At 47.1% G+C, this 70,031-nt stretch overlaps 3 protein-coding genes, 1 non-coding gene and 1 pseudogene across 8 annotated transcripts in view; 4 read left to right on the top strand and 1 right to left on the bottom strand.

The window, feature by feature from the left end:
- The first annotated feature begins 3,037 nt into the window (after positions 1–3,037).
- Positions 3,038–20,385, top strand: MLXIPL (MLX interacting protein like). 4 transcript variants are annotated; one of them, XM_036280379.1, is made up of 17 exons: positions 3,038–3,336; positions 7,451–7,557; positions 10,811–10,893; positions 11,061–11,150; positions 11,440–11,484; positions 12,044–12,245; positions 12,370–12,450; positions 15,754–15,923; positions 17,278–17,806; positions 18,020–18,087; positions 18,162–18,312; positions 18,464–18,576; positions 18,671–18,790; positions 18,955–19,082; positions 19,163–19,286; positions 19,885–20,014; positions 20,267–20,385. In XM_036280379.1, exons 1-17 carry the CDS (start codon positions 3,038–3,040, stop codon positions 20,383–20,385), a joined length of 2,559 nt encoding a protein of 852 aa, XP_036136272.1. The 4 variants fall into 4 exon arrangements, with proteins under 4 accessions (XP_036136272.1, XP_036136275.1, XP_036136273.1 ...); XM_036280382.1 differs by having other exon boundaries at positions 3,044–3,336; positions 18,677–18,790; positions 19,012–19,082; XM_036280380.1 differs by having other exon boundaries at positions 3,044–3,336; positions 18,677–18,790.
- Positions 20,386–30,296: 9,911 nt separating this feature from the next.
- Positions 30,297–35,691, top strand: TBL2 (transducin beta like 2). 2 transcript variants are annotated; one of them, XM_036279491.1, is made up of 7 exons: positions 30,297–30,446; positions 31,727–31,857; positions 32,120–32,304; positions 32,766–32,917; positions 33,258–33,384; positions 33,941–34,093; positions 34,260–35,691. In XM_036279491.1, exons 1-7 carry the CDS (start codon positions 30,317–30,319, stop codon positions 34,720–34,722), a joined length of 1,341 nt encoding a protein of 446 aa, XP_036135384.1. In that variant the 5' UTR covers positions 30,297–30,316; the 3' UTR covers positions 34,723–35,691. The 2 variants fall into 2 exon arrangements, with proteins under 2 accessions (XP_036135384.1, XP_036135385.1); XM_036279492.1 differs by lacking the exons at positions 30,297–30,446; positions 31,727–31,857 and having other exon boundaries at positions 32,172–32,281.
- A 16,702-nt stretch (positions 35,692–52,393) lies between these two features.
- Positions 52,394–53,640, bottom strand: LOC118642109 (annotated as a pseudogene).
- A 14,655-nt stretch (positions 53,641–68,295) lies between these two features.
- On the top strand, positions 68,296–68,402 carry LOC118642949. Its single transcript, XR_004961858.1, has one exon. It is a non-coding gene; the product is annotated as a U6 spliceosomal RNA (small nuclear RNA).
- A 1,520-nt stretch (positions 68,403–69,922) lies between these two features.
- LOC118642662 (60S ribosomal protein L28-like) overlaps positions 69,923–70,031 on the top strand; it is a 496-nt gene continuing 387 nt past the window's right edge. The window contains exon 1 of the mRNA XM_036280563.1: positions 69,923–70,031. This exon is cut by the window's right edge and continues 387 nt beyond it. Coding sequence (XP_036136456.1) covers positions 69,962–70,031 — 70 coding nt within the window. The 5' untranslated portion in view covers positions 69,923–69,961.

Raw genomic sequence — 70,031 nt, 5'->3', positions numbered from 1 at the left:
TTGCAATTTTTGCATTTATCTTCAGACAGAGCTGGAGGGAAATAGGGAGGAAGAGAGAGAGAAACATCCATGTGAGAGAGACACATCGACTCGTTGCCACCCACACAACCCCAACCGGGACCAGGGACAAACTGCAACTGAGGTACGTGCCCTTAGCGGGAACCAAACCCGGGTCTCTCTGGACCGCAGGCTGATACTCTAACTGCTGAGCAAAACTGGCCAGGGCTGCCCTTTCTTAGTTTAGGAGCAAATGTATCACCTCTCTGAGCCCATTTCTTCACCTGTAAAATGGAGTCAATGTTACTTACTGCAATAGGGTTAGAGATGATGTCTCAAAGTGTTGAAATACAGCGCTGGAACGAGAAATGCATGCTCCCGTACATGGCCAAACAGATAGGTTGGGGAGATTGGCCAAGGCAGATGAAGCACACATAAAAAAAAAATTAGTTTCGTGTGTGTGTGTGTGTGTGTGTGTGTGTGCGCGCGCGCGCGCGCATATATAACATTTTAATTGAAGATGTAAACACAGGAGAAATCAGAATTTGTGGACCATATTGCATGTATTATACAATTTAGTGCTTTGTTTTTAATTATTTCAGTAGGGATTGTCTTTTCAGTGCTTATGCCTCCAAAGGTGTTATCAGGCCCTGAAAAGGCAAGAAATGGGGTGCAGATTCATGTTGAGGGCTAACTAGATGCCAGGGAAGAGGAGGGGTATAGGGTGAGGGAGATAATCCACTCTCCTGGGATGCAGCTCAGGGGAAAGATCTTAAAAGGAAGGAGATTCAACTGGAAGATTTTCTCCTGGAGACAGGAGGCCCTGGGGAGCATGGTGGAGTGAGCTGGGGATGTTGATAGCAGAGACTTAGAACCAGAGGTGGTGAAAGTTGTAGGACCCTGAGAAATCATTTAATTCAACTTCCTATTTTGTAGGTGGAGAGAGAGAGAGTCAAGGAGCATTGGTGGATGAAAGACCCGGTCTTTAAGCAGCCTTGGGTAGGACAAAGATTTGCCCAGCATAATTCATGGAATTATTGGCAGAGCAAGGATCAATTCAGGTCTCTTAAGTCAGGCCCCTGAAGCTAGGAGATTCCAAGGGATGCTGTTTTCTACTCCTGACCCCCCACAGTGGCCACCAGCTCCTCTTAGCATCATGCCCTTCTCCAAGTATTCCCTAAATCCCTGGGTACCCAGTGTTGAGGTTCAGAGATGCTGGCTCAGGGCCCACTGTCCAGGGAAGAAGCCAGACAGGCACATAAAGGGAAGGAACGATCCCGTTGGTCTCTGTGCCAAGGATCCCAAAGGGCCACTGAGAGATGGCTGTCTCTCCAGAGGAGGCAGGCTGAGGTTGGCACCTGAGGCCCCCAGAATTTGACAGCAATGGGCAGGGGGGAATGCATCTCCTGCAGGGAACAGTATGGAATGAGTGGCGGAGAGCTGCTGGGGCTCCTGAGAGCATGAGATAACTGGCAGGGACAGTGGGTACCCAGCCAAGGAACATAGGTAGGTGGAAGGGCCTGTCTGTGAGCAGCCTTGGGTAACAATTTTGTCCAGGCCAGTGGCCCTCAGGGCACTGCCATTTGTGAGAGCTGTGTGACCCTACCACAGAAGAAAGCACTGTGTGGGAATCTTTTCCAAGCCTCCAGCCCCTAGCTGACCACCTTATTTATGTGACCACATGTAGGCCACATCCTTGTCAAAGCCAAAGGGGGTTAGCATTTGCCCCCAGCCTTCCCCTGCTTCCTACCAAGGATAACCCTAAGCAGGAAGTCTGGAATTATTTTAGACCAGGCTTTGTTGCTGTCCTTCTGCTGGTACTTGGGCATTTTTCTAACCACTGTGGACTGCAGTGCCCCCATTGAAGTGGGCAAGAACCCCACCTCTAAGGATTGTTAAAGGTGCCAGGGAGGTGACAGGTGTGAATGCCTCAAACCAAACATCCTACTTTGTGTCCTCAGGGTGAAAGGAGGGACTTCAGAAATAGGAACATAAGCCCTAGCTGGTTTGGTTCAGCGGTTAGAGTGTCGGCCTACGGACCAGAGAGTTCCAGGTTTGGTTCCCACTAAGGGCACATACCTCGGTTGCAGTCTCTACCCAGCCCTGGTTGGATTGTGCGGGTGGCAGCCACTCGATGTGTGTCCCTTTCACGTCGATGTTTCTCTCTCTTCCTTTCTCTCTCTTCCTTTCTCTCCCTCCCACTCTATCTGAACAAAAAATGGAAAAATGCCCGATAAAAACAAAAAACAAACAAACAAAAGAAACAGGAACATAAGCTGGACCTCAGGGTCAGTGAAAGGAAGGGACCCAGAGTTCCTGAGCAAAAATATTCCTGCCTGGGGGATATCCAGGGCAGGGTGTCCAAGGCTCCACCTTGCCAGCCATCACTCATTACTAATGGTGCTGACCCTGCTTGGTCTTGCAGGATTCATATTCATATAACCCTCTGGGGCTCTGTGTAGGTGTGGTGACGACCAACTGTAATGGCAACTGGGGTTCCTGAGACCTTCCAGTGGGCCAGGCCACACAAGATTCTGAGAGGTGGGTGCTTCCAGCTGTGTGGATGACTGAGAAGGGGTGAATGTGAGCCGGGAGATCAGAGAGGTCAGGGGGGTAGTAATTAGGTGAGGTGCTTCACGGGAGGGCGCCACTGGAAGCAGGGATCCCAGGCACTGGGGTGCTTTCAGGCTCAGGTGTGCGTGACAGATAATGGAACCCCGAGACCCCTTCTGGGCGAAGTAGGGGCGGTTTCACCAAGACTCTAAATGGTCACAGCAGAAGGAAAGGTGTTTGGGAAGATAGGGATCTCCTCCTCTTCCAAACGGCAGACTCTAAGGAGCTCCGGGGCCCAAGAGCTCTGATATGGTGTTTTAAATTAATTTAAGCCCCGCCCCGTCCACTCTCGTGCGCGGAGGCTCCGCGGCCCCGCCCCTTCAAGCGACTTACTGGGACTCGGGGGCAGGGCAACGCTAAGGAAGTCTGTGTGGCCAAGGGAGCGGTGCCGGCGGCTCCACCAAGCCCAGGTGAGGCGGCAGCAACGATGACCATGGCCGGGGCGCTGGCAGGTCTAGCCGCGGGTTTGCAGGGCCCACGGGCCGTCCCCAGCCCGGACTCGGACTCAGACACAGACTCCGAGGACCGGAGTCTCCGCCGCAGCGCCGGCGCGCTGCTCCGTTCGCAGGTCATCCACAGCGGTCACTTCATGGTGTCGTCGCCGCACAGCGACTCACTGACCCGGCGGCGCGACCAAGAGGGGCCCATGGGGCTCGCTGACTTCGGGCCGCGCAGCATCGACCCCACACTCACCCGCCTCTTCGAGTGCATGAGCCTGGCCTACAGGTGAGGGCGGCTCCGGAGCCCGACGGCCTCGGCCCTCCATGGCAGGACCGGGCGCTGAGACCCGGGACACCCCACTCGGCCCCCAGCCTTGGTCCCCAGCTGCTCTCGGAGACTCTGGCTACATCCTGGACACCCTTTCCCCAAGTCCCGAGCGTCCTCTGACCCTGGCCCAGTCTACTGATCCCCAACCAGCCTGCGTACCTTCTGAGTCCCACCCTCATGACCACCACTCTTCCCAGGGTGCGGACCACCAGCCCTCCATCTCGACCTCCGTAGGCCCACCTCGGGCCTCCTCCCCATCCCCATTCCTCTGCCCACAAAGAAATGCCAGAGAATCGCCTCGCGCTCCCAGGACCCTAGGCCGTCCTGCCACCCCCACCCTCCACCTGGGGGCCACTCCACTCGATCACCTGCTGACTCCTCTCCCTCCCCAGCAGCCCGGGCCCACACACTCTATTTCTGCACCCTCGAGACACTCCTTGGGCCCATGGTTGACCTGCCAAGTCGAAGGTGGCGGGAGGAGGGTGCCCCAGGCAGAAGGGGGCGCCCATCCCCCACAGCTTGCTAAAGTTTCCATCCGTGGCCAGGCAGGAGATGCTGCAGGCCGTGAGAGGCTGGTGCCCGGGAGGCCTGCGCTCTACCCCGGTAGCTGCCAGAGGCTGTGCGCCTAATGCTGTTTAGGACCCCAGCTTGGAAAGTCCGGCTCCAGCTCCCGGCCTGCATCCCAGGGGAGGGCACGAACCCAGGTCCTGGCCCAGTGCCCTGGAACAAAGTTCCCCGGAGCTGAGGGGCCAGGATAAATTATCAACCGAAAACCGTAGGGGATAAAGGGGGATCGGCCAACTTTGATCTTTTCTCTGCAAATATTCCTTTTCCCCGTGGCAGTCCTCCCCTTCAGAGAGCTGTTGTCTACAGACCGGCACTTGCTGCTCTGACTGGGGGCAGGAGCGGGAGATGGGATGGGGATTTGGGGGAGTATTGCCCACCCGCAACAGCAGCCGCCCAGTCCGGACCCCATTGGCTGGAGGCGATGTAACCTTGGCCCTCAAGCTCTGGCCCCGGGCCCAGGTCATGTTGCAACCTGATCTTCTCAGGCGCCAGACCAATGTGGAAAGTTCAAATTCCCATCCTCCCCCTTATTCCCCCCCCCCCCCCACACACACACACATACATCATAGACTGCCTGAGCAGGGCATCTAAGGTCTTGGTACACTGGGTGCGGGCACCCCTCCTCCCCAAGCTCCTTCAGGGCCCCCCTTTCCCACCCACTCTTAACTTCAGTTTCCCAGTTTATACTAGATACCTCTCTATCTGGGCTAGCTAACGCCCACTCCCAACCCCAGACCATAGGTGACCAAAAGGGAAGGTACAGGGAGGTGACAAGGTAGGTGACAAGGTAGGGGCAGAGCACATTCCAAGAACCTCCCCAATTAAGAGGCTGACCAGAAGCGGGTGTGACTCTAGTCAGGGGCAGCTGGGATGGAGAGGGCTGTACTTTTCACTAAACACTCAGAATATTCACTCCCTCTGGCCTGCCCTGGTTGGCCTATGCTCCAGGGATGGAGGTGGCTCAGTACTAGAGGAGCCTTTGGGTTCCCTTATTTGGTAGAGGAAAAAACAGACTCAGATTGGGACAGTGTTTTAGCCCTTTAGGCCCTTAATTATAGGAGTTCCCTGGAGGGAAGAGGATTGTGGAAGCAATCTCTAGGGTGTCCCAAGAGGGTGGGCAGATGGAAAGGGACAGCAAGGCAAGGGGTCCAGATGCTGGGAGGAACTGGCCAGCTCCACACAGAGGAGATTCTGCAGACACCTCACCCTCAGAAGGGCACTGTGGGCAAAGGAAGGACTTCTTATTTATTTATTTATTTATTTATTTATTTATTTATTTATTTATTTATTTTGGTGTGTGCCCCTAGCGGGAACTGAACCTGGGACTCTCTGGTGCACAGGCCGGCCCTCCAACCGCTGAGCCAAACCGTCCAGGGCTGAGGAAGGACTTCTTTTCTAGGAGGAAGCCCATGTTCCATGGTTCTGTGAGTGGAAGCTCCAGGGATGCAGGTTCTGGAAGTTCCAAGAACACACTTTTTCATGGTCGGAGCTGACCAGACCTATAATTGGAGCTATGGAAAGAATGGCCTCAGGGAAGTGGGGGAGCAAGCAGGACCCTGTCAGGGAGACTCTAAGGCAGCGGTTCTCAACCTGTGGGTCATGATCCCTTTTGGGGTTGAACGACGCTTTCATAGGGGTCACCTAAGACATAACAGTAGCAAAATTACAGTTATGAAGTAGCAATGAAAATAATTTTATGGTTGGGGGTCACCACAACATGAGGAACTGTATTAAAGGGTCGTAGCATTAGAAAGGTTGAGAACCACTGCAGAGAATTGCTGTAAAGTAGGTATGTGTGCGGGTAGGGGCAACTGAACTATGAGTTCTGAGTTTTCCCCATCCATCCCCAAGAATCTCAGATTTTCTACTGGTTATAAGAAGTCTTTGAACCCTGGCTTCAGACTTTTTGCTTCAGGTTGGGCCCCTTTCCTCCCCTCCCAGCTGACAAGTCCAACATAGATCGTTCCTCCTGGGCTTAGATTTTGTCACTGTCTCATCTCCTCTAACCCTACCCGGCCACAAACAATAACTATGACCTCAGGAAGAGGAAGGGCAGGTAGGCTGGAGGTGGGGCATTGGGTGATCAGAGTGGGCTGGGAGGTTGCAGGGATACAGGCAGGGACAATAAACTCAGGAGCCCCCCACCAAGCCTCCCAGGTGCCACAAAAGAAGCTGGCCCAAGAGATGTCAGAGTACCCCCCCCCCCCATTGCTGCAGACAGATGGTGTTTATCTATCTAACTTAGGAGGGAGGGGGCCAGCCAGTGGGCCTGTGCACTTGGATTATGTACTTTATTTGGGTAATGAGGCCTGATGTGCCCTGGGGTGGCAGTCCATCCCTCTCCCTACTCCAAAGCAAACACAGGAGCTTGGAGACCAAAAAGAAGAGGGGACCTATGTACCCAAGGGGCTGTAGGAGTCAGACTGCCACCCACCTACCCCTTACCCCTAGGATTAGAGAGAGGCCCCTGGAGAGAGCAGGCCTAGTGTTCTGAAAGACTAAGACTAAGCCTTGAGGCCTCAGCCTTCTATGTAAGTAAGGTTTGGAGAAGGTGGGCCAGAAGGGACTGGTATACAACCCTGGCTTGCAGACCATGAAGAGGGAGGGGCAAGATGTCTAAGACCCTGAGCATCTTGACTTCCTAGGTCAGCTCCCTGGGGATGACAGACTTGGCCTGTACCTAACAGGACCCTGAGAGTCAAGCTCCTCACCTGTGTAGAGCCCTTTAATCTCATGGATTTAATTGACTGCTAGGGTTAGGGTTGGGGTCAGGGTGCTGCCTCCGCACTACTCACCACTCCATCATCCTAGCTGCCTTCCTCTGGGTCCTAATGGTATTGTCGTGGGCATACCCCTGAGAAGGAGCATACCTTCCAGCACGGTCCAAGTTGTCATTCTAGGATTTGGGGCTGGGAAGACACCAGAAGGGTAGTGAAAAGGCAGTGGCTGGCTGCTTGGAGGTCACCTCTAGTGAAGAGGCTCCCTCTCTACTCAGGCAAACCTTACCCATCCCCTTGACTGAAGTGGGCCAGCGAGACTGGTAAAGAAAAAGCCACAGGGCCTGAGTGAGTCTCTGCCATGTGATCTTAGGCATGGTCCTTTCCCTTCCTGATCTTCAGTTTCCTTCAGTAAGAAATGTATCAGAGAACCACTCTAGCTGGTCTATAAGACAGTTGCCTACAAGGCCAATGGGTATTGTTGGAGGACTAAACTGATCAACAGGCTCCAGCCTTGGCTTTAGTTCTGGTAGTAGATTAACAAACAGGTCTCACCAAAGAACACAAGGGTCGCTAGTGGCAACCTGGGAGAGTATTTTAGAGACCTGACTTTCAGGGTAGGAATTTCAGGCAGGTTAGAGTGAGGAGCAGGATTTGAGCAGGTCCTTCAAATTGCCCACCATGCATGCCTAGTACATGGGAAGAGTGCAGAGCCAGCCCCTGAAGAAGTCCCTTTCAGCCTTCCCCTTTCTCCACCACCCCCTGACCCAGTCCTCTCCCTCTGACAGTGGTAAGCTGGTGTCTCCCAAGTGGAAGAATTTCAAAGGTCTCAAGCTGCTCTGCCAAGAGAAGATCCGTCTCAACAATGCCATCTGGAGAGCCTGGTATATCCAGTGTGAGTGGGTGCCATGGGCCTTCCCAGCAGAAGGGAGGGAATGGGGGTTTGGAAGGGTGGCTACCCAGGAATCCCTAGCTAGCACCAACAGAGTGCTTTGGGGGAAACCAAGCCCCCAACACCAGCATCCCTAAACAGCTTCTGACCCCCCCAGAGTCTTGAGGAATGTGTCTCTAAGAATGCTCTCCACTGTGAAGCTGGGCTCAAGGGTCACTCTTTGAAAGACCTAAGGTAGGCTGAGATTTGAGGCTCATTCTGCATCCCATTAGTGTAGTTAGGTGCTTCAAATGCTAGGTTAGAAAGAGGTGTTAGACACTGTCTGGGCCAATTCCATCACTTTGCAAACGGAGAAACTGAGGATCCTGCACGAGTCTCTTCCACAGCCTTTCATTATAGTCCTCACTGAACTCCCACCAAGTGAGGCCCAGAAGGCAAGTGACTTGTTCAGGGTCATGGAGCATAAAAGGAGCAGAACTGTGGCTGGAAAGTCCAGGGCTCTCCAACTCTGAGCCCAGTGATCCTTTCACTGAACCCTGCTGACTGGCTTCCAGTCCTCACCTGAAAACAGGCCTGACCAAACCAGGAAGCTGATAGGCCAGGGGAATCAATACCAGTGTCTGTCTCCCCTTTTCTACAAAGTTGGATAGGATGCAAACCTGGGCTCCTCACCCAGACAGACAGACTGTGGTCTCCAGCTGTTGTACAAGTTGCTGGAAGGACCCCAGATTCTGAGCCATACAGAAGTGGGTATGAGTCAAGTTCTAGTATGCCCTCACTATGTGAACTTTGCGAAGTCCCTAGCCTCTCCCAGCCGAAGCTTGCTCATTTGTAAGGTGGGCATAATAACAGTTCCTACAGCTGAGGTCTGCTGTGAGTTTTCAGCGCAGTCACATCTCAGCACCAGGCAGACACACACAAGGGCTCCTGGGATCTATCACGCTTGTGATAACAGCAAGAGCACAGGCAGGCAGAGAACAAATATCAGGGCTTCTCCTCCTCCCTGCGCACACAACGTTTGGAGGTGGGCTTCAGAAAAAGGAGAGGGGTGGTGACTTGCTGGAGGGCTGCCTGGCTCATCCCCTGGGTACCTGCCACCCCTCTGCAGGATCCTGGCCTCCATGACCCTTCTTTTCCCCAAAATCATCAGTTTCCTCTGAGCTCCCAGAGCACTGTGCCCCTTTCATGGGCAGACTCTCCACCTGGCATTAGCTCATGTTATGTGTGCCCTTTCCTCATCTCGACCACTATGCTGTGAGTGTCCTGGGTCGTCCCTGGATTCTGTCCCAGCATCTATCTCAGCATAGGTGCAAGGGGCTAGGTTGCTGCATGAATGGATGAATTTCTCATTGTTAAATAAAGCCTGCCCCACCCCCAGGTCACTGCCCTTTTGTCCAGAGCACAGTGTCCCTGGGTAAGGGAGGGGGCAGTAGGCCAGGCCTGCTCAGCCCTGACTCTGGAGGCCCTGGGAAAATGTACTCTTTTCTGCTGCTCATTTCCTCATCTGGAAAGCCAAGACAGATACTCTCTGAGACCCTTAACCCCCTGGGAGTCCACACACATAAGGGCCTATCCTTTTGTTTTCTGCCCAAGCAGGCTCAGCACCCCCGCCCCTCGCCCCAATCTCATAGGAACCATTTTGGAGAATGCCCTTTAGGATAGAACTTTGTAAATGATGTTGAAGGTCCGAAGAAATTCCATGTTCGGGTAGTCCCCCTCCTCTGTGTCAATTGTCCCAGACAAACTTTGCTGAGGGCTTCAGCAAGATGGGCCCCCATGGACACCCATGAAGTCCTTTTTGTCAAGACTATCAGAAAAAGTCACTGCCCAGGGTTTTGAAGTCCTGCTGTGTGCCAAGCTCAGTGCCAGATGCAGGGATTCTGAGCTAAAGGACACAACTCCTGCTTTCAATCCCAGTGGGGAGTACAGCGGGCAGAGGAATGGCCAAGGCAGGTGGAGATTGAGGCAGACATGACCAGGGATGCTCAGAGGAGGGAAGGCTTCCTTCCCAGCTGCTCTGGGCTATCAAGGGAGGGGCTTTTCTTATAGAATCAAACCAGAGGGTGGGCTGTGTGTGGGGGAGCTCTTTGGCTTCAAGGTGGGGCACATACAGGAGACAGAAAGGCAGGAGAAGCAGTGGGACTAGTCATGGAGGGCTAGGAAGCCAAGTTCAGTGAACTTTATCATGGAGGTTTAGGGAGCCCTGGAGGGGTTCAGGCCTGAACTGTACTTTAGGCAGAATTGACCTGGCCGAAGCAGAAAGTGGGCTGGAGAGTGTAAGACAGGAGTCAGAGAGGTCTAGGTGAGAAATGACACCAGACCAAGGGGTGACAATTAGAATACTGAGGGGAGGGGACACTGGAAGAAATGTCATACATCCTTGGGATTGAGATGGTTGGTCCATGGGTTAGACAGGAATCTGGGAGTCAGTGGGGAGTTTCTGTGACTGGGAGGCAGTCTGGCAGTCCAGAGGAGGTGCAGGCTGGGGAGGGAATTTCCCAGACATCTGAGTGACAAGTTTTGGGACATCCCAGTGGAGGGTCCCTAGGTAACTGGGAAATGCGTCTGAAGCTGGAAAGGGGCAGGATGAGAGTGGTTGGGAGGTGGGCATGGGGGCAGATGTTGAGTACTGGAGGGGAAGGTGAGACTGTGAGGTGCAGAGGTGTCAAGTGACAACCCTTCTAGAGAGTAGAGGGAAAGCAAGGGGTAAAGGGGAAGGCAAAAAGGCTAGCTTGTGGAGCAGCATAGGGAAGGAAAAGGTTTGGGAGGTAAAGGAGAACCTGGAATGTGTTTATAGGCAAAAAGGAAAGGGCCTGGAGGGAGAACGGGATTGGAGACAAGGAGGGGAGTGGAGGATGTAAAAAGGGGGGGGGGGAGCTCAGGTAGGTGGCCTGAAGTGGACAAGGGGTGATTCTCTGAGATCAGAGTGGGCAGTGCTAAGGAGCCTGAGGCAGAGGACCAAGGGCTCAGGGCCCTTGGCCGGCCAATCTGACCAGGATACTCTTGGGGCAGCTCACTCCCTGTGGCCCCGATCCCATTCGCCAAGCGTTGCTTTCACACCTACTAGGCTGGGTTACTTTCACAGGATTGTGGAGAAGAGGGAGATTTGGTAGGGCTAGAGAAGAAGGCTTCCTAGAGAGAGGGCACTTAATCTGAGCATTGAAGGCCAGGCGGGATTCCTGTTGGCACTTGAGTCCCAGGCCTCTTTGAGTGAAAGATGAGGGAGTTGGGCACCCCTGACCTGGCCTTCTTTCAGATGTGGAAAGGAGGAGAAGCCCGGTGTGTGGCTTCGTGACCCCCCTGCAGGGGCCTGAGGCTGACGAGCACCGGAAACCGGAGGTAGGTGGGACTCAGGGTACCACTACCACCTGCCTCTCCACCAAGCCCGGCCCCTCCCTCCGGTCCCTACCTGCACTGGGCGCGAGGGGCCGGCCCAGATGGGGATTGGGTGAAGGGTGAAGTTAGTGCTACCCCTCGCACTGAGTCCCCTCCCGACCCCTCCCCAGGCTGTCGTCCTGGAGGGAAATTACTGGAAGCGGCGCATCGAAGTGGTGATGCGCGAGTACCATAAGTGGCGCATCTACCACAAGAAACGGGTCAGTGGGGGCCCCAGGGGAAGCCCAAGACCTTTCCCCTGCGGGTGCTGGCCACTCCTCTCCGAGGAGCCCTAAGAGGCCCCGCCCCCCATTAAGACGCAGGCTGACAGCGCCACCGTGTGGCCATAGGATCTTCTCTCAGTCTCCTTACTTCCCTGGGTGGAGGAGTTCCTGAAGGGAAGTGGGGGAATCCATTGATTTGGGGGAGCTTGTGAGTAGGGGAGGCCTTCGCCGGGAGTGATGGAGGAAGGGCAAGGAATCCAGTGTCCACGTCTGTGTGTTCCTGCAGCTCCGTAAGTCCAGCAGGGAAGGGGATCTCCTGGCCCCAAAGCAGGTGGGTGCTCCCTGGACCCAAAGAGTTGACAGCTTCCCTTTGGGTGGGCGAAGGGGAGAGGTGTGAGGGTGGAACATGAGGGAAGTGGGCATGGCCCCTGTCTTCTGGTTGATTAATTGAGCTCTTCTCACCTTGGAGCAGTGGTGGGAAGATCCAGTGGTTGACTGAGCAAGTGGTGGGAAGGCATGGGGGAATACCGGTGTTAGAGTCTGGCCAGTGATGTGGCCTGTTTTCTGTCCTTACAAAAGAGTCCTAAAAACTAGGGTCCCTGGCAGGAGGGGATAGCCTTATCTCCTCAGCAGGCCTCCCGATCTATCTTCTGTGGATAGTCGTTAGAGGCCAATGGAGTGACCCTAGTCTTCCAGGCAGCAAACTGGGTCCACCAAGAGAGATGAGGAGGGACTGTGCAGAGGCACTCTGGCTGGCTGACCACTTCATCCCCCAGGCAAGGGTTGATATGGAAGGGCCAGGAAAAGTGGGAGACCCCTATGTCCCCAGTCTGAGGAGCAGGAGGAGCAGTGGAGCCCTCAGGCTGCTACTGCTGGCTCTGTCTCCCTAGGTGGAAGTGGGGTGGCAGCCACCAGAGCGATGGTGTGAGCAGCTCTTCTCCAGCATGGTGCCTGTGCTGCTGGGGGGCCCAGAGGAGGAGCCCAGTGGGCGGCAGCTTCTGGACCTCGATTGCTTTTTGTCTGACATCTCCGACACGCTCTTCACCATGACTCAACCCAGCCCCACACCGCTGCAGCTGGCTCCCGAGGATGGTGAGGGCTTGTACCCAGGAAGGGAGGCCTGTGAGAATCCAGGCAGCCAAGGGAGGATGGCCCGGGACAGGTGTCCCCATGCCACCCTTCCTGCTGCTCCTGACATCACCACTGCCCCCTCCAGCCTATGTTGGCAATGCTGACATGATCCAGCCGGAACTGACACCTCTGCAGCCCAGCCTGGATGACTTCATGGAGATCTCAGGTGGGACAGGCCCCTCCCCTGAGGTAGAAGGGCAAGGTCAGTGTGAGGAGAGCCCCATGTTGACCTCAGGCTAATTCCATGCCCCTCTGGGAGGGCAGATGGTCTGAGTGACTTCTGAGGGATTTTCCTGGTGTCGCTTTGTCTGGCTGTGGGATGAAGCTGATGTGGCCTCAGGTGAGAGCAAGTCCAGAACCAGTATGTGGGCAGCGAACAGGGGACCAGGGTCATTGAAGCTTTAGACTCTGGGAGCTCCCAGAAAAGCAGTGGGTGCTGGGACTCTCTCAATGGAGAGAAGGATTGTGATTTGTTTGGGTCTATTTATTTATATAATTTATTTTTAAAACTATTTATTAAAGAACATTTCAAACATACATACAAATAGAGAGTTCAATGAACCCTCATGTAACCATCACTGACTTCAACTTTATCACCTCTTGACCAGTCTTATTTTATCTAGACCTCACCCACTTCTCCCCTCCTATGTTATTTTTAAGAAAATCCAGTAATTATATCTGGTAAAGCATTGTTTTTTCAGTAGTATGTTTCCCTGCCTCCCTCTCCTGACCCCCAAGGCCACCAGGTCACAGGAGTTTGTCCTTGCAGAGATGCTCTTATCTATATAAAATGAGCACACATGGACACGCGTCTGTTTTTGTTTCTACAGTACACTCTTCCCCACATTGCTTTCTTCATTTAGCTATAGATCGTGGAGACTGCCCGATATTCATACGTTTAGGGGACTTCATAGCCATTCTAGTAATCAGGTAGAAATGGGGCTCAGCCTGTCTCATCCCAGGCCTAGAGGGCAGAATGGGGGCTCCTGGGATAAAGGCTTAGTTTCGGTGACCCCTTCAATCCTTCCCCACAGGGTCCTGGGGCTGTCAGTCAAGAGGCGGAGGCCTATAGGGCGGGGACTAGGGAATGAGGAACCACCCCCACCCCTTCCTCAGCCCTGGACAGGGGTGGGGGCTGATGGGGCAGAAGTGTTGATGGCAGTGCCCTGGGAGCAGACCAGCCTGGGAGGGCAGAGGCCCTGTCTGGGCACGCAGACTCCTGCCACAGGTAGGAGCTCAACTGCCCCAACCCCGGGATCTGGGCAAAACCTGGGGCTAGGAAGTGACTTCTCTCAGCCTAGGGTGGCGCTGGGGTGGGGAGCGAATATGGACAACTTATTGTAATGGACGTCATGCAGAAGAGGTAGCTAGTGTGGCCCCCTCTAGTGCTCCATGCACTTGGAAGCAGGGGGTGCTGGGGTTACCAGGGCTGCTGTTGTGATTGTCCTGGAGAGCTCCCTACTTGAAAGGAAACCCAGTGAGGAGGCTGGTGAGGGAGTGGGGTTCAGAAAGGTGTTAGGAGCTTGGTGAAGGGTGCTCAGAGAAGGGGAGGGAGTTTAGGTGAGAGAGGGGCTCAAAGAGGATGATAGGTCAGTGAAGGGAACAGAGACTAGGGAGGGACTCAGTGGGTGGGTAGGGCTAGGAAGCAGCTTCTCTCAAGGCTGGGTGGGGTCATGCCCACAATCTCAGATAAGGGGATGGTGGTGACTCAGTGGTAAGCTGGGCTTGCAGCTCCATGAGGCCTGCAAGCCCTGGGGAGACAACAATAGTAGTGAGCAGGGAGCTTCCCTGTAGCCCTCAGCATCCTGGGGCCAGGCCCAGGATGAGGCTGGTTCTAGAGTCCAGGATTCATGGCGCCTAGTGAGCAGACCTGCGGTCCTTGGGGGCTAAGGAATAGTGGACCAGTGAGTGCTCACCCTCTGCCACCCAGTTCCTGCATTAAAAAGAGACAACAGTAGCCCTGGCCAGTTTGGCTCAGCGGTTAGAGCGTCGGCCTGCGGTCCAGAGAGACCCGGGTTCGGTTCCCGCTAAGGGCACGTACTTCGGTTGCAGTTTGTCCCCGGCCCTGGTTAGTCGTGCGGGTGGCAGCCACTCGATGTATCCCTTCACGTCGATGTTTCTCTCTCTCTCTCCCTTCCTCTCTCTTTCTCCCACTCTACCTGAACAAAAAATGGAAAAATATCCTCGGGTGAGGATAAAAAAAAACAAAAAAAAGAGGCAACAGTAGAACAAGAATATCCTTTATTACTATGGGGCTGAGAAAATGTGCATACACACACACACACACACACACACACACACACAAGCACAGGGCAGATATGCACACACCAAGCACCTCACATTAGGGCAGGTGCACACAGACTTAGGCAGAGCCACAGACAGTGGGACAGACGGGGAGGGAGACAGACAGATGCTGCATGAGACCACATACTGGCATGCGGAGCAGGCTGCCCTGTGACATGTGGGCCCCAGAGTTACATGAGATGTATACACAGGTTTGACTCCCATCAGGCTCAAGGTTTGGTGTGGTCTTCTCTGTGCCACTTCTGGGTCTCCTTCATGGGGGCCCTCATGGGAGAGACCTTACCAGCTCCCTTGGCTGGGGGTCTGGGCCCATCCAAGGCTGGTGGGGACAAGTCTGACCAGACTAGGAGGACTTAGGAGCTGGCGCAGACTGAAAACTGGTCAGGGTCAGAGAAAGGTGCCCGGAAAGGAGCTGGTGGGCTGGCGGCCCAGGCCCGGGATGTGGTTAGGCCACAGGCAGCTGCTTCCCAAAACCAGAATAGCCCAGGGCTTACACAATCTGCACCTCAAACAATCTGGCTGCCCGCCCCCCACCAGCTCTTCCCAGCTTTCCAGAACCCTTTCACTCCAGCCCCCACTCCGAGCCTCCTCTGACCTCTGCCATCACCCCCTTAGCTCCTTGACCCCACTCCTGGATTTTACTATTGAGGTTCCATTTGTTGACTTCCAGTAAACCAACTTGTCCCAGACCCACTGACCTCCTGACCCCTCTAACCCCTAATTCACCTCTGGAACTCATGTCAGCCTGGGGCCCCTCCCTTAGACCTCACCCCTTTCCCTCCCTGACATACTCTATTACCTTCCCCCACTTCTAGGTCCCCAGCAGAGCTGGTAACAGGAACAGACACAGGCAGGGTCCAGGTCTGGGTATGGGGAAGGGGGCCTCATGAGCCAAGTGTGGGGCTTGATGGGAGGGCTACTTCTGGGATCCTGCTCACACCCCTACACAAGTCCCCTGCCGTCTCCCACTCAGGCCCATCCCACCCGAGCCTATGCTGCTGCTTCCCCTAAGTGAGACAGAAACACTCCCAGTTTCACAATCTCCTGTGGAAGCCCCCCCGCCCCAACCCAGCCTAGAGACAAGTCATGAGGCCCGCTCTCCTCCCACAGCTTCCAGCCATGGTCTTAGCCCTAACTGCCACCACCCTGTGTGTCTGAATTACAGATTTCTTCACCAACTACCGCCCCCCACCGACAGCCACGCCTTCGACCTTCCTGGAGCCCCCCAGCTTCAGTCCCATGGCTGACTCCCTTTTCAGCAGTGGGATCCTGGGCTCAGAGGTGCCCCCTGCCTCCTCAGGCATGACCCACCTCTCAGGGAATAATCACCTGCAGGTGAGCTCACCCCACCCCACCCAGCCCTACCCAGCTCACCTGCCCACATCCAGGAGGTATTCTGGGTACTTTCTGAACGCCCAGTCCTGTGCTTGCTTGCTTGGTCCACCAAGTGAAACTGGAGGGGAGAAAGATCCCGGGAGGGTGCAGCTCAGCTGGGGAGGAAAGAGCCTCATGAAGTAAAAATGACAAAATGGCTGTGGGGGCAGTTAGGCTGCCGGCAGGAAGAGCATGGAGCAGGCACCAAAGAGAGCTGGGTTGCTTGTGGAAAGCTTCCTGGAGGACAGGGAGTTCTGGGCCTCAGTGTACAGGTCGGGTTTGGACAGAAAAAGATCAGGAGAGGGCAAGTCAGATGGAAGGAGAAGCTCAAACGAGGGCATGAAGGCAGAGAACTGAGCATGTGTGTTTAGGAAATAGCGACTCTACCATTTTGGCTCACGAACTCCCAGACCCAATTCGGATGTTGTCTCCCTGCTGCTAGGTTAGATGTGTTTCTCTCCATCCTCAGACTTTTCAGGCACTATGGCAGTTATTGTTGAGGGGTCTCTCTCCTGGACTTGACAGTGAACTCCTTGCTGGAAGGGCTATGTTTTGCTCACTGCATCTTCCATACCTAGCACTGCTCAAGCACATGAACAGTGCCGGGTAAATGATTGCCCAATGATTGAGCAAATGAGTGAATGAATGAGTGTATAGATGGATGGGTTTGTTGGTGAATGGATAGATGGGTTGTAGATGGGACTAGATGCTTAAATGAGTTGGTAAATATTATATATATAGGTGGGTGAGTGGTTGGTTGGATGGATGGGCTGATGGATGAATCCATAAATGAATGGTTTGGTGGATCAATGACTGGGCTAGTGGGTGGATAAGTGGCTGGTCAGTGTATGGTGGATGAATGAATGAAGTATACGTCACTGGATGGATTGGTAAATGGGTTAGTACCTGGTGGACTGGTGGGGAGATAGATGACTAGCTCATAGAAGAGAATAAATAGGAAGGTAGATGGATGGAAGGAAGGAAGGAAGGAAGGAAGAAAGGAAGGAAGGAAGGAAGGAAGGAAGGAAGGAAGGAAGGAAGGAAGGAAGGAAGGAAGGAAGGATTGGTAAATGGATGTATAAATTATTTGGTGAATGAATGAGTGGGCAGGAAGACTGATGCTCTTTCTCATGCTTAATTGGTGCATAAATGTGTTCCACTCCCTCCCCTCATTAGATTATCATTTCCCTAGTGTGTGTGTTAGAGGGCAGCGGTCATTCTCTTATCTTTCCCAGTGCCCACTCCAGAGCTCAGCCAGGGAAGGAGGCTATAAAGACCAGCTTTCTCCCTGTTCTCTGTCTATATCCCCAACCAGGCTCAGAGCAGCTACCCTGGCTCCCTGGACTCCAGTACCTTCCTGAGCTCTGATTTTCTCCTCTCTGAAGAGCCCAAGACTAAGCTCCTACACCGTCCCCCACCCCCACCCCTCTTCCAGTACCCTGCCCCTGCCAAAGGGCCGGGCCTGGAGCCCTGTCCCCTACCCCTCTTCTCTTCCATGGCTCCGCCCCCTGCTATGCTACAAGAAGAGTCTCTCTTCTCTCCCAGATTCTCCTTCCCAACTGTCCCTCCTATGTCAGGAGTGTCCCCACTTCCGGCTCCTGCAACCTTCCCACCCACCCCACAGCCCTGCCCAGGCCCTGTCCCCGCCCACTTCCCCATGGACCTTTTATCCAAGAGGTATCCAGAGCCCCCACTTGGGTCTCACTTCACAATGCCCCAAGGCATACAGCCCAGAGGCAAACCCCCCACCCCATCCCCTAGGGGGCGGAAGCCCAGCCCCCCCACCTTGGCCCCTGCCATTGCTGGGGGCAACAACTCCTGCCTCACACAGCTGCTCACAGCAGGTAAGATAGGATGGGCAGGGTTGAGAGAGGGGGAGATGGTAACCAAATGTGGAAGTGGGGAGCCTATGGGTGCAGAGGGTGAAGGTTAAGGGACAGGCTCAGGTGGGGAGTAGGGTGGTGAAGAATTAAGGACATGAACCTAAAGGATGTGGGCTAATAGGAGTGGAGGAGTGGGGTCTTGGGAGATGATCCTCACAGTCTGCCTGTACACAGCCAAGCCTGAGCAAGCCCTGGAACCACCTGGTGTGTCCAGTGCCCTCCTGAGGCTCCCAGAATCCCAGGTAAGGTGGTGGGCACTGGGAGTGGAGGGAAACCTCAGAGCTTCACCCCAACTCTCTACCCTTCTCTACCCCAGCAGGAGACGGTCCCAGAATTCCCCTGCGCCTTCTTTCCCCCGACTCCGGCCCCCACACCACCCCGGCCACCTCTGGGCCCAGCCACACTGGCCCCTCCCAGGCCCTTGATTGTCCCCAAAGTAGAGCGTCTGTCGCCCCCAGCACCCAGCGGTAAAGAGGGGTTGCAGAGATTGGAGGACTTTAGGGGTTGGAGGGAGGGGAAGTAAAAAGGTGGGACTATGTCTGGGACCAGGATAAGAGGGACAGGTCGATGGGACCCTCTCCCTATGTTGTTCTGTCTGTGGGTCTGTCTCTGCCACAGGTGGTGAGCGGCGACTGTCTGGGGAGGTTAACTCCATGCCAGGCCCAGGGACTCTGAGTGTCCAAGCCTCTCCACCTCAACCCATCCTAAGCCGGGGCCGTCCAGACAACAAGGTGGCAGTGGCATTATCCCTCCCCAAGATCTCTTTGCTACCTCTAGGCCCTCCCATGCTCCTTCCTAGGCTCACCCTACTTTCCGTCCCCCAAGACTGAGAACCGGCGCATCACACACATCTCTGCAGAGCAAAAGCGGCGCTTCAATATCAAGTTGGGGTTTGACACCCTGCATGGGCTGGTGAGCACGCTGAGCACCCAGCCCAGCCTCAAGGTGAGCCCCCAACGCAGGCCAGCACCCCCAGTGCCACAGAGCCCTTCATGGATCCCCTACCTAAGACCAAATCCCAGGACCCTCCAGATACCCAGTTGCCTCCTCTCACTCCTCAGTGCCTCAGTGGGTCCCAGCATCTGAGTCCACACTGGTGATGTCCACAGGTCAGCAAAGCAATGACACTGCAGAAGACAGCCGAGTACATCACCGTGTTGCAGCAGGAGCGGGCGGCCCTGCAGGAGGAGGCCCAGCAGCTACGGGACCAGATTGAGGAACTCAATGCTGCCATTAAGTAGGCAGGAACCTGCAGGTGCTGGGACAAGGGGGACTTGTTGCCTGACTCTAAACCCCTGACCCTCCCCATGCCACCAGCCTGTGCCAGCAGCAGCTGCCAGCCACTGGGGTGCCCATCACACACCAACGTTTCGACCAGATGCGAGACATGTTTGATGACTATGTCCGGACCCGCACACTGCACAACTGGAAGTTCTGGGTAGTATCCTCACTGGGCCAGCAGCAGGGTAAGTGCTGCTGGACCAGATTGTGCCTGGCTGCAGGCTCAGCTTCACAGGCCAAGCAGGGTCTCAGAGCTGCTCCCAGGAGAAGAGACTCCAGTTCCATCCCCTTCTTCCAGGCTTTGGCATCTTGGCCAGCAGAATTGCCCAGTGATGGGCTGACAACAGAGGGAGGAACTCCTGGGTGGGGGGACCACAGCCCTGCCTACAGAAAGTCCCAAGGGCAGTTTGGAAGAGCCTAAACTCTGAGTGCCATAAGTGGGCTGTGCCCTAGGGAAGACATGGAGTCGCTTACCCCCTTACCTGGTCAAGCTTTTGATTGAGCCAGACAGGAAGCCCAGGCATGGGGGATGGTCCAGCCCAGAAGAAGGGCCATGGAGGAGCTGGAGGAGGGGCCTGAGAGCCAGTTAGCTGAGCAGACCTTGGCAGGATGGGAGGGTGGCTACAGTGGGGGTCCTTGGAGTTCAAGGCTTAACAGTCACCAGGCCTTTCCTCTGGTTTGGGCCCGATATCAGGGCTACATGTGAGGTGGGTGAGGATACTGGCTGGATATCAGGCTTGCTCCTTGACCTGGGCCAGTTCAGCATCCTCATCCGGCCTCTGTTTGAGTCCTTCAACGGGATGGTGTCCACAGCAAGTTTGCAGAGCCTCCGTCAGACCTCGTTGGCCTGGCTGGACCAGTACTGCTCCCTGCCTGCTCTCCGGCCAAGTATGTAAGCCAGTTGCCCGCCCAGTGGAATGTTCAGGCCTCAGGGCAGAAGGTTCCACTCTGCTCAGACACCAGCTTCAGCCTGCTTTCAAAATAGCTTAGGGTTTTGGCCATCCCATCATGCTCCCTGGATGGTTCCCCGGCTACCAGGACACCTGCAGTCCTGAGAGCTAGCATCTCTCCCTTACTCCTTTGTCTTCAGCATCCAAGGCCAGGGCCCTGACCCCAGAAGGTATCTTTCTCTTTCCCCAGCTGTCCTGAACTCTCTCCGCCAGCTGAGCACATCTACCAGTATCCTGACGGACCCAGGCTGTATACCCGAGCAAGCCACACGGGCAGTCACAAAGGGCACCCTTGGCAAACCGTTATAGTGCTGACCAGATCCTGCCATTCACTCAGCTGCCCAGGGGGCTACTTTCCCAGGGCATGGGCTCCAGGGACAACTTCTGGGCACTCCCCTCCTGCCCCAGGCCCTGGCTGTTCCCTTTCCTGAGAGTTAAGCAGGACCCTAGACTCTTCCCACCTTCTGGAAGTCACGGAAAACTGAGTTCCAGTCTCTGCTCTGCCAGTGACTAACACTGTGACCTATGGGACTCATACTCCATCTTTCCAGTCTGCAAAATGGGAGTGGTGAAGCTTCAACCAGAAGATGATCCCAAGGCCTTAGCAGCTGTGACACTTGGGGGCCTAAACTGACAACTCAGGGAGCATGAAAGAGGGAAATGGGAGGAGCCTATTTCCCTGTCACTCCCAACTGCTTCCCCACTGGTAGGGCCCAGGCTTCTGTTTCTGAACAGAGAAGCAGAAAAGGGGTTCTCTGTCTCTGTTCCTTCGCTGGTAACCTGGGGGCGCTGCAGGATAGCGTCCCTCGGTGGATTAGGCCAAGAAGTTCTGATCCCAGGAGAGCACACAGAGGGGGGGTGGCCAAACCAAGACAGACAGCTTGTGTGTGTGTGGATGCGTGTATGGATTTTGTAAAGAATTCTTGACCAATAAAAACAAAAACTGTCGAGGATGGTCTGTGTCTCTTGCTCTGGGATGGAGAGTCAGTTGTCAGTGGGAAGTGCCCTCTGAGCTGGAAAGCCACTGGAGGGCTTTGACTAGAGATGGTACAAAATTAGATGTTAACTCCTGAACAGGATTCTTCTGGGTGCTGAGTTGAGAATAGGCCGCTGTGGGGCAATGGTAAAAGCAGGGCAGCCAGATTTAGGCTGTTGCTGTCATCCAGGCGAGAGACGATGCTAATCTTGAAAATCCTTCCTCCATGGCCAGGAGAAGGTTCAGAGAGGCTTACCACTTTCCAAATTGGAAGAAGGCAGAGCTGGGATCAAGGAGTGAAAGTGACAGGGCCATCTGTTGCAACCATCCAGGAGAACATGCTGCTACAGGGGGTAGTGATGACCCATTGTGCAAGATGTGCAAGCAGCCTGGCTGGTGTGGCTCAGTGGTTGAGTGTTGACCCATGCACCAACAGGTCGTCAGTTCGATTCCTGCTCAGGGCACATGCCCAGGTGGTGGGCTCAGTCCCCAATGGGGGCATGCAGGAGGTGGCCAATCGATGTTCTCGCTCATCCATGTTTCTATCTCTCTCCCTTCCTCTCTCTCTAAAATCAATTTTTTTTTTTTTTTTATCCTCACCTGAGGATATTTTTCCATTTTTTGTACAGATAGAATGGGAGGGAGAGAGAGGAAGGGAGAGAGAGAGTGAGAAACATCGACGTGAAGGGACACATCGAGTGGCTGCCACCCGCACGACCAACCAGGGCCGGGGACAAACTGCAACCGAAGTACGTGCCCTTAGCGGGAACCGAACCCGGGTCTCTCCGGACCGCAGGCCAACGCTCTAACCGCTGAGCCAAACTGGCCAGGGCTAAAATCAATTTTTTTAAAAATTAAAAAAAAAAAAAAAGATGTGCAAGCAGACTGGATGGCCACTTAGTTGGGATGTCTTGGAAGGAACTGATACTTCAGATGGGAATTGGGTAAAAGGCCCCAATACTTCATTGATCCTTTCAAATATTGATCCATTTAACAAATATTCCCTGAGTGCCTACTGTGAACCAGGTGATGGTTGTGGCTCTTGGGATTCTGTTCACTGCTGTACCCCTCTCATGGAGCTGACCATTCAGGCCTGGCAAGTCTGAATCCTCTCACATCTCAGAACTTCTGGAGGCATTTGTAGGATATAAACACAGTCTTCCGTGAGCTTTACCCTTCTCACATTGATGTAGAATAATAACAATAACCACATACCTATCCGGTGTTTACTACATGCCAAGCTATTCTAAGTGCTTTATCCCTACTTACTTAATCCCTACAGTACCTACCTCTACAGGCCTGTTGTGAGGATTTAAGAGTAAATATAAGTGCTGGCCCAGTACTAGGTAGCCCACTTGGTTAGAGAGTTGTCTTGACATGCCAAGTTTCAATCCCCAGTTAGGGCACATACAAGAATCAACCAATGGCTCTGTCTGGTTTGGCTCAGCATTTGGAGCATCAGCCTGTGGACCAATGAGTTGTGGGTTCAATTCCAGTCACAGGCACATACCTCGGTTGCAGTTCATCCTCGGCCCTGGTTGGGGTCATGCGGGAGGCAACCAGTCAATGTGTCTCTCTCACATCAATCTCTGTCTCTCTCTCTCCCTCCCTTCCACTCTGTCTGAAGATAAATGGAAAAATATCCTCGGGTGAGGATAAAAATAAACAAATTAAACACATTTTTTAAAAAAAGGAATCAACCAATAAATGTATAAATAAGTGGAACAACAAATTGATGTTTCTCTCTCCCTTTCTCTCGAATCAATTTTTTAAAAAAGACTAGCCCTGGACAGTGGTTAGAGCGTTGGCCCACGCACCAAAGGGTCACAGTTCCATTCCAGTCAAGGGCACATACCTGGGTTGCAGGTTCCATCCCAGGTCCTGGTCGAGGTGCGTGCGGGAAGCAACCAGTCGATGTGTCTCACATTGATGTTTCTCTCTCTTTCTCCCTCTCCTCTCCACTCTATTCCCTCCCTTCCTTCCACTCTCTCTAGAAATCAATGAAAAAAATATCCTCAGGTGAGGATTAACAAAAGTAAATATATATAAAGCACAACAGTGCCCGACAAAGAACACTACATAAGAGTTATCATAATTATTATCATTCCAATTTTACAGATGAAAAATTGAGGCACAGAGAGGTAACTAGCCCCAGGTTGCATACTTAATGAGGTGCCCACCCAGACTGTCTGAATCTAGTCTCTGCCTTTAGCCACTTCTCTTTACTGTGTAGTCACAGGTGCACCCAGCCTGTAAGTGCTATTTGCTTCTGCAGGCCACGGCTTGAAGTGGCTCTTTGAAATGTAAAATCCTGACAATTTGTGCTCTGCTGTTTTCACCCACTCATAACCCTCCAGGAAGATTCCTGTATGATATCGCCCTGATTCTGTGTCCGTCTCTAGATGCCACCTTCCCTTGTGAGAGTCATCTTGCTCTCCCTTCTCCCCGCCCATTCACCCCGAGCTGCCAGTCTTTGGGCTTGTCCTCCCACCTTCCACCCTAGCCTCACTCCTGCACTGACTCTTTTACCGACTCCCTCATTGCTAAATCCAACGACCACTTTGCATGCTCTTCTAGTCTTTCCTTGGGCTCTTAGACCATCTTCTTCAGTAACCCTTTCCTTTCGAATCCTGAATTATTGCCAGGCTCTCCATCCTCTCCTTGATAGTGCCTTCCTGCTGTGGGAGCCTCCTCCCCCGCCAGTCCCTTTCCCTGGCCCACTTCCCTCTCACTATGGCAAGTCTCAGGCAATGCTATCCCCTCTGCTTCTCTCCTGAGGACCCTGTACTCTGTATCTGTCCTGCTGTCCAGATCCAACTGCCACTCTGACCCCTCCCCCTGAAGTTCCACAGCTCCCTCAACCTCGAAGGAGTCAAAACGGAACTTATCATTCCCAAGACTATATATACCCCACTGTCTTCCCCCTCAAACCGGGCCCTCTCCATGTGCTCTCCATCTCCAGGAAGGGTGCCACCATTCAGACACTTGTACAAGCTGCAGTCATTCTTGGCTCCTCCCCACACCCCACTACCGTATAGTATCTGTTACCAAGGCCTGGCCAGTTGGCTTTGTGTGCATTCATCTCCATGGCTGCCACCCTGGTCCAACAGAACACTGCCTTTTGCATGAGCCTCCTTCCTGTATCCCTTACAGCTGCTCTTCAAACTTAAATGTGTATTTGAATCACTTGGAGGTGTGGGGGTAAAAATCTATGTGGCCAGGCCCAGTCTAGACCAATTAAATCAGAATCTCTGGCTGTGAGATTTAGACATCATCTTTTTTTTTTTTTATATCCTCACCCAAGGACATTTTTTGATATTTTGTTCAGATAGAGTGGGAGGGAGAGAGAGAGAGAAACATTGATGTGAAAGGGACACATCGAGTGGTTGCCCCCTGCACGACCCACCCAGGGCCGGGGACAAACTGCAACCGAGGTACGTGCCCTTAGCGGAAACTGAACCCGGGTGTCTCCAGACCGCAGGCCAACCCTCTAACCACTCAGCAAAACTGGCCAGGGCTAGACATCACCTTTTAAGAGATTCCAATATGCAGCCAAGGTTAAAAACCACTGTAATAGAGGCTTTGAGCTGCAAATTATATATGTCTAGGGCTCAAGTTAGTTTAAATCTGATTCTTAAACTTTAATGTGCATCAGAAATCACTTAGTGGGCTTGTTAAAATACAGATTGCCAGGCCTCCACCTCCAGAGTTTCTGAGTTATCAAGTCTGGGATCGAGTCTGAGAATTTGCATTTCTATGCCCTGCCAGTGTGGCACACTGGTTGAGTGGCAACCCATGCACCAAGAGGTTGCCAGTTAGATTCCCAGTCATGGCACATGCCCAGGTTGTGGGCCAAGTCCCCGGTGGGGGTGTGCAGGAGGCAGCCAATTAGTGTTCTCTCTCATTGATGTTTCTATCTCTCTCTCCCACTCCCTTCCTCTCTCTCTCAAAAAAATTTTTTTTAAGTTGACATACATTATATTACATTTTATAGTTTCAGGTGTATAACCAGTGATTAGACATTATATAACTTACTAAGTGATCACCCCAATAAATCTAGTACCCATCTGACACCATACATAGTTATTACAATATTATTGACTATATTCTGTATTTTAAAAAAAAAATTTTAATTTATTTATTGCAAGATGTCTCAGAGCCTTTTAATACGTTAATGTTAATTTTCACTATACATTCCAAGGGGAATGTTATGGGGTGTGCATTTAATTTGAAATTTCCCAAATGTACATACTTAATTTAACCACCAAATATTTCTTCCTTGTAAACTAATATTCTACAGAACATATTTTGAGACATGCTCTTTTCAGACTTAATCATTCCCCAAAGCAATTTTAACATAAGGAAAAAGACAAGTAGATGATAAAATTCAGAAAAATTAAGGTGAGTTAGAATCAAGATTTTTTTTAATTGGGGAGCCAGGTTTTTGGAGATTCCTTGAATCACATAGAAATGGCTGTATAAGTGCACAGGGTACCATCTCCCTTTTCTAAGTCCTTTGCTGTGTTTGCTTCGGCAGCACATTGTATGCTGTACTTTACATCCCTGTGACTATTCTTTAATTACCAATTTGTACTTCTTTTTTTTTATTATTATTATTTTATTTTTATTTTTTATTTTTTCGTATGTGCCCCTAGCGGGAACTGAACCCGGGACTCTCTGGTCCACAGGCTAATGCTCCAACCGCTGAACTAAACCGGTCAGGGCCCAATTTGTACTTCTTAATTCCTTCACCTTTTCCACTCATCTCCCTGACCCACCTTTCATCTTTTGAAAACCCAGTCCCCCAACTCTCTTTCTTTCTGGCAACCACCATTCTCTCTCTGTGTCTGAGTCTGTTCCTATTTCAATTTTGTTTGTTCATTTATTTTGTTCTTTAGATTTCACATATCAGTAAAATTATACGGTATTTATCTTTCTCTGACTGATTTACTTCACTGAGCATAAGACTCTCTAGGCTTATCCATGCCATCGAAATGGTACAGTTTTATTCTTTTTTTATGGCTGAGTAATACTTCACTGTATATATGTACCACAGCTTTTTTATCCACTTGTCTATTGATGAGACCTTGGGTTGCTTCCATAGCTTGGCTATTATAAATAACACTGCAATGAACATAGGGATGCATATATTCTTTGATTTTCTTCAGGTAAATCCCCAGAAATGGAATGGCTGGGTCATAAGGAGGCCTAGACTTTTCTGTCTCCCTGCACATATCCCTTCCTACCATATCCTTTCATCTGACCCCATCTGCAACACTCACCCAGACTGGCTGTCATAATCATTCCCTTCTGCACAGAAATAAGTTCTTCCTCCACACCTTTGCTTATGCCTTGCTTCCCCTCTAGCATTCCCTTCTATTCTCTGCTTCACCTTCTATTTTTTAAATTAATTAATGAATCAATTTATTTATTATTGTTAATCCTCACTGGAGGATTTTGTTTGTTTGTTTGTTTGTTTTTGGTATGTGCCCCTAGCGTGAACTGAACCCGGGACCCTCTGGTCCGCAGGTCAACGCTCCAATTGCTGAGCCAAACTGGCCAGAGCTGTTTTTTGTTTTTTAATCCTCACCTGAGGAAATTTTTGCATTTATCTTCAGATAAAGTGGGAGGGAGAGAGGGGGGAAGAGAGAGAGAGAAACATCAACGTGAGAGAGATACATTAAGTGGCTGCCACCCACACGACCCCAACCAGGGCTGGGGACAAACTGCAACCGAGGTACATGCCCTTAGCAGGAACCAAACCTGGGACTCTCTGGTCTGCAGGCTGACACTATAACCGCTGAGCCAAACCGACCAGGGCCGGAGGATATTTTTTCCATTGATTTTTAGAAAGAGTGGAAGAGAGGGGGAGAGGGAGGGAGGGAGGAACATTGATCTGAGAGAGACACATCAATTGGTTGCCTCCTACAACCCAGGTACATCCCTTGACCAGGAATCGAACCTGTGACCCTTCAGTGTTGGGCCAATGCTCTAAGCACTTAGCAGCACCACCCACCAAGGCTGCTTCTCCTGTCTAAATGCCCACCTCTGAAGGTATAGCTATGTTTCACTGCCTCTCAAGGTAGATCTCCCTTCCTGATCTGCCCAACTTTGCCAAATCCTGTCATTAGTTATCCTGCATGTTGGCCTTGGCTTCTAACTGGGCTTGAGGATAGGAGTAAGACCTTATTTGCCATAGCCCAGTGGCGCAGTGGGAGGAGTACAGATTAGAAGTGTAACAGACACAAGTTTGACTCTGGGCTCTATCCCTGGTTTCTTTGTTGACCTTGGGTAAGTTACTTGACCTGAGCCTATTTTTTTCACCTGTTTAAAGTTATTTCAGCCCTGGCTGGTTTGGCTCAGTGGCTAGAGCATCGGCCCGTGGACCAAAGAGTCATGGGTTCAATTCTGGTCAAGGGCACGTATCTCAGTTGTGGTTTGGTCCCTGACCCTGGTCAGGTTGTGCGGGAGGCAACCAGTCGATGTGTCTCTCTCACATCGATGTTTCTCTTCCTCCCACTCTATCTGAAGATAAATGGAAAAAGTGTCCTTGGGTGAGGATTTAAAATAAATAAAGTTATTTCATAAAATCTTAAAAGTCTCTATAAAAAACAACTGAACTCGTGATGTGATAGAATCTTGTATCCTTGACTGAGTTGTACACAGTTGAGCCCTACTCTTGCCTCTCTCTGTCCCCCACATCAACAGATTGCAGTTATAGACCTGCACGCGTACCTGTGTTCACTCTTCACCTGCGTGACCTCTGAAAAGTCACTTAATGAGCACCTCCTAGAGCATCAGTCTCCTAATCTATGAGAAAATTAAATGAAATGCAAAGCTGCTGGATTAGTAAATGTCACATGCAAAATGCTTGGTGAATGAAATTCTTCTTAAAAGTACAGCTTTGGCCTAGCCGGTGTGGTTCAGCGGTTGAGCATTGACACATGCACCAAAAGGTTGCCGGTTCGATTCCCGGTCAGGGCACATACCCAGGTTGTGGGCCCGATCCCCAATGGGGAGCATGCAGGAGGTGGCCAATCGATGTTCTCTCTCATCGATGTTTCTATCTCTCTCTCCCTCTCCCTCTAAAAATCAATAAAGAAAAAAAATACAGCTTTTCTCTAGGTGGTGGAGAAAGTGGTTCTTGGCTGGGTCTACAGTTGCAAAAAGCAAACTAAGCCCTGGCCGGTTTGGCTCAGAGGTTAGATTGTCGGCCTGCAGTCCAGAGAGACCTGGGTTCGGTTCCCGCTGAGGGCACGTACCGCAGTTGCAGTTTGTCCCTGGCCCTGGTTGGGTCGTGTGGGTGGCAACCACTCAATGTGTCTCTTTCACGTCGATGTTTCTCTCTCTCTCTCTCCCCCTCCCACTCTACCTGAACAAAAAATGGAAAAATGTCCTTGGGTGAGTATAAAAAAAAAGAAAATTAAGGAGAAAAACCCCAGGATGCTCTGGACACCCCCTCTAGCACTCCCTACCCCACTGCCCACAGCTCAGTCAATGCCAGCACACACACACACACACACACACACACACACGACAAAAGGGAAGGAAATGAGGCCACTCCATTTGCTCTCTGACTGGATCTGCTTCCTCACTAAGGCTGTGGATGTGTTTCTCTGTCACCTAGTCTCTGCAGCAGCCTCTCCCTTCAGGGAGACTTTCTAAAGACCAGAGGGTCTGCACTGTCAGGAGAGGCTCTCTTATGGGCATGGAAATGTTTTAATGTAAAACCTCTGACCCTTGTACTTTGACTTGCTGTGGTTTTCAGGGCCAGGAGGCCTCTGATTGTGCCTGTTCTAGAACTATTTCCTCTCCAACCAAAGAGGGCTAATTCAAATTCTATTATTAGTCTTTCAAAAAAATATCATCCTTTTTGGTAAAATCTGAATAAACTCTATAGATTGTATCAATGCCAATTTCCTGGTTTTGATATTACACTATAGTAATGTGAGATGTTACCATTGGGGGAAACTGGGTTAAGAGTACATGGAAACTACCTGTTCATTTTTTCAACTCCCTGTGAATCTTTATTTCAAAATAAGAAATGTCTTGCCCTGGCCAGGTGGCTCAGTTGGTTGGAGCGTCATCCTATGCACCAAAAAGTTGTGGGGTCGATTCCTGATCAGGGCACATACCTAGGTTGTGGTTTTGATCCTCACTCAGGGCACATACAGGAGGCAACCGACCAATGTTTCTCTCTCTCTCTCTCCTTTCCTCTCTCTGTCTAAAAATCAATTTAAAAAGAAATATATCCTTGGGTAAGAATTAAGAAAGAAAGAGCCCAGACGGTGTGGCTCAGTGGATTGAGTGGTTGTCCCATGGACTGAACCCATGGACTGAGAGATCCTGGGTTCAGTTCCTGGTCCGGACACATGCCCAGGTTGGGGGCTCCATCTTCAGTGGGGCAGGAGGTGGCCAATTAATGTTTCTCCTTCACATGGATGTTTCTCTCTCTCTCCCTCCCATTCTCTCTTAAAAAAAAAAATCAATACAAATATATTTTAAAAAGGAAAGAAAGAAAGGTCTTGTTAAAAATCTTTTAAACTTCCTCTCCCCTCTCCAGGCCACCCCTATCACCCTTACCAACCTCCTCTTGGATCCTAGCAAACACCTCTTGGTTTTCCTTCTGTCTTTGGTCTTGACACATACTGATCCACCTGGAGCATCTCAAAAACACTAATTTTTCCCTAGTCTCCTGTAATAACCAGTGGAGGTTTATCTCTGCTTGTTGGATCGAGCTGGACCGCAAGGCCCTGTAAGACCTTTCCAATCTTATATGCTACTTTTTATTTTGTTCATGCCCTGCCTCCCTGCCTCCCCCACAACATCCCTCCTTCTCCAATTACAGAACTACCCTTTCCCTTCTCCAGTAATATTTTTGTTTGTTTATTTACCCTCACAGGACATTTTTCCTTTTTTTTTTTTTTTTGGTTCAGAGGGAGAGAAAGGGAGACACATCGAGTGGCTGCCACCCGCACAACCCAACCAGGAACCAGGATCGGGGACAAACTGCAACCGAAGGACGTGCCCTTAGCGGGAACCGAACCTGAGTCTCTCCGGACCGCAGGCCAACGCTCTAACCGCTGAGCCAAACGTCCTCCATTGATAGTAAAGACCCACCTGAACTTCCCCTGTGCTAAGAAGACGGCCCCGCCCCTCGAGAGGCCTTAACGGTCAGGCCCCGCCCCCGCGTGCGCGCGCGGCCCCGCGGAACGTGCAGGCGGCCGCGCAGCCGGAGGCTGAGGTGGCAGCATCCTGGCCGACATGGAGCTGCCACAGATGCCGGAGCTGATGGGGCTCTCTCTCTTGGTCGGGCTGCTGGCCCTGGTGGCGACGGCGGCGGTAGCGCGGGGGTGGCTGCGCGCAGAGGAGGAGACGAGCAGCCGAACTGCCGGTTAGTGGGGCCAGAACGGGCAGGGGCCACTCGCGGCGACCTCACTTCCGACCTCCCAGTGGTCCGACCTCGGGTCTGGGCCCGCAGGGTTGCCGGCTCCCCCGGGGCCCTCAGTTTCTCCTCCTGTGGAATGAGCTTTGCTTCCCGACAAAGATTCCGCCTGGCCCGGCTGGTCGTGCCCTTTCAGGAAGACCAGTTAGAACCTGATCTCACGCTGCCGCTTTCCCGGTGGCCGAGGCCAGGCCACCTTACCTTTGGAGTCTCAGCTTGTCCCCAGGGTTGCTGCGAGATCGCGTCTAAACTCCACGCGCGCTACTTGTTCGTTATTTAATGAAAATGGGCGTGGAGGTGAGGGACCGACATTCATTTGTAAGCACTCCGACTGGTTCCGTGATTTATTGTGTACCTGCTTCCTCAGTAGGTTTTGGGATCTTTTCCTAGGGAGTCCACTATGGGGTAATGGAGAAGAACATCTAAAAATGTAAGCGAAAAATATAGTGAGTAGGTTTCCTAGAAGAGGTCAGGCCACCTTACCTTTGGAAACCCAATAGTGGTAAGTGGTCAGCCCTGCTTTTTGAGGGGAAGGGTGTCAGGGAAATCTTCACTGAGAGCAGGTAACACAAGGGATGTGGTCTTAAAGCATAGATGTTTAAGAGTTTGCCAGGAGGCCAAGAAAAGAAGAACATTCCAAGCAATGGCAACATAGGCAAAGGCAAGGAGCCCTCAACAGCATTTAGTATGACTTTAGTGGGAGTGGGGGAGGGAGGGTTGTGAGAGAAGGCTGGAGAGGTAAGCAGAGGGCAGATTGTGGCATCTTTGTATTTGGACCTCAGGAGTATTTTTTTCTGTAGGAATTGAGTAGTGTCTGCAGTGATCTAACACATGCCTACTTTGGGAAACCAAGGACCAGAGCAATTGAGTAACTTACCCAAAGTTCAGTTGTGCACATTATTTCCTAGGTAGGGATGTCTGGGCAAGGATTTGCACTCCAGTACCATGTTGTGTGCCCACTGAGCTGTACCAGCCCAGAGAGGGCACCTTTTCTAATTTACATTGAGGTGCTAGATGGACTAACAGCAAATGGCCTCCTTAAGATCACAATCCAAACCCAGGTCTGATTCCAAAGCCTTTGGTTTTAACTACATTCACTCTCTCTTGTTGAGGACAGGGGCCATATCTGGTCATCTCTTGTTGCTCCCCTCAATACCTGGCCAGTTATAGGTGGTGAGTAAATGCTTACTGAGTGAGTAATGGATGGATGACATGGTCTTTCCCTATAGGCCAAAAACCAAATGGATTGCCACTTGACAAGTCCTTGAGATCCAAGAAGCAGAAACAGCAACAGCGTAATCGCAAGGAGAAACCTCAACAACACAACTTCACCCACCGCCTCCTGGCTGCAGCACTGAAGGTACATGGGTACCACGTACAACACACATACAAAGATTCACACCCTCACAGACTTTTCCTTTGCAGTATTCTGTGCATATTACAGACCCCTCAGTCTCTGACCAAAGCCAGTCTGGATGCCCCATTCTATCCTTTCTCATCACATCCTATCAGCATCTTGCTGTTAATCCAGGCCACAGGGCCCTGGAGTTATGTCTGCACATTGGGGTTCACCATCTGCCCAAGGGGTTCCTGTTCACACTTCCTGCAACCCTTCCCCTTAGAGCCACAGTGGGAACATATCTTGCATGGACTTTAGCAGCAATGGCAAGTACCTGGCCACCTGTGCAGATGATCGCACCGTTCGCATCTGGAGCACAAAGGACTTCCAGCAGAGGGAGCACCGAAGCATGAGAGCCAATGTGGAGCTGGACCATGCCACCCTGGTGCGCTTCAGCCCTGACTGCAGGTGGGACAGGGTGGATCCTCAAGTTTGCCTGCAGAAAATCAGCCCCAGGCTTATGGCCTTCTCATACCTGGTTTGGGATAATGATGGGGAGATTCATAGTCTCCCTTTGGGTAGCAGAAAAAGAGCATCCAGATAGATTGAGCACTGCCTGGGGCTCCCTAGAGGGCTGTGCAGCTGTATAGCAAGGAAACTATTTGGGAAGTACCAAAGTCTGGCTTCCAGGTTAGTCTTGGAAGCTATGATGATTTCTACATCCTAGAGAGAAACTAAATGAGCAAAAACTATTAGAGGTTATCTTATGGAGAGTTTTAAGAGATTTTGAACCAAGGGGTTAAGTTGTAAGGCTGGACTGTAGGGCATGAGAGGAGATCTTGATTTTCTTCAGAATCTAGCATAGAACCTGGCACACACAGGCCTCTGTGTCCAAGTAAGTGAGTGACTTGTCTGTTACCTATCTTTAGAGCCTTCATTGTTTGGCTGGCCAATGGAGATACCCTCCGTGTCTTTAAGATGACCAAGCGAGAGGATGGGGGATATACCTTCACAGCCACCCCAGAGGACTTTCCTAAAAAGCACAAGGCACCTGTCATCAACATTGGCATTGCTGACACAGGTAAGAGGCATTCAGAGGGTGGAGCTTGTCAAGGCAGGAGGGAATGGCCCTAGTCATATGTGCTGAAGGAGTTAATGCTGTCTCTCAGCATTATGCTCAGCCCCAGCATGATAAAAGAGCTCTGGCTCTATGTTCCCCTGGAGTCTGGGAGCCATAGTAAATCCCCAGGGAAGGCAGGTAAGAACCACATTCTTTAGCAAAGTCTTTATCTGTGTTGACCCTTGGCCTGGTAGGGAAACATGGTACTTTGGGCAGTAGAGGCCTTTATAAGTGTCTCTTTGGAGATTGACAGTTGGTCAAGTAATTGACCTCAGCTTATGTCACTCCCCTCACTCCTCAGGAAAGTTCATCATGACTGCTTCCAGTGACACAGCTATCCTCATCTGGAATCTGAAAGGTCAGGTGTTATCTACCATTAACACCAACCAGATGAACAATACACATGCTGCTATATCCCCTTGTAGCAGGTGAGGAAAGAGGGACTTTGGCATCTCGGATGGGTAGAGGTTGGAGCTGGGGTCTAGGGGCAGAGCAGTGAGCCAGCTACAAATAGTGGAAAGAGTATACAGTGTGGAATCAGGACACCTAGGTTTAAGTCCTAGTCTCTTTTTTTCTTTCTTTTTTAAATTTTTATGTATTGAGGTTTTAGAGAGAGGGGGAAGGGAAAGAGAAACGTCAATTTGTTGTTCCACTTATTTATGCACTCATTGGTTGCTTCTTATATGTGCCCTGACCAGGAATTGAACCCGCAACCGTGGCATATCAGGACAATATTCTAACCAACTGAGCTTCCCGGCCAGGGCTCTATTTCTTCATTTATAGTTTTTAAAAGTTTGAGTGGGGGTACTATGTATCTTATAGCATGGCTGTGTGTATGAACTGAGGTCATGTATATATGAACTTAAAAAAAATAATGTTATTTAGATATAGGATGCTAAATTTCTTAAGGAAGAAGCTTAATAGTTTTTCAGAAACAAGATACCCTTAAAATTAAGTTTTAAAGGAACCTGGGTTGTATGGCAGGTTTGTGGCATCGTGTGGCTTCACCCCGGATGTCAAAGTTTGGGAAGTCTGCTTTGGGAAAAAAGGTGACTTCCAAGAGGTTGTACGAGCCTTTGAACTGAAGGGCCACTCGGCAGCTGTTCACTTCTTTGCTTTCTCCAATGACTCCCGGAGGTGAGTGTATTCTCTCTGATTTCTTCCCAGTGGGTGGGGTATCTGATCCTCAGCAGGAAGTAGACATAGCAGTGGAATTGGCTTCCTAACTGAATCCCTTTGTGCTGTCCCAGTGCCCTCTCCTTAGGGTGTATTGGCATTAGAGCTGGGATTTTCCATGTTGCAGGATGGCCTCTGTCTCCAAGGATGGTACATGGAAACTGTGGGACACAGATGTGGAATACAAGAAGCAGCAGGACCCCTACTTGCTGAGGACAGGCCGCTTTGAAGAGGCGAGCACCATTCCGTGCCGCTTGGCACTCTCCCCTGATGCCCAAGTCCTGGCCTTGGCCAGTGGCAGCAGTATTTATCTCTACAATACCCGGCGGGGTGAGAAAGAAGAGTGCTTTGAGCACGTCCATGGGGAGTGTATCACTGACTTGTCCTTTGACATCACTGGCCGGCTTCTGGCCTCCTGTGGGGACCGAGCAGTGCGGCTGTTCCATAATGCCCCTGGCCACCGGGCAGTGGTGGAAGAAATGCAGGGCCTCCTGAAGCGAGCTTCCAATGAGAGCACCCGCCAGAGGCTGCAACAGCAGCTGACCCAGGCCCAGGAGGCCCTGAAGAGCCTTGGTGCCTTGAAGAAATGACTCCAGGAGGGTGCAGCAGGAAGGATCTGGCCTGCTGCTGCCACCACTGCTGCCTCTTTTCTTCCCAGGTATTCCCCAGCTGGAAACCTTTTGAAAGGGGTATCCTGATTTTTTTTAATGGTGGCCCCTTTCTTTTTTTCCCCATTGAAGCTGTTCTTGCCTACTTAGATCTCTCTCTATTCTTGCTGGTTATGACTCCTATCTTACTTGACCTCCTAGTATAATGACCAAGGTGCTTTTTCCTGGGCCCAAAGGGTAGAATCTGTCTTCATTGGGCACTGAGGAGAGTGGTAAATAGAGACAGGGATAATGGTCTTTGACCTTGTGGCAATACACCCTGGTATCCAAAGAAGTTTGTAATTGTAGAGGCAAAATCTAAAGAATGCCTGAGTACTAGCAGGGGTGGGAGATTGGGATATCTTCCAAATACAGAACTGTGATATGGGTCAGGGAAAGGCTAGTCTTAATCCAGGCAAAGTAGCTAACACCAGCAAAAAGTAAAGGGATTTTATTCTGTGCCTCAGTTTTCTTATTTGTAAAATGGAAAATAATCTTTTGACCTCCTTAGAAAGACGTGGGGATCCCTAGATTTGGAAGAAACGTAGAAAAGAGTAGTAGTATATGTTATCTGTTGTCCAATATCATTTATTAAGTAATGGGTAAAAGTAGGTCTCAAACACATTTAGTTCGAAACTAAATTAGGAAGAAAAACATTCGTTGGGAAGGTGAAGTTTCTGGGATTATACATTTCGTATCTGGTACTACTTTAACTTGTATGGAGGAATCATAGAATCCCAAAATGGAGTCTTCTTTTTCAGGATGTTATATCCTGTTGGAGGGGGGGACACTTTTTCAGGTCGTTAAACATTTGAGTGCCTACTCTGCCCATCACAGTTTAAGACATTAGAGACAAGTATGAATAAGAATGATCTCTGTCATCCTGGCTGGTTTGGCTCAGCGGTTAGAGCGTCGGCCCGCGGACCGGAGAGTCCACGATTCGGTTCCTGCTAAGGGCACATAGCTTGGTTGCAGTTTGGGTCTTGGGATGTGATGTGACCCTGGTTGGGGTCGTGTGGGTGGCAGCCACTCGATGTGTCTCTCTCACATCGATGTTTCTCTCTCTCTTCCTCTCTCCCTCCCGCTCTATCTAAAGATAAATGCAAAAAAATGTCCTCGGGTGAGGATAAAACAACAACAACAACAACAACAACAAAAAGAATGATCTCTGTCATCAAAGATGACTGGTGGGAGAGCGGTACACTTGTCTAGTAAGTGCTTAATATTAAGTGCTTTTTGTTAGTTTATTTGCAGCTGTAGAAGGCTATCGTAAAAGTCAAGGTAAGAGAGAGGATTGAACCAGGACAGAGGCAATGGATATGAAGTTGAAGTTAAAGGAATAGATTTGATAAGAGATTAGGTATTTAGAAGTTTGAATTTTTGGATTTAAGGACTGCTTGGATGTGGGACATAAAGAAAATGAGGAATCTAGGAAGACTTGAGTCTAGGTAAAATTTATTCATCCAAAATCAGATTTTTATTTCCTTTCCTTAAAACTGGGACCTCTCTTACCTCCCATTCACATAAATATTTGAACAAGCCACGGCCTTGGAGTTATCCTTAATTAGTCGCTTTCACTACTCCCTCCACCCCACTACCACTACTACCATCTACTTCACAAAAAAATTCTATTGGTTATATTCCAGATTGCATTATATCCTGAATCTGCTACTTCTCTGCATCTTTTCTGTTACCACCCTGGTCCTAGACACTATTACATACTGGATAATATAGCTTCCTCCTTGGTCTCTCTTCTTTTCTTGTCTCATTAAATCACTTTTACACATAGCAGAGTGATCTTTTGAAAATGTAAACCAGATCATATTGTTCCCCAGTTAAAACCCCTCCAAGGCTTCCTATTGCACTTGGACTGAAATTCAAAATTCTCACCATGGTCCACAAGGTCATATGCAATCTGGCTTCTTCCTTCCTATGTGTTCTTTTTACCACTCTCCCCACCACCTCAACCTTGCTGTTCCTCAACCAAGCTATTTCCAACCTCAAGGGGGACTTGTGCCTATGTTATTCCCTCTGCTTGGAAACATTTTTCTTTTCTGTTGGCTAACTTGTCATAAATCAAGTCTCAGTTTCAATTACATTTCAGAGAAATGCTCCCTGATCACACAATGTGAAATAACCCTTTCCACCAGTCATATCACATCCATCATATTAGGGTATTTTAGTTATTTTGTATTTCTTTTTTTTTTTTTCATGCTCACCCAAGGACATTTTTCCATTTTTTGTTCAGATAGAGTGGAAGGGAGAGAGGAAGAGAGAGAGAGAAACATCGACGTGAAAGGGACACATCGAATGGCTGCCACCTGCACGACCAACCAGGGCCGGGGACAAACTGCAACCCAGGTACACGCCCTTAGTGGGAACCAAACCCGGGTCTCTCTGGACCGCAGGCCGATGCTCTAACCGTTGAGCTAAACCGGCCAGGGCTATTTTGTATTTCTTAATGCTATCTGAAATTTTGTTGTTTGGATATTTGTTTGCTTCAGAGGTTTAAGTGCTTATGGATGTCAAGTGGATAATGTAATTGCATGAATTAGATGTCTTCTGAGCGTGAGAGTAGGAAATGGTAGGAACTGAAGTGATCCCCAGAGGGCACGTATCCTGGGTAAGGGGCAGGGGTGGCTACTACTTATCATTCAGGAATCCAGCAGAAGTTGCCTGTTTCAGAGCAGCTAGAAGTTAACAGTGTTATATAAAGAAAAATTAAGCATCGTATGGACCAAACAAAACACTAATGTGGGCCAGATGCAGCCCACCAGCCTCTTATTGGCAGCTTCTGGATTGTCCATTAACCCACGAATATAAGCTCCACAAAGGCAGAATCCTTGTCTATTTGATTTGCTGTGTATCTCAAGCACAGTACCTGGGACAGAATAAGCTCTCAGTAAATAAACTCAAACCAGGGCAGTTGACAGAAATGTCAGTACCTTCTGTAAGTATCCTCCCACACCTGATTTCCACTGGTTTTATGTTCCTAATAACAGATTTCTGATTGATAGTGCTATGCACATGGGTTCTCGTGAATATTAGCTTTCTGATTGTCAGAAGAATGAGACTAAAACACTTCTTTGCATATCTACTTGGCTCTGGTCTTACCCTCATTGTATATCCAGGAGGGGAAGTGACCACAGAATGTTGAGTTACTGAAGTCATAAGACTTCAGTTCGGGTTTCAGCTGGATCACTTAACTGATTTGAAACCTTGAGCAGGTAGATCATTTGACCTCTCTGAGTTCGTTTCCTCATCTGTAAAATGGGAATAAATTCATTGTGTTTCTAATGAGCTGAGTGAAAGAACTACCAAAAAAGTTGTTACAGAGACTTCTTGAGAACAGAAAGCTCCTTCCTCTCACTAAAAATGAGCTTGCTTCTCTTGTAAGCATGGAGAAGGTATGTGGATATTAATATAGAGCAGAGGCCACTGTGTTGTTTTTATCAAAAATCCTTGTGTATGAAGGCAGCATTAATATTTTAATATTACTATTTCAACTTCTGTGGGTTTGAAATTTTTCAGAATAAAAAGTTGGGGAAATATTAAAAATGAAGCTATATAGCCCAGCTGGTGTGGCTCAGTGGCTTGAACGTTATCCCATGGACTGAGAGGTTCCAGTTTGATTCCTGGTGGGTGAAGTGGCAACGCATGAGTAGTCACATTTCCCTGGTCCTCCAAGGGCTATTCTGCATGAACAGGGGCATGGCTGGAGGAGGGCCAAGACAAGTCCTTCCAGAAGGAGTTCTCTAACACTGTTAACCTCAACCACACTTCATTTTTTCCCTGAAGCTTCAAGTTCACTAAACTCTCCTTAACACATCAGAAATACAGTATTTTATTATGAGTTGTTGGGGGCTCAGCCTGGTATATCTCAGAACTCTAAAAGTTGTGGACATGTGAAAGTAGTCTTGAATATTTTCTTAACTGGTATCAGCCTCATTACTGGCTCTCCGTTCTCACCTTTAAGTTCTTCCAAGTATTCCACAGACCATCTGCAGCCAGGATACCAGTATGGAAACCATTCACACCTTGATCATTACTTCATCACATCCCATGATCAATCTGACAGGTTAAAAAGGAAAACATGGGGAGCTGAGCATACCAACTCTCTCTCTAATTAACTGATGGAGCTTTTCCTCCTGCTTTCATTGTAGATGCTGTCACCATAGCAAGTGAACTCAGCTTTTTAAACATTTCAAACTGCTTACTGGCTTTATGCTAGCTAGTTGCTTAGCAGGGGTTTTGTTTGTTTTTATAAAAAAACTCAGTTAAATTTTTTTTTTATCCTCACCCGAGGACATTTTTCCATTTTTTTTTTTTTTTTGGTAGAGTGGGAGGGAGAGAGAGGAACAGAGAGAGAGAGAAACATTGATGTGAAAGGAACACATCGAGTGGCTGCCACCTGCACAACCGACCCCAGGGCCGGGGACAAACTGCAACCGAGGTACGCGCCCCTAGCGGGAACCGAACTCGGGTCTCTCAGGACCACAGGCCGATGCTCTAACCGCTGAGCCAAATCGGCCAGGGCTAAATTTCTTATTGAATATCCTGTTTTAACTTCTCACCCTCTCCTTTATTCTTTTTCTTTCTTAATGACACCTTTCTGTCACAGGTAAAAGATTTGATAATGCAAACATTCAGGGGGTACTCATTACAGTTCAGACATCGTTCTTAGTGCTGTAGTGATAACTCATTTCACCCTCCCAGCAGTTCTTTCAGAATAGATATTATTATAACTTGCATGTTACTAATGGAGAATCTGCAGAATTGCCCAGGTCAATTAGGAGGTGCATGGCTGAATTGGGATTCAGACCCAGAGAGTCTGGTTTCAGAGAGCTCAGGTTCATAATAGTTCTCAAGCTGTGGCAGGTATCAGAATCACCTGGAACCTGGGATAACTACAAAGGTCCTATACTGCTTTAACAGACCTCTGTGTTTATTAGCTCTCAGGTGATTCTCATACCAAAGTTTGGGAACCACTGCAACTATGCTCCTCTGCCTTGATTTTGAATGTTATTCAGATGCTACTGCCCTCCTTCAGGGTGTGTTCCTATCCCTACAGGTGAGTGTTTCCTTGCTAATGCCCAGTGGAGGAAAAGCTGCAGGGGAGCCATCCAGGGACCCTCTAAGGGACTGTCCCACACACTGCTTAGCACCAGAAATCCCCCAGTACCTGCCCCTGGTCACATGGCCATCACCTTAACTCAGGAGTCTTTAGAAACTGCCTTAACTTAATGGCTTCTCCATGCTTTCATAAGTCTATACATTCCTCCATCTCTATCTCATGGTGTATTGTCATTTATTTGTTCACTGATTGTCTGGAGGGCAGCTGACATGTCTGTTTCATTTTAGTATCCTTGTAGCCTAACATAGGGCCGGTTAGTCAAGTAAAAGAACTTCTACTTCTGCCCTGGCCAGTTTGGCTCAGCAGTTGGAGCCGAAGAGTTGTGGGTTTGATTCCAGTCAAGGACACGTATCTTGGTTGCAGTTCAGTTCCTGGCCCTGGTTGGGGTCATGTGGGAGGCAACCAATCACTATCTATCTCTCACATCAATGTTTCTCTCTCTCCCACTCTGTCTGAAAATAAATGGAAAAATATCCTCGGGTGAAGATTTAAAAAAAAAGAACTTTCCCTTCCACCCAGCCAGTGTGGCTCAGTGGGTTGAGCGTCATACCGTGGACTGAGAGGTCCCAGTTTGATTCCTGGTCAGGGCATATGCCCAGGTTGTGGGCTCTCAATCCCCAGTAGGGGGCTTGTGTCCCTCTCACATCGATATTTCTCTCTCTCCATTCCTCTCTCACTGAAAAATCAATAAAAATATATTTAAAAAGTACTTCCACTTCTGTGGAATCTTCCACACTTGCCCTGGGCCTTGCAATCACTGAGTGCCCCCTTGGGTTCTCTTCCGGACAGTCCCTTCTGTAGAGCCCATTTCCAACACTTAACTCAGGGATAGTGCAGCCTTTAACCAGCATAAGTCCTTTAAACTCCCAGAACCTGTATGCTTTAAGATGGTTGAGCATCATCTTATGAACTGAGAATTCCGAGCTCGAGTCCCAGTCAGGGCACATACCCAGGTTGCAGGGGCTCAGTCCCGGGGTGGGGGTGGGGGTGTGCAGGAGGCAGCCAATCGATGTTTCTCTCACGTTGATGCTTCTATCTCTCCCTCTGAAAAATCAATAAAAACATATTTTTTAAAAAATTAGGGTCAGGAACAGACTTGACTTGTAGGCTTTTAAGTCACACAATACATAGAGAGTTTAAGATGTAATTCTCATCATAACAGTGGGCTGTTACATCCCAGGGACCCTTTTCTTCTTCCTCACCCTCATTATGACTACTTTCTCAGGGTCAGTGCAATCTTCCCACCGCCTGCACCCAGCCCCTCAGGAGCATTTTTCATTTGCTGGTCATTCTGTGATACTGAAGCCCTCCATAGTGTCTTGTGTATGGACACATTTTTTTTTTCTTTTTTGCATTTTTTTATCTTTTCAATTAGTTTACTTTCAATATTATTTTGTATTGCTTTTAGTTGTACAGCATAATAATTGGACAATGATATACTTTACAAAGTATTCCCCTTGATATTTCCAATACCCACCTGGCACCATTCATAGTTTTTGAAATATTGACTATATTCCCTGTGTTGTACTTTATATCCCTGTGACTATTTTGTAATTACCAATTTGTACTTCTTAAGCCCTTCATCTCTTTCACCAGTCTCCCTGGACATGCATTATAGGTATTCCATCCAGGAGACTCATGTTTCAGAGACTTAATATCTTGAGAAAAGGTGCATAAAGTTTTGTTTTTGTCTATTTTTTTTATTTTTTCCCCATTGATACCCTCTTCCCCATCCCCCCCATCCAGCTTTATTGTCCATGTCCATCGGTTATACATATATGCATATAAGTTCTGTGGTTTATCTCTTCCCTCCCACCCACCCCCTCTTCTGAGAGTTGTCAGTCTATACCCTACTTCCGGGTCTCTGGATATACCCTGTTCCTCAGACTGTTATGTTCATTATATTCCACAAATAAATGAGATCATGTGGTATTTGTCTTTCTCTGCTTGGCTTGTTTCGCTTAGGATAATACTCTCCAGGTCCCTCTATGTTGTCTCAAAGGATAAGAGATCTTTCTTTCTTACAGCTGCATAGTACTCCATTGTGTATATGTACAACAGCATTTTTATACATTTGTCTACTGATGGACATTTGGGCTGTTAGCTATTGTAAATACTGCTGCTACGAACATGGGGGTACATATATTCTTTCTGATTGGTGTTTCAGTCTTCTTAGGGTATATCCTAGAAGTGGGATCACTGGGTCAAATGGCAGTTCAATTTTTAATTTTTTGAGGTAACACCATATTGTTTTCCATAGTGGCTGCGCCAGTCTGCATTCCCACCAGCAGTGTACTAGAGTCCCCTTTTCTCCACACCCTCGCCAACACTTGTTTGATGATTTGTTGATGGCAGCCATTCTGACAGGTGTGAGGTGATACCTCATTGTTGTTTTTAATTTGCATCTCTCTGATGATTAGTGATGTTGAGTATTTCTTCATATGTCTCTTAGCCATTTGTATGTCCTATTTGGAGAGGTGTCTATTTAGCTCCTCTGCCCATTTTTAATTGGGTTTTTTGTCTTCCTTTTGTTGAGTTGTATGAGCACTCTATGTATTTTGGAAATTAACCCCTTATCTGATGTATCATTGGCAATTATATTCTCCCATACAGTGGGTTGCCTTTCCATTTTGATGGTTTTTTTGTTTTTATTTTTTTTGCTGTGCAGAAGCTTTTTAGTTTGATGTAGTACCATGTGTTCATTTTCTCCTTTGTTTCTGTTGCCTTAGGTGATGTATCAGTGAAAATTCTGCTGCATATGATGTCTGAAATTTTGTTGCCTACGTTTTCTTCTAGGATTTTTATGGATTCACGGGTCACATTTAAGTCTTTTATCCATTTTGAGTTTATTCTTGTGTATGGTGTAAGTTGATGGTCTAGTTTCATTTTTTTTCTTTTTTTTTGCATGTAGCTGTTGCAATTTTCCCAACACCATTTATTAAAGAGGCTGTTTTTACTCCATTGTATGCTCTTGCCACCTTTGTCAAATATTAATTGAGCATAGTGTCTTGGGTCCATTTCTGGGTGCTCTGTTCTGTTCCACTGGTCTATATGCCTGTTCTTGTGCCAGTACCAGGCTGTTTTGATTACAGTCGCTTTGTAGTATAACCTGATATCTGGTATTGTGATCCCTCCTGCTTTGTCCTTCTTTTTCAAGATTGCTGTGGCTATTTGGGGTCTTTTTTGGTTTCATATGAACTTTTGAAGTATTTGTTCTAATTCTGTGAAATATGTTGTTGGAATTTAGATGGGGATTGCATTGAATCTATAGATTGCTTTGGGTAATATGGACATTTTAATGATGTTAATTCTTCCAATCCATGAACAAGGTATGTGCTTCCACTTTTTTATTTCTTCCTCTATTTCTTTTTTCAATGTCCTGTAGTTTTCTGCAAATAGGTTCTTCTTTGGTTAAGTTTATTCCTAGGTATCTTAATTTTTTTGCCACTATGGTAAATGGGATTATTTTTTCAGTTTCTCTTTCTGTGAGTTCATCATTGGTGTATAAGAATGCCATCGATTTCTTGACGTTAATTTTGTATTTTGCTACTTTGCCAAATTCATTTATTAAGTCTAGTAGATTTTTGATGGAGTCTTTAGGGTTTTTTATGTATAATATCATATAATCTGCAAATAATGACAGTTTCACTTCCTCCTTTTTGATTTGGATCCCTTTTTTTTTTCTTCATGTCTGATTGCTGTGGCTAAGACTTCCAGTACTATGTTAAATAAGAGCGGTAAAAGTGGGCATCCCCATCTTGTTCCTGTTCTTAAGGGAAATGCTTTTAGTTTTTGCCCATTGAGTTTGATGTTGGCTGTAGGTCTTTCATATATAGCCTTTATTATGTTGAGATATGATCCCTCTATTCCCACATTGGTGAGCATTTTTATCAGAAATGGGTGCTGGATTTTGTCAAATGCTTTTTCAGTATCTATTGATATGATCATGTGGTTTTTATCTTTCATTTTGTTTATGTAGTGTATCACATTTATTGATTTGTGAATATTGTACCAGCCTTGCCTCCCTGGGATGAATCCCACTTGGTCATGGTAAATCACTTTTTTGATGTATTGCTGGAACCGATTTGCTTGTATTTTGTTAGGGATATTGGCCTGTAGTTTTCTTTCTTTGTAGTGTCTTTTTCTGGTTTTAGAATTAGAATTATGCTGGCCTCATAATATGAGTTTGGAAATCTTCCTTCTTCTTGAATTTTTCTGAATAGCTTGAGAAGAATGGGTGTTAGTTCTTCTTTGAATGTTCGGTAACACTCCCCTGTGACTCATCTGGGCCTAGACTCATCTGGGCCTAGACTTTTGTTTGCTGGGGAGTCTTTTTTTTTTTTTTAACCTCACCCGAGGACATTTTTCCATTTTTTGTTCAGATAGAATGGGGGAGAGAGAGGAAGAGAGAGAGAGAGAGAGAGAGAAACATCAACGTGAAAGGGACACATCGAGTGGCTGCCACTCGTACGACCAACCAGGGCTGGGGACAAACTGCGACCGAGGTACGCGCCCTTAGCAGGAACCAAACCCAGGTCTCTTGGATCGCAGGCTGACGCTCTAACTGCTGAGCCAAACTGGCCAGGGCTGGGAGAGTCTTGATTACCTCTTCAATTTCCTTAGTTGTTATTGGTCTACTCAAGTGTTCTATTTCTTCCCAGTCCAGTTTTGGGAGACTATGTGATTCTAGAAATTTGTCCATTTTGCTTGGGTTATCGAATTTGTTGTCATATAATTGTTCATAGTATTTGTTAACTATCCTTTGTATTTCCGTGGTGTCAGTTGTTACTTCTCCTCTTTCATTTCTGATTTTGTGTATTTGGGTTCTCTCTCTTTGTTTCTAGGTGAGTCTAGCTAAGTGTCCACCAATCTTGCTTATCTTTTTGAAAACCCAGTTATTTGTTTCATTGATCTTTTGAAATTTTTTTTTTTTTTTTTGGTCTCTATGTCATTTATTTCTGCTCTGATCTTTACTATTTCCTTCCTTCTACTTGCTCTGTGTTTTTCTTTTTGTTTGCTTTCTAGGTCTTTACGTTGTGAGGTTAGATAGTCTATAAGAAATTTTTCTTGTTTCTTGAGGTAGGCCTACAGTGCTATGAACTTCCCTCTAAGAACTGCTTTCACCGCATCCCATAGATTTTGTGTTGTTGTGTGTTCATTTTCATTGGCTTTTCATGAAGTCCTAACATGTGGTCTATCTTTGAGAATGTCCCATGTGCACTTGAAAGAATGTGAATTCTGGCCCTGGCCAGTTTGGCTCAGCGGTTAGAGCGTTGGCCTGCGGTCCGGAGAGACCCAGGTTCGGTTCCCGCTAAGGGCACGTACTTCGGTTGCAGTTTGTCCCCGGCCCTGGTTGGTCGTGCGGGTGGCAGCCACTCGATGTGTCCCTTCACGTCGATGTTTCTCTCTCTCTCCCTCCCACTCTATCTGTACAAAAAATGGAAAAATATCCTCGGGTGAGGATAAAAAAAACAAAAAAAAAAAGAATGTGAATTCTGTAGTTTTGGGGTGTAATTCTCTGTAGATATCTATTAAATCCATTTAGTCTAGGGCTTCATTTAGAGTCTCTGTTTCCTTGTTAATTTTTTGTCTAGATATCCAGTGATGTCAGCCGGGTGTTGAAGTTCCATGCTATGATTGTATTGCTGTCGATTTCTCCTTTGAAGTCCTCCGGAAGATTTTTATTTATTTATTTTTTATCCTCACCTGAGGACATTTTTCGATATTTTGTTCAGATAGAGTGGGAGGGAGAGAGAGAGAGAGAAACATTGACATGAAAGGGACACATCGAGTGGTTGCCACCCACACGACCCAACCAGGGTCGGGGACAAACTGCAACCGAGATACGTGCCCTTAGCGGGAACCGAACCCGGGACTCTCCAGACCACAGGCCGATGCTGTAACCGCTGAGCCAAACCGGCCAGGGCCAGATGATTTTTAATATATTTTGGTGTTCCTATATTGGGTGCATATATTTTTGCCAAAGTTATATCTTTCTGTTGGATTGATCCTTTCTGTATTATGTAGTGGCCTTCTTTGTCTCTAGTTAAGGCCTTCATTTTGAAATCTATTTTATCAGATATGAGTATTGCTACCCCAGCTTTTTTTTCCTTTCCATTTGCTTGGAAGATTTTTTTTTTCCATCCCTTCACTTTCAACCTATGTGAGTCTTTTGTTGTGAGGTGGGTCTCTTGTAAACAACATATATATGAGTCATGCTTTCTTATCCAGTCAGCTACTCTGTTTTTTTATTGGATCATTCATTCCATTTACATTTAAGGTGATTATTGATATGTACTTAATTTATTGCCATTTTTGTTTAGTGTGGTTATATTTTTCTTCCTATTTCTTCTACTATTTTACAACAATCCTTTTAACATTTTTGCAGTGCTGGTTTGGTGGTAATACAGTGATACCTCGGTTCTCGAACGCCTCGGTTTTCGACCAAATCGGTATTCGACCAGGAGATTCGAGAAACTTTTGTCTCGGAATCCGAACAAATATTTGGAACTCGAACTTCCGAGATGAGCCGAGTTGAGCCGAATGGCGTTCATTCGGCCCAGCGCACCTTGCTTGCGTCATCAGTGTGAGTGCAGAGAGAGAGTCACGCTTTGTGGAGTCACGCTTTCCTATTTCATTGCTTCGGTTCTCGAACAATTCGGTTCTCGACCGTCCTCCTGGAACGAATTATGTTCGAGAACCGAGGTATCACTGTATATTCCCTTAGCCTTTTTTTTTTTTTGTCTGGAAAGCTCTTTATTTGACCTTCTATTTTGAATGATAGCCTTGCTGTATATAGTAGTCTTGGATTCAGATCCTTGTTTTTCATGACCTTGATTACTTCATACCATTCCCTTCTGGCCTGTAGTGTTTCTGTTGAGATGTCAGCTGAGAGCCTTATTAGGGTTCCTTTGTAAGTAACCTGTTGCTTATCTCTTGCTGCCTTTAGGATTCTTTTTGTCTTTAACTTTTGACATTTTAATTACTGTGTGTCTTGGTGTGGTCCTGTTTGGGTTCCTCTTAGGGCTCTCTGTACTTCTTGAACTTGAATGCCTTCACCAGATTAGGGAAGTTTTCTGTCAGTATTTCTTCAAATATATTCTCTAGCTCTTGCTCATTTTCTTCTTCTTCGGTGACTCCTATGATGCAAATATTATTTTGTTTCCAGTTGTCCCACAGTTCTCTTAAGCTGTTTTCCTGTTTTTTAATTGTTTTTTCCTTTTGGTTTCTGATTGGTTGATTTTTTTCTACCATGTCTTCTAATTCACTGATCTGGTCCTCAGCTTCCTCTACTCTTCTGTTTAGTCCTTCCAATGTGTTCTTTATTTCTGCTATGTCATTATTCATTTCCACTTGGTTGGTTTTCAATGTTTCTATATCTTTACTCATGGTGTTGAGGTTCTTACTCATGCTGTTAAGCTTCCTCAAGATCATGGCTCTGAACTCTACCTCTGATAACTTGCTCAACTGCATCTCACTTATCTCGTCTTCGGTAGAGGTCTCTTGTTCTTTCATTTGGGATTTTTTCTTTGTTTCACCATTTTGGCTATCTCAGTGGGTTTTGGATCCTGCCAAATTTTCCCTGTGGGTGTTGGTGTTCTGCTGTTTGTGGCTCCCTCTATTGGATTTGGATGAGTGTGGTAGAACCCACGTTAAACACCACTGTCAAGTCTTACTTTCCTGGGTAGATTTGCAAACCCAGGAACAGTTCAGTTATCATCTAGCTTTTTGCCTGGAGGCTATTAGTCTTGGTTACTTGAAGAGCCTTGGGTTCTCAGTTGAACCTGGGACAACGTAGCAAGTCCATCAGTGGGATTCAGCCCTTGGTCAGCTGGAGTCTCTGGTATTCTTAATGTCCCAAATGCTGGTGTAGGCAGCATGCTTAATAAATGTAGAGGTACTACACAAAAATCTCCTGTAGGTGGGTGGGCAAAATGCATCACTTCTCTGTTTGCAGAGCCCTGTAATCTGGGCCACCCAATTCAGATACTCAGACTTCCACACAAGCAGGTGATTCCTCCTACTGCAGCCATCTTGCAGGAGCCAGTCAGCCGGAAGTCCCACCGCCTGAGTCTAGTGACTGGGCCTCTCACTGTGTCTTATGTTTTCAATGAGCATGCACTTTAATAAAAATTAGTAAGATCATAGCATGATAATTGGCAAGAATTAATAGCATCCTCTCATTACATACATTTTCCAACTTGTTTCATAGCAGCTTTTGTGAGGGATCAATTATTATCACACTATATTGCAGATGAAAAACTGAGGTTTGTGGAGGTTAAGTAGCAAGCAAGAACTCAACCCTGGGAGTAAGTATAAAGTCCATGCTTGTTCATGGTGTTATCCCATACTGACTGTCCTTGCCATCAGAGGTAAGTTCCTTATAGTCTTAGAAGTTTGTCTTGCACCTCTTTCTATCCCTAGTGCACCCACACAGGTGAGTGCACAGTAGGCACTTCATGTTTGTTGGTTAACATGGTAAACACATACACTTATTGCTCAATAGTAAATGAGCTCCCTATCACCACCTCTTCCTCATCCACCATGCAATTGTGCTGCCAATAGAAATTCCATTACTTTCTGGGGTCACTACATCTTGTGAGTTCACAAAATGGAGCATGGGACTTCCAGGGACTAATGGCTCCCGAGCGAGGAGATAATATCAAGGCTACAGAACTGAAAGGCCAAACCCTGGGATTTGGAGCTATAGCCACCTAAGCACCTTCCAGGACTTCAGCTCACCTCCATCCCAACCAGATGAGTTGAACTCTCCATACAGGCAAGAAAAGGCAATGGCTACAGCAGCCCTGGCCAGTGTGGCTCAGAGGTTAAAGCGTTGGCCAACACACCAAAGGGTCATGGGTTCAATTCCCAGTCAAGGGCACATACCTGGGTTGCAGGTTCAATCACAGCCTCGGTCAGGGTTCGTGCAGGAGGCAACCAGTCAATGCCTCTCTCTCATATCCATGTTTCTTTCTCTCCCCTACCCCTCCCTCCCTTTCACTCTGTCTAAAACATCAAGTAAGCCCTGGCCAGTTTGGCTCAGCGGTTAGAGCGTCGACCTGCGGTCCGGAGAGACCCGGGTTCGGTTCCCGCTAAGGGCGCGTACTTCGGTTGCAAGTTTGTCCCCGGCCCTGGTTGGTCGTGCGGGTGGCAGCCACTCGATGTGTCTCTTCACGTCGATGTTTCTCTCTCTCTCTCCCTTTCTCTCTCTCCCTCCCACTCTATCTGTACAAAAAATGGAAAAATATCCTCGGATGAGGATTAAAAAAAAATAAAACGTCAAGGAAAATCGCCCTGGCCAGTTTGGCTCAGCGGTTAGAGCCTCGGCCTGAGGTCCAGAGAGACCTGGGTTTGGTTCCCGCTAAGGGCGCGTACCTTGGTTGCAGTTTGTCCCTGGCCCTGGTTGGTCGTGCGGGTGGCAACCTCTCAATGTGTCCCTTTCATGTCGATGTTTCTCTCTCTCTCTCTTCCTCTCCCTCCCTCCCACTCTGTCTGAACAGAAAATGGAAAAATGTCCTCGGGTGAGGATAAAAATAATAATAAAATAAAAAATCAAGGAAAATTAAAATTAAATAAAGGTAACAGCTACAAAGAAGTCTTCATGTCCACACATGAGGGATGAGGTGGGGTATCAACAGTTTACCAGAACCCTGTTGCTCACTTCGCTGGTTTCTCTAAGACTTCCTGGGATCCCTGGAACCTAGAGCCACTGTCTCCCCATGTAATGATTTCAGGAAGTGAGCTGATAGGGTCAATAACAAACATCTAGAGTTCATTGTGATGTTGCACAGTCTCTCTCACAATTAGATATGTCCTAGAATGTGTACAGAGATGATCAGTTTAATCTGGGACTGCCTCTTGAAACCTTCCTATAGTTCTCCATGCTCTCTCTTCTCTTTTCTGCTAGCTGGGAGCAGAGGATTCAATGGAGATGGCTGAAGCTGTAGATGAGCCAGTAGATGGAGGGAACCTGGGTCCCTGGGTCCCTGTATTGTATTGTGACCAGGGACAAGAAATAAATTCATAATTGTGTTAAAGCTATGGAATGGGTGTGGGTCATTTGTTACAGTAGCTAGCCTATCCTGATTAATACACTTAATACAAAATATCTCTTGACTTACCTTCTGAATGTGATTTATAATAAGAAATACATATTTTGGTCTTTGTTCATGATTCCTGGCTCACAGCTCCCATAACCTTTGAAATGTCTTAAGTGAAGTGATCCAGGAGTAGGGAATCTTATTTCTGCCAAGAGCCATTTGGATATTTATAACATCATTCTTGGGTCATACAAAATTATCAACATAAAAATTAGCCTTCTAGCCAAGCTGCTGTGTCTCAGTGAATCGAACATAGTCCCATGGACTGAGAAATCCTTGTTTGATTCCTGGTCAGGGCCCATGCCTGGGTTGCGGGCTCCATCCCCAGTAGGGGGTGTGCAGGAGACAGCCGATTGATGTTCCTCTCTCACACTGGTGTTTTCCATCTCTCCCTCTCTCTAAAAAATCAATAAAAACATTAAAAAGATCTCCGAGGAAGGGGCTGCTGCCTCTCCCCAGAACCCTGGGAAGGAGCAAGATGGCCACCGTCCTGCGTGGCTGCAACTCAGCAAAAGCTCTGAGCGCCCTCCAAATCCCGAGTGTCCCCACACAGTTCCAGGTCCAGTCCATCCTCCCTCTGCCGGAGCCCAAGACCATCCTGATGCCTGCCTGCCTGCCAGAAGCTCAGCTCCCAGCTGGTGGGACCACATCTCTCCTGTTGCCCTGGTACCTGGCACAGAGCCAGGCACTGAGCAACATCCCTAATAACTGCCCATGTGTACTGACAGCATTGCATCAAGTGCTCTTCACGTCTTCACGTACTAACTCATTAAACCCTTAAAAAAAAAAAAAAAACACACATTAAAAAAATTTTACTTGCTATATTTGGTCAGGCTAATTTGGTGAGGCGTATGTTAGCTGGTATTGATTTCACGGGCCTTATAAAGTCTGTGGGGTGGGTTCCAGCCCACAGACCTTAAAAGCTTTTTAAAATAATATTTGGGCCTGGCTGGTGTGGCTCAGTGGTTGAGCATCGACCCATGTACCAAGAGGTTGCTGGTTCAGTTCCAGGTCAGGGCACATGCCAAGGTTGTGGGCCTGATCCCCAGTAGGGGGCATGCAGGAGGCGGCCAATTGATGTTCTCTCTCATTGATGTTTCTATCTTTTTCTCCCTCTCCTTTCCTCTGTCTCTAAAATCAATAAAGAAAAAAAATGTCTTAAAATAATATTTGGGCCCTGGCCCGTTTGGCTCAGTGGCACATACCTCAGTTGCGGTTTGGCCCTCTCACATTGATGTCTCTCTCTCTCTCTCTCTCTCTCTGTTTCTCTCTCTCTCTCCCTCCCTCCCTCCCTCCCTCCCTCCCTTTCTCCCACTCTATCTGAAGATAAATGTAAAAATATCCTCGGGTGAGGATTTATTTATTTATATTTTAAATATCTTTATTGATTTGAGACAGAGGAAGGGAGAGGGAGAGATAGAAACATCGATGAAAGAGAACGTAGACTGGCCGCCTCCTGCATGCCCCCAATGGGGATTTGGCCCACAATCTGGGCATGTGTCCTGACCGGCAATCAAACCAGCGACCTCTTGGTGCATGGGTCAACACTCAACCACTGAGCCAATCTGGCCTGGCTCGGGTGAGGATTTAAAAAAATAATAGCCCTGGCCAGTTTTGCTCAGCGGTTAGAGCATTGGTCTGCGGTCTGGAGAGACCCAGGTTCAGTTCCCGCCAAGGGCACGTACCTCGCAGTTTGTCCCTGGCCCTGGTTGGGTCGTGTGGGTGGCAACCACTCGATGTATCCCTTTCATGTCGATGTTTCTCTCTCTCTCTCTCTCCCTCCCACTCTATCTGAACAAAATATCAGAAAATGTCCTCGGGTGAGGAAAAAAAAATAATAATATTTGGTTTTGCTTCAGAGATAGCTCCAGAGATGAAATAAAGGTGTAATGGATGTGTTGTTATTCAAACAAGCCCTTTTTGTTTGAATAACTACGCACACCTGAGTTATGTTAATTCGGTGATATATTTTTTTTTTTTTTGAAGAGACATTTTTGCCTTTATTTCCTGGAATGGCTGACCCCCAGCAATCTGACTTCCCTTTCTTAAAAAGCAACAAGAACATTCTAAAAACCTTCTTGGTTTTGTGGCTTGGTGGTAGAATAACCCCATTGCTCCCTCTCACTCCTCTATGTCCCATTTGTCAAGAGTATATGGATGAGCTATTTTTCCACTTTCTGGGAATGCTAGGTTGTGGGGCAAAGAGGGGCTGGAATAGATCTTTCCCAGACCTCTCTGGTGTGGGCAGCCATGGTGGGCCAAAGAGACAAAACAAACCAAAAAAACATTGCTTAATATGGAGTTCCAAGACTGGGCCCCAAATAGCAAGTGGCTCTCCCCCTGCAGAACGTCTCTCCTGAGTGGTGGCCTCTTGGTGCTAGCTGTTGTACTCCGCCCTGAGATATTTGAGGGCAGCAAAGCCATAGCGGCGAGGCATGTCCTGCTGAAACTCTTCCTTCAGGGTTTTGAGACAGATGCGGTATTGCTTGTTGGACCGGAACTTGGTGATGTCAAAGCTGGGGGCATGAGGCATGCGGATCATGTGGGGTTGGGAAGCACGATGAATCATATTCCTGCGCATCCAGTTCCATGATATGAGTCACCTTGTTCTAGCCAAAACCCACGAACCTCTGATTGTACTCGGGGCAGTTCCATCTCACGACAACATATGGCTCGAAATCGGCCTCCCACTCAACCTGGTAAGGCGTGGTACGGTCCGCCACTTGGCGAAGTTTGTGGGCACGTGGTCTTTTGTCCTGAATGCAAGAGAGTTCCCATGTCCAGCATTGACAGTAACTCAGCTTTAGACTTGGGGAAGGACAGCTGGCAGAGCAGCGTCTCGAATGCAGGGACGATCGTCGCTTTCTTGGTGTTGGTGAGGTGGAGCTGGATGACATCTTCCTGAGGTACTCATAGAGCTCCTACATGGACAGGAAGTCGATGTCCGACAGGAACAGGTAGGGCGTGCCCACGTGCTTCCTGGCCACGTCGCGCTGCAGGTTCATGCGGTAGAACTTGCCCTCCTTGTACACGATGCGGCAGACCACGTTGTGCCGGCTCATGAGCACCGCGGAGAGGAACTGCTGGGCCTCGGCAGCAGACAAGTAGAGGGACAGGCTGATGGGCCCCTCCCAGTGCTTGCAGATGGCCTGGAGCAGATGGCCTTGAGCATCTGGAGCCTGTCCTCGGAGAGCTGAGAGACTAGGGTGACATCTATGTAGTCTGAAGTGGGCTCATACCCATAGTTCAGGAAGTACAGGTGGGTACCGTGGACCGTGAAACGCTCTCGCGGGAACTTATAACACAGGTGGTCCTCATCAAGGTGGGAGAATTCGGTGATTTTTTTACATAACGACAAGCTGAGGGCTAGTTACCAAGGGAACCAATCAGGTGACTAGAGGGTTGAAACTTTTAGCCCCCCCCCCCAACTCCACCTCCAGGGAGGGGAGAGGCTGGAGATAGACTTAATCACCAAAGCCAGTGATTTAATTAATAATGCCTAAATAATGAAGCCTTCATAAAAATCCCTAAGTAGTTCTAAGTGCTACCAGAAGGCTGAATAGGTGGAGATGCTGGAAGGGTAGCTGCACCAGACAGGGCACCGAAGCTCTGCCTTTCCCCCATCCCTTGTCCTATGCATCTCTTCCATCTGGCTGAGTTGTATCCTTTTTATAATAAATCAATAATCTAGTAAGTAAACTGTTTTTACGGAGTTCTGTGAGCCACTCTAGCAAGTTTATCAAACTTGAGGAAGAAGTCATGGGTGAGAAGTATGGTAACGACCTGAATTTTCCATTGACTGTGAAGTGGGGTTGGGAGAGACTGTCTTGTGGGACTGAGCCCTTAACCTATGGAATCTGATGCGTACTTCAGGTAGGTAGTGTCAGAACTGAATTAAATTGTAATACACTGATTCCAAAATGGCAGTGGAGTGAATGGAAGTTACACAGACCGTCTCCCAGGACCAAACTGGAATTACAACTAAAACACAACAAATCAACGGGAAAAAGCAACAGGAAAGCAGCTTGCGAGGACCATATAACCAAGGACACTGACTAGATCCTGGTAGGATTGCAGAGGCACAAGAGGGGGGCTGGGAACCCACAGACAGTAGCAGCCTTAGCTGTGAGCAGTGCCCTCGGGTTAAACTCCCAAGTGGCTCCACAGCGCAGAGCCCAGACAGACGCTAAAATAGCCACTCACCTTGGGCTCTGGCAGAGGGAGGGCAGACTGGACTGGAACTATGTGGGGACACTTGGGATTTGGAGGGGGCTCAGAGTTTTTGCTGAGTTTCAGCCACACAGGACAGTGGCCATCTTGCTCCTTCCCAGGGCTCTGGGGAGAGGCAGTGGCCCCTCCCTCAGAGATTCAACCCCACCAAGGTGGGCCATTGAAATGCAAATTGAGGCTCACTAACAACCAGCATCTGCCCCACCCTTGGGAAATCCCCTACACCGAGCATCTAAGGGAGTTTTTCATTCAACTGAGGACCCAAGGCTCTTCAAGTAACCACTACTGATAGCCTCCAGGAAAAAAGCTGTAGAATAGCTGTACCATTCTTGGGATAGCAACCCTAGCCAGGAAGATGGGACTTGACATGGGTCCAGATGGTGTTGAACGTGGGTCCTCCCTCGCTCATCCAAACCCAGGAGAGGGAGCCACAAATAGCAGAACACCAACACTAACAGGGAAAATTTGGCAGGCTCCAAAGCCCACTGTGATAGCCAAAATGGTGAAACACAGAAACAAAAGCCAAATGAAAGAACAAGAGACCTCTCCCGAATATGAGATAAATGTGGAGTGGTTAAGCAAGTTAACAGAGCTAGAATTCAGAGCCATGATCTTGAGGAAGATCAACAGCATGAGTAAGGACATAGAGATGCTGAAAACAACCAACTGGAAATTAAAAACCACCAAGAAGAAATCAAGAATGACATATCAGAAATAAAGAACACATTGGAAGGTCTAAACAGCAGAGTAGAGGAAGCTGAGGACCAGATCAGTGAATTAGAAGACAGGGTAGAAAAAAATCAACCAATTAGAAAACCAGAAGGAAAAAACGATTAAAAAACAGGAAGACAGCTTAAGAGAACTGTGGGACAACTGGAAACATAATATTCGCATCATAGGAGTCCCCGAAGAAGAAGAAAATGAGCAAGGGTTAGAGAATATACTCGAAGAAATAGTGACAGAATACTTCCCTAATTTGGTGAAGGAAGAAGGCATTCAAGCTCAAGAAGCACAGAGAGCCCCAAGTAAGAAGAACCCAAACAGGCCCGCACCAAGACACACAGTAATTAAAATGCCAAAAATTAAAGACAAAGAGAGAATCCTAAAAGCAGCAAGAGATAAGCAATAGGTGACCTACAAAGGAAACCCCATAAGGCTCTCAGCTGACTTCTCAAAAGAAACACTACAGGCCAGAAGGGAATGGCATGAAGTAATCAAGGTCATGAAAAACAAGGATCTGCATCCAAGACTACTCTGCCCAGCAAGGCTATCATTCAAAATAGAAGGTCAAATAAAGAGCTTCCCAGACAAAAAAAAGGCTAAGGGAATACATTAGCACCAAACCAGCACTGCAAGAAATGTTAAAAGGACTGTTGTAATTAGTAGAAGAAATAGGAAGAAAAATATAACCACACAAAACAAAAATGGCAATAAAGTAAGTACATATCAATAATCACCTTAAATGTAAATGGACTGAATGCTCCGATAAAAAGACACAGAGTAGCTGACTGGATAAGAAAACATGACTTATCTATATGTTGTTTACAAGAGACCCACCTCACAACAAAAGACTCACATAGGTTGAAAGTGAAGGGATGGAAAAAAGTCTTCCAAGCAAACGGAAAGGGAAAAAAAAGTGGGGGTAGCAATACTCATATCTGATAAAATAGATTTCAAAATGAAGGCCATAACTAGAGACAAAGAAGGCCACTATATAATATTGAAAGGATCTATCCAACAGGAAGATATAACCTTGATAAATATATATGCACCCAATATAGGAGCACCAAAATATATTAAAAATCTTCTGGAGGACTTCAAAGGAGAAAGTGACAGCAATACAATCATAGCAGGGGAATTCAACCCCCCACTGACACCACTGGACAGATCCTCTAGACAAAAAATTAGCAAGGAAACAGAGACTCTAAATGAAGCACTAGACCAAATGGATTTAATAGATATCTACAAAGAATTACACTCCAAAACTACAGAATTCACATTATTTTCAAGTGCACATGGGACATTCTCAAAGATAGACCACATGATAGGACACAAACTAAATCTCTACAAGTTCAAGAAGATTGAAATCATATCAAGTATCTTCTCAGATCACAATGGCATGAAACTAGAAATCAATTGCAACAAAAACATGCAAAGTCATTTGAACACATGGAGTCTAAATAGCATGATATTAAACGTTGAATGGTTTACCGAGATCAAGGAAGAAATTAAAACTTCCTGGAAACCAATGAAAATGAACACACAACAACACAAAATCTGTGGGATGCAGCAAAAGCAGTTCTGAGAGGGAAGTTTATAGCACTACAGGCCTACCTCAAGAAATAAGAAAAATTTCTAATTGACTGTCTAACCTCACAACTTAAAGAATTAGAAAACAAACAAAAAGAAAACCCCAGAACAAGTAGAAGGAAGGAAATAGTAAAGATCAGAGCAGAAATAAATGACATAGAGACCAAAAAAGCAATTCAAAGGATCAATGAAACAAAGAACTGGTTTTTCGAAAAGATAAACAAGATTGATGGACCCTTAGCTAGACTCACCAAGAAACAAAGAGAGAGAACCCAAATACACAAAATCAGAAATGAAAGAGAAGTAGCAACTGACACCACAGAAATACAATAGATCATTAACAACTACTATGAACAATTATATGGCAACAAATTCGATAATCTAAGCGAAATGGACAAATTTCTAGAAACACACAGTCTCCCAAAACTGGACTGGGAAGAGATAGAAAACTTGAACAGACCAATAACAACTAAGGAAATTGAAGAGGTAATCAAGACTCTCCCAGCAAACAAAAGCCCAGGCCCAGATGTTTTCACGGGGGAGTTTTACCGAACATTCAAAAAAGAACTAACGGCCCTAGCTGGTTTGGTTCAGCAGTTAGAGCATCGGCCTGCGGTCTGGAGAGACCCGGGTTCAGTTCCCGCTAAGGGCATGTACCTCGGTTGCAGTTTGTCCCCGGTCCTGGTTGGTCGTACGGGTGGCAGCCACTCGATGTGTCCCTTTCACGTCAATGTTTCTCTCTCTCTCTCTCTTCCTCTCTCTCCCTCCCACTCCATCTGTGCAAAAAATGGAAAAAAATGTCCTCAGGTGAGGATAAAAAAAAAGAAAAAGAAAAAAAAAAAGAACTAACACCCATTCTCTTCAAACTATTTCAAAACATTCAAGAAGAAGGAAATCTTCCAAACTTGTATAATGAGGCCAGCATAATTCTAATTCCAAAACCAGAAAAAGACACTACAAAGAAAGAAAACTACAGGCCAATATCCCTGATGAACATACATGCCAAAATCCTGAACAAAATACTAGCAAATCGGATCCAGCAATACAACCAAAAAATTATTCACCATGACCAAGTGGAATTCATCCCAGGGATGCAAGGCTCGTACAACATTTGCAAATCAATAAATGTGATACACCATGTAAACAAAATGAAGAATAAAAACCACATTATCATATCAATAGATGCCAAAAAAGCATTTGACAAAATCCAGCATCCATTTTTGATAAAAACACTCAGCAATGTGGGAATAGAGGGATCATATGTCGACATAATAAAGGCTATATATGAAAGACCTACAGCCAACATCATACTCAATGAGCAGAAACTAAGAGCATTTCCCTTAAGAACAGGAACAAGAGAGGGATGCCCACTTTTGCCACTCTTACTTAACATAGTTCTGGAATTCTTAGCCACAGCAATCAGACATGAAGAAAAAATAAAAGGGATCCAAATTGGAAAGGAAGAAGTTAAACTGTCATTATTTGTAGATGACATGATGTTATACATAGAAAACCCTAAAGACTCCATCAAAAATCTACTAGACTTAATAAATGAATTTGGCAAAGTAGCAGGATACAAAATTAACGTCAAGAAATCTTATACACCAATGATGAACTCACAGAAAGAGAAACTGAAAAAACAATCCCATTTACTATTGTGGCAAAAAAATTAAGATATCTAGGAATAAACCTAAGCAAAAAAGTAAAGGACATATTTGCAGGAAACTACAGGACATTGAAAAAAGAAATAGAGGCAGATATAAAAAAGTGGAAGCACATACCTTGTTCATGGATTGGAAGAATTACCATCATTAAAATGTCCATATTACCCAATGCAATCTATAGATTTAATGCAATCCCCAATTAAATACCAATGACATATTTCACAGAATTAGAACAAATACTTCAAAAGTTTATATGGAACCAAAAAAGACCCCGAATAACCACAGCAGTCTTGAAAAAGAAGGACAAAGTAGGTGGGATCACAATACTGGATATCAGGTTATACTACAAAGTGACTGTAACCAAAACAGCCTGGTACTGGCACAAGAACAGGCATATAGACCAGTGGAACAGTACAGAGAATCCAGAAATGGACCCAAGACACTATGCTCAATTAATATTTGAAAAAGGAGGGAAGAGCATACAATGGAGTAAAGACAGCCTCTTTAAATGGTGTTGGGAAAATTGGACAGCTACATGCAAAAAATGAAACTAGACCATCAACTTATACCATACACAAAATAAACTCGAAATGGATAAAAGACTTAAATGTGACCCATGAATCCATTAAAGTTCTAGAAGAAAATGTAGGCAACAAAATTTCAGACATCATACGCAGCAAAATTTTCACTGATACATCACGTAAGGCAACAGAAACAAAGGGAAAAATGAAGACATGGGACTACATCAGACTAAAAAGCTTCTGCACAGCAAAAGAAACAACCATCAAAATGGAAAGGGAACCCACTGTATGGGAGAACATCATTGCCAATGATACATCATATAAGGGGTGAATTTCCAAAATATATAGAGTACTCATACAATCAACAAAAGGAAGACAAAGAACCCAATTAAAACATGGGCAGAGGAGCTGAATAGACACCTCTCCAAACAGGACATACAAATGGCCAAGAGACATGTGAAGAAATGCTTAGCGTCACTAATCATCAGAGAGATGCAAATTAAAACAACAATGAGGTATCACCTCACATCTGTCCGAATGGCCACTATCAACAAATCATCAAACAACAAGTGTTGGCAAGGGTGTGGAGAAAAGGGGACTCTAGTACACTGCCGGTGGGAATGCAGACTGGTGCAGCCACTATGGAAAACAATATGGTGTTTCCTCAAAAAATTAAAAATTGAACTGCCATTTGACCCAGTGATCCCACTTCTAGGAATATACCCTAAGAAGACTGAAACACCAATCAGAAAGAATATATGTACCCCCATGTTCATAGCAGTGCTATTTAAAATAGCTAAGATCTGGAAACAGCCCAAATTCCATCAGTAGACAAATGGATATAAAAGCAGTGGTACCTATACACAATGGAGCACTATGCAGCTGTAAGAAAGAAAGATCTCTTATCCTTTGAGATGAAATGGAGGGACCTGGAAAGTATTATCCTAAGTGAAACAAACCAAGCAGAAAAAGACAAATACCACATGATCTCACTTATTTGTGGAATATAATGAACATAACAGTCTGAGGAATAGGGTAGACCCAGAAACATGGAAGTAGAGTACAGACTGACAACCCTCAGAAGAGGGGGTGGTGGGGAGAGGGAAGAGATAAACCACAGAACTTATATGCATGTAAGCATAACCAAAGGACATGGACAACAAAGCCGGGTATGGGGCGGGGGGGATGGGGAGGAGGGTGTCAATGGGGTAAAAAAGGAGAAATATCTGTAACAATAAATAAATAAATAAAATTAGAAAAAACATTGTAAAACACCCATGGTGACCACAAGTAAGAAGACTATAGGAAGAAACAGGAGTGTTTTTCCTAAGCAACCCAGAGTTTGGGCACTAGTGTGGCAGCCAGCTTTCTGTTAATCTGAATCATGAGATCTGAACACTTTACTCCACCACTTCCAATTTTTACACCTTCTCTTCTAATTCAAGGGTACCCTTGCTGATTTTACAGGCAGCTGGATTAGGGGAAAGACCACAGAACCTGAAGTCTTGGGTTCTATCTTAGCTCAGTCTCACAGAGGTTATATGCAACCTTGTACAACTCATTTAACCTTTTGGGCCTCAACTTCATCTTGAAAAGTTCAACTTCATCTTGAAAATCATGGTAAGGCCCACACTGCTCCTGAGAATTGTGATAAATAGAAGTGAAAGCCAACTAACTGAAGTATTTAACACCTGTTACTTCTCTGCAAAATCTGGCTCTCCATTTGGGGAAAAGTAGGTGGTCTTACCAGTCTTTGGCTGGTACCTTCAGGGAATGAGACTTGCCTCCAGGAATCTCTCCCTTCCCTGTGATGTTCAGCAAGTTGTTGCACAGTGGAGACCAACATCTGGGTCACTAGCTCAGCTGGACTGCTTCCTCTCCTGCTGCGGCAGACATGGTTCTAAAGTACCCTCTATGACTCCAGCCTCTGGTGTTCATGTCTCTATCTAATCCCATCCCTTTAAGTGTGGATAGGACCTATGACTTACTTGTAAACAATAGAATCTGCCAAAGGGTTTGGGATTACATTCCATCATATATAAGACTCCTTGCTAGCAGACTGGCTTTTTTACAGGGCCTATGGAGGGGGCTCTATGGGCAGCCTGTAGTTGAGGGCTAAGGCCTTTAGTCTTACAAGTGAAGGGAGTTAATTCTGCCCACAATCAGAGAAAGGCTGGAAGTAGTCCCTCACCAATCGAGCCTGCAGATGAAAACTGAGCCCTGGCTGACACATCAATTGTAAGCCATACATGGATCCCTGACCCACATAAACTGATGTTATTTGATGTGTGTTGTTTTGAACCACTAAGTTTGTAGCACTTTATTATGGAGCATAGAGAACTAATACCACAAGCCTTGGCTGGTTTGGCTCAGCAGTTAAAGGGTCAGCCCTCAGACCAAACGGTTGCAGGTTTGATCATTGGCCCCAGTAGGGGTTGTGCAGGAGGCAGCCAATCAGTGCATCTCTCTCACACTGATGTTTCTCTTTCTCTCTCCCTCCCTTCCACTCTATCTAAAAAAATCAGTGGAAAAATATCCTCAGGTGAGGATTAACAACAACAACAAAAAAATCAGCTAATACCCCTGCCCTCCAAAATGTTGCCCAAATTATGTTCCCTGTCTTATTTACTCCTCAAGAGCAAGGTCTTCTATTTTCTGGATTCCTCCTGCCCCAGTGCCTGTCACAGAGACTTGCACATAGTCCCTAGAGGAGTCAGCAAAACAGGAGATAGTGCATTTCTAAAATCATAATGTAAGCAAAGTAGGGAAAAATTAATTGTACTTTAAAAATTTGGTATTGGCCCTGGCTGATTTGGCTTAGTGGTTAGAGTATCACCCCACTGACCACTGTGTCCCAGGTTCAAATTTGGTCAAGGGTATGTACCTTGGTTGTGGTTCATCCCCAGCTCTGGTCGGTTCGTGCAGGAGGCAGCCAGTCGATGTGGCTCTATCATATCATGTTTCTGTCTCTCTTTCTCTCTCCCTCCTTCCCACTCTGTCTGATGATAAATAGAAAAGTATCCTTGGGTGAGGAATTAAAAAAAAATTGATATTGTGTCTGTTATAGGACTTTGCATAGTTATTTATATTTATGGGTCACAGAACAAATACATGTTGATTAGATATATTAATTAGAACTATATTGGGATTCTTTCAGTTTCAAGTGTCAGAAAACTGACTCCTTTTGTAATAAAAAAAAGGGGGGGGGAGTTTGTTGGTTCACATAATGAACATTTTAGAAGTTCAAGCATGGCTAGGTCTAGGTGTTCAACAGAACATCAGGAATCTGCCTACCTCATTCTCTTAGCTCTGTTTTCCTGTGCACTGACTTCACTATTAGGAAGGCTCTCTTCAGGTGGGGAGCAATATAGCTTTAGCAGCTCCAGTCTCACAATCTTCCAGCTTAGTGACTGCTAGAGAGAGAGTGTCTCTTTCTAAAGACTTTTAGCAAAAGTCCTAAGAAGGACCCTCCTTTGTTCATATATACATTCCTGAGCCGATCACTGTGACTAATGATATGCAGTGCTCTGGTTGGCCAAATCTCAAATAAAGTATTTTAACATACACACACACACACACACACACACACACACACAATGGAGCAAAAGTAGGTTTACAGTTGTTTGTACAGAAAACAATACAATAATTTATAAATAATACAAGAATAAACTGTTTTGCATACTCACAACTATAAACCTACTTTTGCCCACTCCTGTATATTAAGGAGAATATTTATTTATTAACAAATCCACTTTTATTTATTTACTTTTTAATAAGTTCAAATCCTTGAGAGGTACAGCATTACACAGTTTCTGTGTCCATTGGCCTTAGCTGGAAGGTTACTTAGGAATTTGTCATGAGCTATGTCACTGTTTTTATGAGTGTGAGTTACCTTTCCATAGATGACTCTGGTTTTGTTCAGTTTGCACCAGGAGTCATTGTGTTGTTCTTTGCCTTGTACACACAATTCTATCTCTTGCCTAGATAGAATTCAGTTTCATCTAGAGCATAAACACCTTCCACTTTAAGAAGAACTGTGTGTTCCTCTAGTTCGAGAACCTGCTTATAGCCAGCAATAATGGCCTTGGACCACAGACTCCCAGACATATTTGTCATCTTAGAAGTCCTATTCTCCACAGCTCCCAGATGGGAGAAAGAGGAGAATATTTAAATGAACAGTAAAATTGAGAACTCCCTACTCAGCCTTGCATATTCTTTCTGAACAGGGCCCCAGTATTGGCTGCCAAACTGGGCTATACATCAGATCATCTTTTTAGCAACACATAAAATAAATTTTCCCCTGGTATGGGCAAATCTCTAACCTGTGGTAGCAGAATAATGGCCTCCCAAAGATGTCCATATCCTAATCCCTGGAACCTGTGAGTTTGAGTTTGTTAGGCTACATGCTATATTAGTTCATTCAGGCCGCTTTTTTTGTTGTTGTTGTTAATCCTCACCTGAGGATATTTTTTCCATTGATTTTATTTTTTCTTTTTTAGAGAGCATGGAAAGGAAGTGGGGAGGGGACGAGAGAGGGAGAGAGAAACATTGATGTGAGAGAGATGCATCAATTGGTTGCTACCCACATGAGCCTGAACCAGGGCCAGCGATTGAACCTGCAACCCAGGTATGTGCCCTTGACCAGGAATCAAACCTGAGACCCTTCAGTACATGGGCTGATTTTCTAACCACTGAGAAACACTGGCCAGGGCTTGCTTTTTAAAAAATGTATTTTAACCCTGGCCGGTTTGGCTCAGTGGTTAGAGCGTCGGCCTGCGGTCCGGAGAGACCCGGGTTCAGTTCCCGCTAAGGGCACGTACTTCGGTTGCAGTTTGTCCCCGGCCCTGGTTGGTCATGCGAGTGGCAGCCACTCGATGTGTCCCTTTCACATCGATGTTTCTCTCTCTCTCTCTCTTCCTCTCTCTCCCTCCCACTCTATCTGTACAAAAAATGGAAAAATGACCTCGGGTGAGGATAAAAAATAAATAAATAAAATAAAATAAAAATAAATAAATAAATAAATAAATAAATAAATAAATAAATAAATAAAAATAAAAAATGTATTTTAGAGCCCAGCCGGTGTGGTGTGGCTTAGTGGTTGAGCATCGACCCATGCACCAAGAGGTCACTGGTTCGATACCTAGTCAGGGCACATGCCCAAGTTGTGGGCCAAATCTCCAGTAGGGGGCATGCAGGAGGCAGCCAGTTTATATTCTCTCTCATTGATGTTTTTATCTCTCTCCCTCTCCCTTCCTCTCTCTCCAAAAATAAAAAATTATTTTTTAAAATTTATTTTAGAGAAAGATAGAAAGGAGAGAGAGAAAGAGAGAGAGTTAGAGATTTGTTGTTCTACTTATATTTATCCATTGGTTGCTTCTTGTATGTGCCCTGACCAGAGATGGAACTGTAACCTTGATATTGGGATGACACTCTAACCAACTGAACTACCTGGCCAGGACCAGTTCAGGCTGCTTTATTTATTTATTTATTTTTATTTTTTTATTTTTAATCTTTAATGTTGAATGTATTACAGATGTTCCTCATTTTCCCCCATTGACGCCCTCTTCTCCACTCCCGTCCCCCTCCTGCTTTTTCCCACACTATTGTCTGTGTCCATTGGTTATGCATATAAGTTCTTTGGTTTATTTCTTCCCACCCCTCAACCCCTTTCCCTTTGAGGTTTGTCAGTCTAGCAATGAATTTGTACTTCTTAATCCCTTCACCTTCTTCACCCATTCCCCCAACCCTCCTATCTGGCAACCAACAAAGTGTTCTCTGTATCTATGAGAATGTTTCTGTTCTGCCTGTTCATTTTGTTTGTAGATTCCATTGTCGATAGATATGTATTTATTGCCATTTTGTTTTTTCATATATTTTATCTTTTTCTTCAAAAAGACCCTTCATCATTTCATATAATAACGGTTTGGTGGTGATGAACTCCTTTAACTTTTTCTTGTCTGGGAAACTCTTTATATGGCCATCAATTCTAAATGACAGCTTTGCAGGATAGAGTAATCTTGGTTGTAGGTTCTTGCTTTTCATTACTCTGAATATTTCTTGCCACTCCCTTCTGACCTGCAAAATTTCTTTTGAGAAGTCAGCTGACAGTCTTATGGGAACTCCCTTGTAGGTAACTAAATGCTTTTCTCTTGCTGCTTTTAAGATTCTCTCTTTGTCTTGAATCTTTTGCATTTTGATGATGATGTGCCTTGGTGTGGGCCTCTTGGGGTTCATCTTGTTTGGGACTCTCTGTGCTTCCTGGACTTGTATGTCTGTTTCCTTCACCAAGTTAGGGAAGTTTTCTGCCATTATTGTTTCAAACAGGTTTTCAATTTCTTGTCCTCTCTCTTCTTCTGGCACCCCCAAGATACAAATGTTGTCATGCTTGAAGTTGTCCCAGAGGCTTCTTACACTACCCTCATTTTTTTGGATTCTTTTCTCTTTTTGCTGTTTTGATTTGGTGTTTTTTGCTTCCTTATATTCCAAATCAATGGTTTGCTTCTTGGATTTACGTACTCTACTATTGAAGCTGTGTAAATTAAATTTTATTTCAGTTAATGCCTCCTTCAATTCTGACTGTGCAACCATAATTTCTGACTGGTCCTTTTTTTTTTTTTTATCCTCACCCGAGGACATTTTTCCATTTTTTTGTACAGATAGAGTGGGAGGGAGAGAGAGAGAGAGAGAAACATCGACGTGAAAGGGACACATTGAGTGGCTGCCACCTGCACGACCAACCAGGGCCAGGGACAAACTGCAACCGAGGTACACGCCCTTAGTGGGAACCGAACCCGGGTCTCTCCGGACGGCAGGCCGACGCTCTAACCGCTGAGCCAAACCGGCCAGGGCCTGGCTGGTCCTTTTTATGCTCTTGAGGCCCTCACTAAGTTCATTGAGCATCCTTATAAGCAATATTTTGAACTCAGCATCTGTTAGGTTGCTTATCTCCATTTCGCTTAGTTCTTTTCTTGGGGTTTTGTTCTGTTTTTTCATTTGGGACCTGTTTCTTTGTCTCCTCATTTTGGCTGCCTCCCTGTGTTTGTTTCTGTGTATTACTTAATGAGCGGTATGGGGCTAGCTGAGACCAGATGCTGCTTGTTTGAAAGAATTTAGGAAAACCTGAAGCAGGATCCAAGACAGGCCAATCCTATGGTTAAGCAAGTGGCAACAGCTTGGGTGGGCCTGAAAGTTGGGTGGGGCGTCGGGAGTCAGCAGGGCGGGCTATCAGTGTGAGCCAGGTTGCTGGAGTCCCAGATATGGCGGCTGTCTGCTGCCCTAGGGAAGGGCTCACAAAAGGAACAAAGGCCTCTGACAGCACGTTTGTCTCGGAGAAAGCCCCCTCTCCAGCCGTCACTCCAGTGCCAAACAGCTCAGTTCTTCCCTGTGTGTCTCTGGTGCCCCTCGAGCTGCCTCCCCTCTGAGCTTAGAGGGAGAGAGTCCGATGAGTTTGTGCGTGGGCCCTTTAAGGAGCTGCCTGGGGCTCCAGCTGCCTCAGCTTCCCTGAGCCTCAGTTCCTGCTGGTTTTTCCAGCCAGAAGTTATGGGGACTTCTCTTCCTGGCACTGGAACCCTGAGCAAGGCATCTGGTGTGGGACGGGGACCCCTCAATCCTCAGGGAGGACCTTCCCAGCCGAGGTATCCTCTGATTTTTATCCGTCACACGTGGGTGTGGGACCAGCCCATCCGCCTCCACCCCTCCTACCAGTCTCGATGTGGCTGCTGCTTTAATTTAGTAGATGTAGGACTTCCATTCAGATTCATTTCAGGTGGTTTTGAATGATGGTTGTTCTGTAGTTTAGTTGTAATTTTGATGTGGTTGTGGGAGGACACGATACAGCGTTTACCTTCGCTGCCATCTTGACCGGAAGTCTCCAGACTGCTTTAACAAAGTATCGTAGACTGGGAAGCTTATTTCTCACAGTTCTGGAGGCTGGGAAGTCCAAGATCAAGACGCTGGCAGATTTAGTCTCTGCTAAGGACCCATTTCCCAGTTCATAGATTGTCCTCTTTTTTTTTTTTTATCCTCACCCAGGATATTTTTGCATTTATCTTGAGATAGAGCAGGAGGGAGAAAGAGAGAGAGAAGCATTGATGCCAGAGAGATATATCAAGTGGTTACCACCGACACGACCCCAACTGGGGCCGGGGACAAACTGCAACGGAGGTCTGTGCCTTTAGCGGGAACCAAACCTGGGCCTCTCTGGTCTGCGGGCCAATGCTTTAACCGTTGAGCCAAACCAGCCAGGGCCATAAATGGTCCTCTTTTTGCTGTGTCCTCACATGGCTAAAAGAGAGTGAGAAAGTTCTCTTGGGTCCCTTGTATAAGGACACAAACACCATTTTGGAGGACTCCACCTTAATGACATAATTATCTTCAAAAGGCTCCACCTCCCAATACTACCACATTGGGGAGGTGTAATATTTCTTTCTTTTTTTATTGAAAAGATTAAAACAAAAAATTTTTTTCTTGATTTTAGAGAGGAAGGTAGAGGGAGAGAGAGAAACATCGATTGGCCACCTCCTGCATGCCCCCCACTGGGAATTGAGCTCACAACCTGGGCATATGCCCTGAACTGGAATCCAACCAGCGACATCTTGATGCATGGGTCAACACTCAGCCACTGAACCACAGGGATCGGGCGGAGGAGGGGGTATTAATATTTCAACATATGAATTTTATGGGGACACAAATGTTTAGTCCATTACACGTGCCAAAAGAGAATTAAGGTTGCTAATTAGCTGGCTTTAAAATAGGAAGACTGGTCCTGTCTGGTTTAGCTCAGTGGTTAGAGTGTCGGCCTGCAGACTGAAGAGTTGAGGGTTCGATTCCAGTCAAGAGCATGTACCTCGGTTACGGTTGGGTCCCTGGCCCTGGTTGAGTTGTGTAGGAGGCAACCAATCGATGGGTCTCTCTCACATTGATGTTTCTCTCTGTTTCTCTCTCTCTCCCTTCCCCTCTGAAAATAATTGGAAAAATATCCTTGGGTGAGGATTTAAAAGTAAAATAAAATAAACTAGGGAGACTATATCCTGGATTGCTTGATAGGCCCAGTGTAATCACAGAGACACCATGTCCTCAAAAGTAGAAGAGGGAAGCAGAAAAGAGAGCTAGAGAGATGGAAGCATGAGGAGGACTCTACCTAAAGTTATTGGCTTTGAAGATGGAAAAAGGGCTCATGAACCAAGGAAGGTGAGCAGCTTCTAGATGTTGGTAAAGGAAGGGAAACAGATTCTCCCCTGGATCCTCCAGAAGGAATACACCTTGACCTTAGCCCAGTGAGATCTATGTCTGACTTCTTATCTACAAGATAATATATTTGTGCTGTTTTAAGCCACTAACTTTGTTGTAATTTGTCATAGCGGCAACAGAAAATGAATACAGTGATATATTACATAAAATATCAAAGTACAGAATAATGCATAGAGTGTGCTACAACCATTTGTGTGGAAAAACAAACATGTATTTTTGTATGTATGTTGATGAATGTGTGGACCAGTGGCTGTCAACCTTGGTTATACATTAGAGCAATCTGGAAAGCTTAAAAAACAAGTCCCATGCTCACTTCGGCAGCACATATACTAAAATTGGAACAATACAGATAAGATTAGCATAGCCCCTGCGGAAGGATAACACGCAAATTTGTGAAGCATTCCATATTTTTTAAAAAACCCACAAATCCCGCCTGGCCAATATGGCTCAGTGGTTGAGCGTCAACCCATGTACCAAGAGGTCTCCAGTTCAATTCCCAGTCAGGGCACATGCCCAGGTTGTGGGCCCAATCCCCACTGGGGGGCATGCAGGGGGCAGTCAGTCTATATTCTCTCTTATCAATGTTTCTTTTCTTTTTATTTCAATTAATTAATTTATTTTTGTCACAGATGTTTCTCTTTTTCCCCCCACTGATTTCTCCCTCCCTCTCCCTCCTCCTCCCCGCCCTGTCCCTCCCCAGCTTTGTTGTCCATGTCCATTGTTCATGCATACATGCATATAAGTTCTGTGGTTTATCTCTCCCCCACCACCCCCTCTTCTGGGGATTGTCAGTCTATACCCCACTTCCATGTCACTACCCCATTCCTCAGACTGTTATGTTCATTATATTCCACAAATAAGTGAGATCATATACTTGTCTTTCTCTGGCTTGTTTTGCTTAGGATAATACTTTCCAGGTCCCTCCATGTCGTCTCAAAGGATAAGAGATCTTTCTTTCTTACAGCTGCATAGTGCTCCATTGTGTATATGTACCACTGCTTTTTTATTCATTCGTCTACTGATGGGCACTTGAACTGTTTCCAGATCTTAGCTATTGTAAATAGTGCTACTACGAACATGGGGTACATATATTTTTTCTGATTGGTGTTTCAGGATTCTTAGGGTATATTCTTAGGGTATATTCACTGGGTCAAATGGCACTTCAATTTTTAATTTTTTGAGGTAACACCATATTGTTTTCCATAGTGGCTGCACCAGTCTGCATTCCCACCAGCAGTGTACTAGAGTCCCCTTTTCTCCACACCCTTGCCAACACTTGTTGTTTGATGATTTGTTGATGGCAGCCATTTGGACAGGTGTGAGGTGATACCTCATCATCAATGTTTCTATCTCGCTCTCTCTCTCCCCCTTCCTCTCTCTCTAAAATCAATAAAGAAAAAAAATTAAAAAACAAACAGCCCTGGCAGGTTTGCCTCAGCAGTTAAGCATTGGCCTGCGGACTGGAGAGTCCTGGGTTCAGTTCCCACTAAGGGCACATACCTTGGTTGCAGTTTGTCCCTAGCCCTGGCTGGGGATGTGTGGGTGGCAACCAGTCATGTGTCTCTCACATCAATGTTTCTCTCTCTCTCTTCCCCCCTCTCTCCCTCCTGCTCTATCTGAAGATAAATGCAAGAAAATGTCCTCAGGTGAGGATAAAAACAAAACAAACAAACAAACAAACAAATCCCAATGTTCAGGCCGCAAACCCTGCATTTTAACAGCTTCTTGACAGGTCTTCACAGTTGAGGGCAACACTGGACTCTCTGACTGGCTCTCCCTGGCTGTATTCTTGTTTGTTATTTTCTGGCACTTCTCATTAGTAATGCGTCAAGGAAGGACCCACCACCTGTGAACGTTTTAAAGGCCTCCTAGAAACATTTGCATTTTTACTCATACAATCTTTTAATGAGTTCAAGAAGGTTCACTGCTGCTGCTTAAGAAGGCACATGGAGATCGTGAGGAGCTGTCGCCATGTCTGCCCATCTGCAATGGATGGTCGTAGGGAACTGCTCCAGCTTCCTGATCAAGAGGAACAAGCAGA

Source organism: Molossus molossus, unplaced genomic scaffold, assembly GCF_014108415.1.
Source record: "Molossus molossus isolate mMolMol1 unplaced genomic scaffold, mMolMol1.p scaffold_m16_p_3, whole genome shotgun sequence".
Classification (NCBI taxonomy): Eukaryota; Metazoa; Chordata; class Mammalia; order Chiroptera; family Molossidae; genus Molossus; species Molossus molossus.
The sequence above is the reverse complement of the archived record's forward strand: the minus strand, read 5'-3'. Positions and strand labels throughout refer to the sequence as shown.

Coding starts and splice junctions, on each gene's coding strand:
- MLXIPL (XM_036280379.1), top strand. CDS start 3,038: ATGACCATGGCCGGGGCGCTGGCAGGTCTAGCCGCGGGTTTGCAGGGC. Junction 18,088..18,161: donor TGAGGCTCCCAGAATCCCAG/GTAAGGTGGTGG, acceptor TCTCTACCCCAG/CAGGAGACGGTCCCAGAATT. Junction 18,577..18,670: donor GGGGCCGTCCAGACAACAAG/GTGGCAGTGGCA, acceptor CCGTCCCCCAAG/ACTGAGAACCGGCGCATCAC.
- TBL2 (XM_036279491.1), top strand. CDS start 30,317: ATGGAGCTGCCACAGATGCCGGAGCTGATGGGGCTCTCTCTCTTGGTC. Junction 31,858..32,119: donor TCCTGGCTGCAGCACTGAAG/GTACATGGGTAC, acceptor CCTTCCCCTTAG/AGCCACAGTGGGAACATATC. Junction 34,094..34,259: donor TTCTCCAATGACTCCCGGAG/GTGAGTGTATTC, acceptor TCCATGTTGCAG/GATGGCCTCTGTCTCCAAGG.